General features: G+C 38.5%; 3 protein-coding genes across 3 annotated transcripts; 1 reads left to right on the top strand and 2 right to left on the bottom strand.

Moving 5' to 3' along the window:
- Positions 1-9,576: 9,576 nt before the first annotated feature.
- On the bottom strand, positions 9,577-20,893 carry LOC584438 (UDP-glucuronosyltransferase 2B17). The gene is made up of 5 exons (XM_030989700.1): positions 19,462-20,893; positions 16,480-16,536; positions 15,024-15,189; positions 10,918-11,137; positions 9,577-10,562 (listed from the first exon to the last, which is right to left on the bottom strand). The coding sequence occupies exons 1-5, from the start codon at positions 20,332-20,334 to the stop codon at positions 10,283-10,285; spliced, it is 1,596 nt and encodes a 531-aa protein (XP_030845560.1). The 5' UTR covers positions 20,335-20,893; the 3' UTR covers positions 9,577-10,282.
- Positions 20,894-25,746: 4,853 nt separating this feature from the next.
- LOC756367 (NEDD8-conjugating enzyme Ubc12) lies at positions 25,747-36,401 on the top strand. The gene is made up of 6 exons (XM_003730811.3): positions 25,747-26,007; positions 28,895-28,989; positions 30,752-30,790; positions 31,243-31,346; positions 32,314-32,377; positions 32,937-36,401. The coding sequence occupies exons 1-6, from the start codon at positions 25,914-25,916 to the stop codon at positions 33,075-33,077; spliced, it is 537 nt and encodes a 178-aa protein (XP_003730859.1). The 5' UTR covers positions 25,747-25,913; the 3' UTR covers positions 33,078-36,401.
- A 6,498-nt stretch (positions 36,402-42,899) lies between these two features.
- Positions 42,900-53,757, bottom strand: LOC579999 (low-density lipoprotein receptor class A domain-containing protein 3). The gene is made up of 6 exons (XM_030989699.1): positions 53,589-53,757; positions 49,415-49,519; positions 48,200-48,319; positions 46,370-46,507; positions 45,252-45,380; positions 42,900-44,222 (listed from the first exon to the last, which is right to left on the bottom strand). The coding sequence occupies exons 1-6, from the start codon at positions 53,677-53,679 to the stop codon at positions 43,696-43,698; spliced, it is 1,110 nt and encodes a 369-aa protein (XP_030845559.1). The 5' UTR covers positions 53,680-53,757; the 3' UTR covers positions 42,900-43,695.
- Between the last annotated feature and the right edge of the window lie 8,458 nt (positions 53,758-62,215).

The following is a 62,215-nucleotide window of genomic DNA, read 5'->3' as shown; positions in this document are numbered from 1 at the left end:
GCCCTTATTACCAATCATGTGAAGGAATATGTTGTGACTAATACGTGATGATACAAATTTTGCTGGGAAACCACTTACTATATTATATATGTGGTAAATTATCATATAGATCCAGCCTGGATAAATATCGCGAATGCACTACAACGTTTAACATTTGGGCGTATATTTCTGATTTTTTTTTGTGTGAATTTAGGTTGAAGCATGCCTTCTAAACCTCTAAAGGCAATATTTAAACAATATGGGATGGATATTTTGTACCCAAACCCCTTAAATCGCAATTTTACAATTACCAGTCTTTACCTTTAAGCCTCAAATATTGTTGAGCACCAGCTATTTATTTCCAACCAAACTAGACTCCTTCCATGTTGTAAGAATCTCAGACTTATCTAATGTGCTCGGTTAGTTCTTGAGGAGAAACATCACCTCGCTGGCATTGGATCTCCTAACCAAAGACGCACTAACATCCGCCGAAAGGAACGGATGAAGCAGGCGACAGATGACAGACACATGTTATACGGCTACTTACAACCCCACAAACGCCTTGTATCCCGACACAGCTTCCTCGATTCTGTCCCACCACCTGAACAGAATCCTCCACCATCAGCCAAGCCCGAACTCATCAAAGGACTTAACCTGAGGTGGCCATGCCTAAATCGAATGAGGACGAGAATGGGGCGGTGTAAGATCAATATGGCAAGATGGGGATATATGCCCATGAAGGAGATACTCTCTGCGACTGCGGAGAGACTCAGACGATGGACCGCATCTTGCAGTGCGGCGGAACGGGTTGCACAGATTAAGACCTGGCCCTTGTTAATGAAACTGCCATTGCAGCAATTGGGCGATGGAAGCATTTAATTTAATTTAATTTAATTAAGGAACTTTACATAACTATCTTGATCTAAGGAGACACAAACGAACGAGTTCCTGAGTGAGCAATTAAATGAGGAGAAGAGAAACTGATACGGTCCTTGAGAGTAGCTGTTATACTTTAAACGTTTGTCATAAATAAAACTATTAGTATTTACAAATAAAAGAAGAGAGAAATTAGAAGAGAATTGATTCATGGAAGGTAAAACAGAGAAACCTATATTTCAAGACATGTAACAATCCACATAATACCATTTCTATATATTATTACCTGCAATAATCAGAGTGTTTTTCTTACTTTTGAAATATCATTTCATACCCATGTGCATGGCTTCCTGGCAAGGCGAATGGCCTTTTTATAACAATTTGGTAATATATTTCACAAGAGTGAAATACTCTTTGAGTACCCTAGTGAAGTTAGAATTTTTAATTTTTTGATTTCTTTTTTTCATTCTCTTGGATGTATTCTTGAAATGTCAAATATATTCGATCAGAGTATTTGTTTTGAATAATAATTTTATTAAAACTATGATTGCTTGATTGGGGAAAATACCTGTGCCTGATTTGTATGGAAACAGAAAAAGAGTAATTCTTGTTATCATCGTTACCTGATCTACGTTTCTTGAAGAGTATACTTTTTAAGTGTAACCTTGCGCAAGCATTTCAAGCTAAACTTTATTCGTATTTTAGGAATTCACGTGAAATATTAAACACCTTCTTGTAATCTAGAGTACTTTTTGTGATTGCAGTGACATTTATAGATATTGCTCAAAAATACTTTTTAAGTGTAACCTTGCGCAAGCACTTCAAGCTAAATTGTATTTGTATTTCAGGATTGCACATACAAAAATAAACAGCTTGTTATAATTTAGAGTACTTCTTGTGATTGCAGTGACATTTAGATATTGCTCAAAGTCATTGGTAATACAAGTGTAGTATCAATTGGGATATCGTGGCCATAAAAAAAAATTTGGTTTCAATTTCAATTTTTGTTCAAGGAAGTATATCTCATTGGGTTTGTTATGCATTAAGTTAAAGCAAAACCTACACAATTATTTCATTACATGATTATTATTATTATCATTATTATTATCATTTTTTAATGCGAATATTGGTAGCAATAGTATCAGCAGCAGGAGTATTAGAAGTGGTAGTAGTATAGTAGTATCGTTATTACTATTATCAGTATCATAATTGTTATCATCTTCATTATAACTAATCGTATTTATCGGTAAACATCTTATTGGTAAATAAATAGCCGTCAAGCAAAAACAGTTGAAATTCTTCAACAACAAACACTTATCCGCTTTTCTCACTCCGACCATGACAAGACCAAAACGGGACGTCGGTTTTACAAATAGCAGAGCACCGTATCGCACTAATGGAGGTTTCAACTTTCACGCATGCGTCGTATCATCACGAATCGACTTATTTAGCTTAGTAGTTCCAGCATTCAGCTATATGTACAGTCATCCTGCCGTTTGTTTTGCATGTGGTTCACCTCTCCACAATCGTCACACTCTCGATTCTTGATAAATATGCTCTGGACTTGACGCTGGATACACTTCTCTTTTCAATTTCTCATAGAGAAGCGATTACCCGTGCTTGAGTCGGGTTTTGGTATCTAGCAGTTTGCTGTAGACAAAATGCAACTACTGTGAATCTGTGATAAGAGTTGCAAACAGACATCCGCTGTTGTCGAAATGTTCTGAAAGGAAACTAGAGATCATAACGACATAGGACATATCTTTACTTCCTGCTGTTGGTTTTTTGTTTCGTAAGTTATAAGATTATGTCATCTTATGTGTGAATTTCATCGCTTTTTCTGTCGACTGTAGACATTATAATGGAAAATACAACTCTGATGCTCACCGTACGGACAGGCATGTCGACTGCGAACCCAGCTGGTCGAACAGATGTGGTATTACTCTGTTTATTTATTGTCAATATCATTTTATCTTTCGTGTTTAATCCGATTGTTTTAGTCATACTTAGCATCCAACGTGATATTAACGATACCTCACGACTGCTTCACATTGTTTTAACATGGCTCGATCTCGCGATGGGGCTTTGCTGGAATATGTGGTCGATTCTTTGGTTCATGTTCAACGACCCCCGCACCTGCGGCATCGTTAACAAATTCCTGCCGTATTTCCACCGCGTCATCGCCCTCTCCATTTTAGGCAGTGTCTCGTTTATCAGCTGGGACCGCTACGTCATGATCACTCGACCGCTTCGCTACCCGATGATTGTCACACGTTTCCGCGTCATAAACGCACTCGTTGTTTCGCTATGCATCTTTTCAACGGCGTGTATCTTTTACATTCCTTTACCGGGATTGGAACGATTTGCGAATATCCTCATCTCAAACTGCATCAACCAAATCTGGCCCTTTACGACGCGGTCATGGGAGGATATGTTTCTGTCACTCTTTCTCGTTATCCCCATATGCATCACGCTGATTTTCATGACGCTGACAAACCTCGCTCTGCTCCGCGTCGCTTACCGCCATTCACGCGCCATCGCTGCGGTAGCAACCGCGTCGCGGTCCGGAAACCAGGCTCTCCCCCCCTGCTCGCCGGTCATACAATAAAGGCGTGTCAACCGTCGTTCTTTTGACGTTACCGTTCTATATATGCTGGTTACCTTGGATTCTGTTCCTTACATTTCAAGATGTTTTCGGTTCGCTTGATTTTCTTGACGTCTTTGGCCCCGCAGCGAGCTGGATTCGACCCGTCATATATATCGTCACAACGAAGGAGGCTAGGGGCATTATACATAACAGCATAAATAAACGGGTAAACTGTCGCGAGTAGTTTCCCCATTGCTCAAACCAGGGAGGTGAAAGGAAGGATGTGAAACTCTTGTAATTTATTCAAACGCATTCGTAAGTTCTAAAGCGTAACAATGAATGTGAAACTTTCCACTTGGCTTTGAAGTTCCATGCTCCGAACCGCGCTTCCACTGCGGGGACTCTCGGAAGCCAGCCACCAGTTGTACATTCATTACAAAATATTAAATTACCGGCAAAATGTCAGTGTAAATCAAAAAACTTTGGGGATTGCATTGGGAATAGTGCATTTAACACATTTTCAAATTGAGTACTCCGTCCTTCCTATAATTTGTATGCAAGAGTTGGTAAAAGAAAAATTACATCCTGACAAAAACTTAATATTTTAAGATAATGCGCTAATTTGTGCATGTTTTAATGTCCCGTTATTTAATCCATGATCTACAACCTTCAATAACATTAAGTTTTTTAATGCGTGTTTTCACGTGTTTTCTATATTTTTTAAGTTTAAAAAAGGGTGAAATTACACAAGCTTGTGTTCGCTTGTTCTACTCTTTACACATTCAACAATGGATGAGAAATTATTGAAAGGGCCAGCAAACAGTTGCTGTGATACCATTTTTCTGATGTAGGAATTCTAAATCCTGAAATTTCATGCGCTCTTTTATCTCACCACCTGGTCAACAGTTGCAGATTAGGGCATATCTTTTCTGTGGCTTGGAGCATGGGGTCAAAGGAGAGCGGCTTGATTCCAGTCCTTCTCTATATCACGTCCCCGCTCAAACACATGCGAGAACAAGAACAAGAAAATTTGTATGAAAATGTATAACTATATATTATGATTATTAGACCAATAATATGAAGATTTGTGTACATAACATGGATGTATAATGTGCATTTTATTTTATATGAAAATGTAATATGTATTTTGGTTATTGCAATAACCTTATAATGTGAAATAGTTTTCTTTAATAGGTTAATTTATGTGTTATTCATATGTCGCTAAAAATGTATAGGAACTTGATGTAGGTGTGTGATATTATAAATGTTCAATCCGCAAATTGATTACCTTTTAACATTGTTTTTAATCTTTTTAATGTTTCAAAAATGGGAATTTCTGATGGCGAATTTTGTCGTTTACAATCAGACGACTGCGTTTTGCTACATTTGAACATGGTACTAATTATTTACTGTTTATACTTTTTTGGATAATTTTCGGAATAACTTGCCAATCTATTACCAGCTCTACAACCCCTTTGTATCCGTTCAACCGACTGAATAAGTATCAGTAACAAGTTACAAGCTACTGTTATAAGCTACTGAAATCATGGCATGTAATTGGCTGAGAGCAAATTTGTCATAGGAATTTAGCACTTGTTATGGATAAAAAGTTTTATGAAACGGGCCCCAGGACTGTGAATCCTGTCACAGCTTTTTGAAGAGCATTAATCGACATTTGTCACACTACACCCAGGTGAGGTAAATGGATACCTATCTGGAATTAATTTCTTTAAATACTCGAGCGCTGTAGTGGTAGCTGTGCTAAAGCTGGGGGTAGTGATGAAGGAGTGCCATGTGTGGCAATGTGTCAGGCGTAAGCGCTTTACAATACTGCGCTATAATATTCATTTTAAAAATATGTCATTATACAAATCGTATTGTGTAATAATTATAATAATGCGGATATATATAGCGCTTAAAGGGATCCGGTAACTTTGTCTTAGATTCTTTTAAAAAAATCCTTGATTTAGCTCATGCTGCAATGATAACTATAAACCTTTTGGTCAGTCAGGAACCCCATGCCTTTTACAAGCCGATCACCTGTTCTGATTTTCAAGATATTTATGATTGAAAATCTAAAAGCGGTCACTCAAATGTTTTTACTTTTTGAGGCACTTCTATGATCATTTTGAAGTGCAATTATTTTAGGGCTTCAATATAACGCCATATCGCATACACACTAATAACACGTAGGGCCATGCATCTCAGATTTACATTGTTAAACGATCTCTTCAATACGAAATATCGTATCTAAGCGTTTTACAGATAAATGTATGATCACACCGGTTATCGGATTCAATCACGCACAATTTTAACCAACTGGGGAGGATTTGTAATATATGGTCACCGTGAGGCATATGGAAATTATTAACACAAAGGCTTTCTATAACAGGTCCACAGGTGTGCCAAATGTAGAGTAATGATTTGCCAAATGACATTAGTACCGCGTTGGTAATCGAATCCACGCCCTTTGCATTTCAATTCAATCGATTAACCCTCTCACCGACGATACCTCTACTTAAAGGCCTACTGCACTACTTGTAGCTACTTGCGCCCTCTATATAACAAACAATGACTAATCGTTGACCATTGGTCCCCCATGATCCTCTTTTTTCGTATGTTAACTGAGAGCTGATGAGATAACCACCTGTTCAGTGACCTTGCAGGGCAGTCTAATCCCTCCTATAAACTACGGCAGATAAGCTTTAACAATCGTGTAATACGATTAACCGTTTCAAATAGTATTAAAATCTATAATTTTGCTTTGCTTTTAACTACAGTTAGTTTGTAAGTTGAAATATTATATACGAAAATATATAAAATTGTGCTACGGAGTGGATTATATCATGATATAGACTCAAAACTATTTATTTATTATGAAATCCAGATACCGCCCGCCAAATGACTTTTTGGTACCCTCTCTTCAAATTGTTTTTTAATCACTCATGCGTGAAATGTGCATCATAGGAGTTGCATGAATTGAAAGAAGAGGTTCTAACCTTTACAATATGTGTCATTTATTAATTATAATTATGATTAAGTTATGATAAAGCATCGATATCTTTCGGTTTCGTTTTTTCAGGACGCACTTTGTAGCATAAATTGAAAAAGAAGATGGTGAGGGTGATGTCAATGATGAAATGAAATCGAAGATGATGATGATGTTGATAATGATGATGTTGTTGTTGTTGATTATTATGATGATGATGATATCAATGATACTAATAACGAGAATTATAATGCTGATTGCGGTGGTACGGTAACAGCAATCATAACCCAACTTAAACGAGATAATGATATATTTCATCATTACTGTTCCAAGCACACTTTCTCCAGTCGGCCATCAACCATATAGCAACTGCACATTATGAACGAAACCCAGAATATCATTGGCATATGGCCACTAACAAGAAAACTAAATATTATCATGGTTTTATCGAATGTATGTACACTGTATGCTTTGTAGACTCTGAGATTTATAAACAAACGTGCGATTTGATGAACATAGTTTCAGTGTGAAATTCAATTCAGCAAATATTTGCAACAATATCGATTCGAATACTCCGTGCCATATTGTCCGATCTCCACAAAGTACACTTCCTCATCAGCTATGCGAATTTATTTTTAGAATCTCAATAAAAATGTCCTCATTTGTCATATTTAGCAAACTTTTACAATGTGTACAATAGCCATTAAGCTGGGCGATGTGAAAGGATTCGCGCTTTCGTTTTTTCCATCATAATTAGCAAATGGAGGTTAATGTATGTAATTTTTAACTATACACATTTTACTCGTTCGAGTCGCAGAATCTTTCCTACGTACTTAAATTATATTTCATTCTCATGACATTTGAAACCACATCAGAGGGTGTTTCACAAAGACTAACATCGACTTTCAGTTGGACTTATCTATGACAGGCCATTCATGACACTGGTTGCTCTCACTACTGGTCTCTCGATTATGATCTTTAGATAATATTTTTTCCTTCAATAATGACATATCAAACGATGTCAATTCTGTAGATTTGTGATCATGATTTATACGTCCATTCAGAGACCAATGTCAGTAAATGGTGAGAGCAAACAGTGGTATTTACTGACTGCCATAGTTAATTAAGTCCAACTTAAAGTCGATCTTACTCTTTGTGAAACACTCCCTCGTGTTTACCTCACAGATGCAATCAAATTTCAATATGGCCCACGCTTCCACCAACAAATATTGTAGCAAACTAACATGAAAAGAACTCCCACCCCATAATAAAGTTTAAGTTTTTTTGATATTGTCAGACAATATCACTAAAAGAGACCAATGTTGTCTTAGGTCGGGGAAGAGGAATATAAATACTTCTTTATTCACGTTCATAAAGGGATTCAAGTTATGGGGGAAAGTAGATGTCGATAAAGAGAAATGATCAAAAACAAACAAAATATAACCAAATAAAAATGTAATCAAACAACAACAAAACAATAAGGAATTGAAATTCCACTGTCACGGTTACGATGAACTACATCTCAAGTATACGACTAAAGACAATTTCTTGAGCCCCCCCCCCCCTCCCCCCATCGTGATCCGTGGCATATCCGGGGTAATGAAAATCCCACGCTGTTATTGCGGGCAATGTTTTTGTATAAGTAGTCTAGCGCTGAATGTATTTAACATTTAATTTGTATGACTAGACGTAAATATGAAATTGATATGTTTGCCCTTATAGGTATTTCCCGAGAAAATATATAATTTTCTGTCGTATAAAACTTAAAGTTTTGAACGGCCAACATCTTCCGTTTGCATTTGCACTTAAAAAAATACCATAGAAATACAATATTAATATCGTATGCATTCCATTGAATGACGACTGTCAATTTTCTCTGAAGAACTTGCACATTTACGGATTAATTAGAAGATTGAGAAAACATGCTTTAACTACTAAATACGAGGAAAGGAGTGATAACTATTCTTCTAAAAAAACAGATTAAGAGCCATACATTTTTATATTCGATGATATAATTTTATTCATTGCATATATTCTCACTATTCATTTCAAAAAGATATTTCAGTCATTAATAATAATGCTTTACATCATGCAAACTAAAGCAAGTTATAACTTAAATCAAGTGTCACACACTTGAACTGTTCTGATGAGTGGTAAAGCACAGTTACACTTTAACCTGTATTGGATAGTATAATAAACAATGATGCATTAACGAGGTATCTTGCGGGAAATATCCCTGATTTCATTGAGCTATACACTGCCTTTTCAATCATTATGTTAAGCTTCCTAAATCTAGTCCTATTTTTCTAACTTTATGCGTATATTTAGAACAAAAGCTTATGTTGTCAAATAAAAAGCATGTCAGAGGCTTGTCCGATATAGCAGCATCAAATGTGTGCAAAATGGATTCCATCCGCAGGGATGCCATTATTTATCATGTTCATAGCAGGTGAATAAAATGTTTGGTAAGCAAGGGTTACGTACTAGAAACGTGCAAAAATTAAAATACATTTATAGTAGGCAGGTATATTTGCTACTTGTACTGTTCAGCGTTTGTTGCACACATATATTGATTTGATTTATTGATTTTTGCATGTTTCATACAATAATAATCAGTAACAATATGAACATTTTTTACATACTGGTTGTATTTTTTCAAATCACAATTAATAACACACTTATTTTATACAAGAACATTTTGGGAACGATTGACATAGCAAAATGAAGAATAGCTGAAACAGATAAGCGTCCGATTGCAGTGCATGCAGCTCTTTAACTAATGACTACAGCAACAGCAAAATATGATAATATAAACATGAAAAAACATCTGGGGAGTGTTTCACAAAGATCCTAAGTAGAACTTATCTCTAAGTTGGACTTAAAAATTATGGACAGCCATTGGAGTCTTAAAATAAAATATATTCAAAAGCAGAAATTCAAGTATTTTAGACTTTTTATAAATTCAACATCCAGAACATGAAATCTCCTTAATGATAGACAATATGAATGATTTGAATAAACAATTAATGCCTTTCAAAATAACTTTTACAAAATATTTTCAAAGATGCTAATGGCTTTCCATAATTTTTAAGTCCAACTTAGTGTTAAGTTCTACTTAGGATCTTTGTGAAACACCCCCCAGGAATTCAATGGCACAAATTGACGAAAATTAACAAAAAGTTACTTGCTTCATGAGACAGAGAGAATGAGAGAGAGAGAGAGAGAGAGACAGAGAGACAGAGAAGGATAGATAGAGGACCAATTGGTATGAGGCAACTTCTTTTTAAATGCTGAAATATACAAAGAGGCACAAGTTATTCAACTATTGAGTAATCAGTTTTACTACATGACTGATTATATTGTACTGTAGTCTATTCACCAGTCTTTTGTTTTGGCAATTTCATTAAATGAGACAAAATTGCAGTTGGGCAGAGATTTTAAAATGAGTTTCATTTGTGGTATACAAAAGCCGGAACATATCAGGCTGTACACTGTGGTCCAATTACAAATATATTGTTAAGTTTCATTGTTTTACTATGTACAATGCAATCCCATGTACTTTATTTATTTTGTTGGAAATGGAAATAAACGAAATGAAATGAAATGAAACATAGTCCTATATTCTGTCTTCTTGACTTTACATCAATAGCAACAATTTTCCACATTTAGTATTAAAAAAAATAATTTCGAATGCTATAACATTGAACAAAATATAAGGGAAAGAACTGTTATCCTTATTGCATTCAACGTTATTACAACAGTTTTTATAATAATCTTCCTCGCAACTTTGAAGAATGATGAGATAATCAGATAATTTTGATATGAACATTCACAAAAGTGTAGTCTACAACTCAGTCCTTCTTGGATTTTGTTTGCTTTCTCCCACACATCCGACGGCAACATCTGCATATTATCCATCTCAGGGTTAACATTACTGCTAAGAAAACGAACGATAAAAAGACTATGACATCGATGGAATTCAGCTGGATGAAGTTGAGTTCTAGAGCCCGAGATCGAAGATGATCACCTCCAAATTTCAAGATGTGTTCGACCCAGTAGAGAACGGTATCTTGGGGCGTGGCTAGGGAGTCTCGGATGATGGCTGATGCGCGCGCAGCACCGGCCTGATATCTACAAAATAAATCAAAAATAATTTGGATTATGGTTCAATTCGGTTAAATTCAATTCAAAGTTTATTCAACACTCTTCATAAAACATTTAAAACATACAGATACACAGTAAAATGATATACAAAGAACAAGATAGTGATACAAATTACAATGACAATTTATGAGAGCATTTGGGATAGGCAGAAAGGAGGAATATATCAAAGCTCACCTCTCACCACAGACATACAGGACAACCAAAAAGATGAACAAAACAGAAGATACTAGTATCATGTACAATCAGAGTAAAAAACAAGAGAGTGTAACAAATCTACTTTAATTTGCGATTGTGTCTAAGAGAACTATGTCAAAAACCGTACTTAGGGTTGGTGAGGATATCCTTGACTGCCTCCCTGAACTCGTCCTCTGTCAGCGTGTTCTTATCGACGGCTCGCCCGAACCCTTTGGCTTCTACTCTGGCTGCGTTCCCCATCTGATCAGCAGCCAGCGGCATGATAAGGAGAGGGACGCCATGAGTTGTGGCTTCATAGACACCTGCTGCCCCGCCGTGGTAGATCATCATCCTCGTCTTAGGATGTCCTGTTGGAAAGTGACGTAACGAGTACAGGAAAAAAGGTTTCTCAGAGGCACGTGAATGGGATAATATTAAAGGGACTTAGTAACATTGTTCAGATGAGCAGGCGCGGATCCAGGGGGGGGCCGAGCGTGCCTTGGCCCCCCCCCCCCCCCCCCGCAAAAAAAAAAAAAAAAAAAAAAAGGAGAGAGAGAGAAGGAAAAGAAGGGAAAGAGGAGAGAAAGGGAAAAAAAGAGGAAGAAGAAAAGAAAAGAGGGAAGAAGGAGATCGGGGGAAGGACTTGCCTCCCCCTCCCCCCCCCCCCCCCCCCCCCCCCAAGGAGATAAAGGGAAGGACAAAATAGGAAGAAGAAAAGAAGGGGAGATATCAGTTGCAATTTTCCCGCCAACAAGGTGTAGATCGAAGGGGGGCACTGGCATACTGATAGGGGAGGGGGGTTGGATAAATAGAATTTAAACGTGGTTTATTTATAACTCCATAACGTTGGTTAACAAATAATGCTGAAGTGAGATAATTTTCCTCACTTCATGCGTTTGTTGGAAAATGACAAATTCCTAAATATACAGCCAGGCAAGAAATGCTTCTTGAGATGCCTACATATCAGGGCCCGCGGAACGGCGGGGATCGGGATCCTCGAGCCCCTCCCCCACACTTTCTTTGAAAAAGTATATTAAAGAGAAATAGAAAGAAAGAGAGCGAAAAAGAAAAAATAGTTAACTGCCAGTGTCACATTATAATGGGGTATCAAAATATGCTCATCTGACCATGATTAAAATTAATGCCTAAAATCCTAAGGGCTCTGCCCCCTGGATTCCACCTAGGGCCCTAAGGAGGGCCCTTAGATGCTCATATGACGGTCATTTAATGCCTAAAACCCCTGATTTCTGGGGGCTCTGCCCCCTGGACCCCACGCCAAATAGTGTCCTGCTAGTGTCACAAATAATAAGGTATCAAAAATGCTCATCTGACCGTAATTAAACGCCTAAAACCCCTGAGCTTCTGGGGGATCTGCCCCCTGGACCCAACCTAGAGCCCTTAGGCGGGCCCCTCGATACTCATCTGATTGTAATTGAGTGCCTAAAACCCTTGAGATTCTGGGGCTCCGCCCCCTGGACCCCAAGCCAATTAGTGACCTGCCATTGTAACAATTAGGTATCAAAATAATGCTCATCTGACCGTAATTAAATGCCTAAATTCCTGAACTTCCGGGGCTCTGCCCCCTGGACCCCGTCTAGGGCGCTAAGGCGGACCCCTGAATGCTAGTCTGACCGTAAATTAAAACCTTAAACCCCTGAGCTTCCGGGCGGACAAGGTATCAACATTATGTTCATCTGACAGCAGGCGCGTAGCCAGGGGGGCGGTGGGGTGGTCCCCCAATAAACGCCGGCCAAAAAAAGAGAGGAGTGTAAAGGAAGAGGACGTAGGAAGAAAAGGGAATAGACAAAGAACATATTTGAAATTCAGACAAGGGTTAAGAGTCGAGAACGGTACAACGAATCGTCTTCTTTTTCTAATGAATTAATGAAACGTCCAAGCTTCCGCGCTTCGCGCGGGGAAGGGCAGGGGGAGCTTAATTCAGACGAGGATAATTTTCGGGAACGGTACAACGAATCGTCTTCTTTCTATAATAATTTAATGAAACGTCGAAGCGGGGGAAAACTGAATTTAGACAAGGATTAAGAGTCGAGAACGGTACAAGGAATCGTCTTCTTTCTTTAATGATTTAATGAAACGTAAAAGCTTCTGCGCTTCGCGTGGGAGGGGGTAAACTGAATTTAGACAAGGATTAAACGTCATAACGGTACAACGAATCGTTTTATTTCGCTAATGATTTAATGAAACGCGGGTGGGGGAAACTAAATTATTTTCGAGAGCGGAACAACGAATCGTCTTCATTCTCTAAAAATTTAATAAAACGTCGAAGCGGGGGAAAACTGAATTTAGACAAGGATTAAGAATCGAGAACGGTACAAGGAATCGTCTTCTTTCTTTAATGATTTAATGAAACGTAAAAGCTGTATTCAGACGAGGATTATTTTCGAGAACGGTACAACGAATCGTCTTCTTTCTCTAATGATTTAATGAAACGTACAAGCTTCCGCGCTTCGCGCGGGATGGAGGAGGGGAAAACTGAATTCAGATGAGGATTAAGAGTCGAGAACGGTACAACGAATCGTCTTCTTTCTCTAATGATTTAATGAAACGTAAAAGCTTCCGCGCTTCGCGCGGGAGGGGGAAAAACTATTTTCAGACGAGTAGGCACGTACGGAAGGGGGGGGGGAGGGGGTTAGGGGGGTTGACCCCCCCCCCCCCCCCTTCGGTTTTTCATGTGTGTATTGTGGAGCAATCCCCCCCCCCCTCTTCTGTGATGTTTTTTTTTTTTTTTTTTTTTAATTAAAAAAAAAAAAAAAAAATATGCCAATGGCTCACCTAAAAAAGGTGACCTCACCCCCCCCCCCCAACGGAAAAAAATGTCAAATTTTCAAATTTGGAGACCAAAAAAAAGGGTCCTCTACCCCCCCCCCCCCCCCCCCCCCCCCCCCCCCCCCGCTTATTTAGCGGCTGGCTGAGTCGTTACGATTTTTTTTCGGACCAAAAAAAAAAGTGGACCCCCCCCCCCCCCTAAGAAATCCTGGATCCGCGCCTGAGATGAGAGAAAATCGTGCGTAGGTAGTGACTTCAATGCTAAATGTGCAATTACAGAAAATCTGAAAGTTTGAGCGAAAACAGACAATTTATTATTATTGATAAAAAATTAAGAAAAAACTGATCTGATCGCTTTATTAATTCTCCCAACTACATTGATCTAAATTTGCCACTCTCCACCCAGGTGTTAAATGGGTACCCGGTAGGATGCGAAAGCTAAAGAGGACACTTTTTTTTTTTTTTTTTTTTTTTTTTTTGGGGGGGGGGGGGGAGAGGGGGTCTCGAAATTTGAAAATTGGACATTTGGCTCCGTTGGTGGGGGGGGGGGGGGGGTAAGGTCACCTTTTTAGGTCAGCCATGGGAATATATATTTTTTTTTTAATAATTAAAAAAACAATCCAAAGGGGGGGGGGGGTTACACAAATAAAAATACCAAAGGGGGTGTTTAACCCCCCCCCCCCCCCCTGTGTACGCGTCTGCTATAAGGAACATTTTCATACACAAATTATGCAATTTTTTATTTAACTTTCAATAATAATTTCAAAATGTTTGTACAGCGCGTATTGAACACATAGGCATTATTGCATGTCTCTATGGCTCTATACATCAGAACAGAATACAGAAAGAGTGGAAATGGGGATGACATAAACATCACGTTTTTGTGAATATCTTTAGCAAAATTGAAGACCTAGTACCCAAAGGAAGAAAGCGCTTTGAGGAGAACAAATAGAATCTAATTATATTTGTGTACATGACAAACGGGAGAGTAGTCCTAGTTGCAAACGTCACAATCCACTGACCAAATTGTCTATTGAATTTCGTATAGATTATAGTGATCTCATCATTATTTCAAACACTAATAATAACTTTCTTATCATTAATCCGATTTATTTCTACCTTTCGCCATTTCGGTGATCTTCTTTTCTGGTTTCCTATGTTTATTCATTGCAAAGATTGCATGGCTTGTCATTTCAAGTCTTTCAAACTATTTCCTCCTTGGGTCTCCAGTCCTAGCAAGCCTAGCAATAGATGAAGACATTGATACATGAAAAATATCATACTGTAATTATTAATTTTTTGCTGATTTGTGTTGTTTTGTAATTCGAATTTATATATGCTTTTGAAATGATTATTGTTCGAACATACACAGACACTCATATATATATATATATATATATATATATATATATATATATATATATATATATTAATAATAATTATTATTTCATGGGGAGGGATTCTTACCAAGTAGATCATTCTGTGGTAGCCAATCAGATATGAGTGTGTTGTTTCCCACGTTCTGGGGCCTCTTTCCTTTGTATCTCCATAGCACCCTCTGCGGTAGCTCACTGAAAACTTTAGCGATTGATTCGGCAAGTTCCTCGTTCTGTAGTGACGTCACAGCTGAACCCTACATTGAGAACAAATTACAATTCGAATTCAAAATCCCGACATACTTGGATTATAATCACAAGGATTACCATCACAAGGATTACCATCACAAAAACAACAACAAAGAAACAAACAAATCACAAACACATTGAATTTAATTATGATAATGATGGAAAGTGCTTATGGAGCGCATAATATAAATTCGTAAAATTATGTATGGGCTTTGCATTTTTGTACCAGATCAGATCATTGAATTCTTTAGAGATGCATTCCATCATAATTTACTACATAGTTGAACGTCCACAATAGGAGTGTCAATATTGACAGACTTCATTGGCGCGTTACAAATGTTCACTATTATTATCATTATTACGTAGAAGCTAGTTCAAATAGAAACAAAACTTCAACAAAGCAGATTATATCCTCCGCCTCGTCCTCTATTTTGTCTTGTGCTTCTTCTTCTTCTTTTGTTCTTCTTCTTCTTTTTCTCCTTCTTCTTTTTATTCTTTTTCTTCTTCTTCTTCTTCTTCTTCTTCTTCTTCTTCTTCTTTTGTTCTTCTTCTTCTTTTGTTCTTCTTCTTCTCCTTATTCATCATCCTATTCTTCTTCTTCTTCTTCTCCTTCTTCTTCTTCTTCTTCTCCTTCTTCTTCTTCTTCTTCTTCTTCTTTTGTTCTTCTTCTTCTTCTTTTGTTCTTCTTCTTTTTTTTGTTCTTCTTCTTATTATTATTCTTCTTCTTCTTCTTCTTCTTTTGTTCTTCTTCTTCTTCTTCTTTTGTTCTTCTTCTTCTTCTTCTTTTTCTTCTTCTTTTTTTTTGTTCTTCTTCTTCTTGTTCTTCTTCTTCTTTTGTTCTTCTTCTTGTTCTTCTTCTTGTTCTTCTTCTTGTTCTTCTTCTTCTTTTGTTCTTCTTCTTCTTTTGTTCTTCTTCTTCTTTTGTTCTTCTTCATCATCCTATTCTTCTTCTTCTTCTTCTTCTTCTTCTTTTTTTTTGTTCTTCTTCTTCTTCTTCTTCTTTTGTTCTTCTTCTTCTTTTGTTATTCTTCTTCTTCTTCTCCTTATTCATCATCCTATTCTTCTTCTCCTTCTTCTTCTTCTTCTTCTTCTTCTTCTTCTTCTTCTTCTTCTTCTTCTTCTTCTTCTTTTTGTTGTTCTTGTTCTTCATCTTACATCTATACTAAACATAATCTTAAATTTTCAGACCCACTTTGAAAGCAGAAACGGCGTTTGGCTAAATTCCCGTTTAGTTTTACTAATCACTAAACATACTTGACCAATACGTAGAATAAGCATAAATAAATAATCATACTCACCAATGTGAAGATGATGATTCCATGTTCACCCGAGCCTTCGACGAACTCTTCCAAATCCTGAAACGATAAAACCAGACATACATGAGATAACGTTTTAGAGCTGGTCAAAGAGTCATGTCGAGTCCTATCCAAGTGCTGCTTGTTAAACGACATCTTCATCATCTTCTTCTTCTTCTTCTTCTTCTTCTTCTTCTTCTTCTTCTTATTATTATTATTATTATTATTATTATTATTATTATTATTATTATTATTATCATTATTTTTATTATTATTATCATTATTAAATCATTAACGCTGGAAAATTAACTTTTGGTAAAAATTATACTTGATAATAATGGATAGTGGTATAGACAAAAATCTTGCTTCGCAAATCTGAATTTCTCTATAACTCTATAATGAAAAGGTTGTTTATGAGCTTAAATAACGTTCATTGCTCTCGAAGCATCGTAATAAAGGGAAATTAAAGGGGTACAGAACTAGAAACTGACCGAAGCAATCGCTAAAGCCTTCATTGAGTTACCTCGGAGGGTGCTATGAATATATATATATATCAAGGAGATACTTGTGACCACCAATGAAATTGATGAAATCACTCGGGTGTACAATAACATTAAACACAACAGAATCAATGCTATAACATTTATAAAACTATATCGGATATCCTGTCTCAAAGGCCAGTACATCCTGCATTGTCAAACGTGATTACTTTTTAATTAGAGAGTCAGCCTCGTAATGAACCTTACCTGTGAATTATATACCCAGGGACTCCTGTATAATGCAATTAAGATACTTATTATCACCATCAAATCTAAACGTGATAACCCTGTGGTTAATTTGGGGGTCAACGTACTAAAAGGCAATTTGCTCTTTTTTATTGACTCCTCATTCTCATTAAAATAAATTGTTCTAATTGTTCTGTATTGCTCCCTATTGGTATTACTATGCCGTGTATTTATTTTATGTATGTTGCTTTTTTTGAGAGAATGAAATAAAGACTGAACAGAACTGAATTGAACTGGGTAATATTAACATTCTACATATGTTGTTACTGTATATTGCATACTAATTGGCGTAGCTTGATTCCACCCATGGAAGGAAGGGAAACTAGAACGAATAATAATAATAATAATAATAATGTAACTTATATCGCGCCAAATCCACTCTGCGGTCTTACAAGGGGAAAATCAAATACGAATTTACAAGGATATTGATTATGGGATTGTGCGAGATTTGGTCAAGGCTTTTTCTGTTTTCCTCCTGTTCACCTCTCCCTTTTACCTTATCTCTTTTCTCTGTTTCTTATTTATTCTTTTTCATTTGTTCATTTAGGAGCACGTAGGCCCTACCCTTCGAGAGCCCTCTGCAGTTACCCCAATGCTTCGTATAAGCCTAATTATTGAAGAACTAATGTTTAGATTGGCCACCATCCAACTTTTAAAGTATTGACTTTGTCTGGGTTTGGAGGGACAATTATTAAATACAGTGATTTAAACACTCTTGATTAGTCAAAGAATCGTTAAAAAGTCAATCACTTGAAAGTTATAACTACTGACCTGGGAATCAACTTTATCGCCGGATGTCTCCACACAATGAATTGCATGTAAACGACTTGGGGAAGGATACACATTTAACCACACAAACAAGTCATGTCCAAAGTACACCCGATAAAGTACAGACAGGCTGATCACATTTGTTTTTTAAATACTTCATGCATGTTTACACTTGAGTATCTCATCCTATCACTTCCAAGTTCTTATGATGTCACATAGATAACAGTTCTCGCTTGAAACATTTTGCAATGACTGCTCGAAATGTGATATAACTCGATCATAATGAATTTGAATATATTCATAGAATTCATATAACATACAATCCAATAAATAAGACAATAATGATAATAATTCCTCCTCATGTCTGGACAACAAAATGATAAACGACTTTGTCTGATCTTTTGTAAAACCCTGCATGCAATGATGGGGACACAGAATAGGCCTGGGTGATTTTTTTCATCCGATTGACACAATTATCGAGAACTGGCTCAATCAACAGGCCAGCAGATCAAAAAGGTCGCTGTCTTAAAAAAGTTCCTGCCACATTTGCAATATAATTGATCACTACTACATACGGCCTATTCATTAATATAATTTAGACTTTAACTATCAAAGTAAACTTGTGTTTCATAATGTGTGAGGCAAAGAGAATCTCAAAAGTATTATTTTGTATTAAGCGATAATATGACATGATGCGGATCATTAGGCCTTTAATTATCACCACCATCATCAGTATTATTATTTGTTTTATTATCATCATTATTATTATCATTACTATTATTATAATTCCTGTTGTTATTGTTATATCATTAATATTAGTATTAGTGTTAGTATTAGTATTAGTATTAAACTCGTATTAAAGTTGTAGTAGGAACGTGGACCTACTACGTCGATCACAAGGTCCGCGGTTCGAATCCCGCCGTCGTACTAATGTCCTTTGGCAAGACATTGATCTACATTTGCCACACTCCACCCAGGTGAAGTAAATGGGTACCTGGTAGGAATGTATACCTTGCAATGCTAGAGCGCCGTATGGCAGCCGTGCTAAAGTCAGGGTAATAATCGGGAGCGCCAGGAGGGTCAACTCTGACTGACACGAGCGCTATACAAGAACCCATTATTATCATTATTAGCAGCAGCAGTAGAATCAGTAGTAGCAGAAGTAATATAGCAGTAGTAGTAGTAGTAATAATAGAAGTAGTAAAGAGTAGCAGCAGCAGCAGTAGCAGCAGCAGCAGCATTAGTAGTAGTAGAAGTAGTAGTAGTAGTAGTAGTAGTAGTAGTAGTAGTAGTAGTAGTAGTAGTTGTTGTTGTTGTAGCATATCAATAACAGTAATAGTGGCAGTGGTGTTACTTTTTCCTCGATTGGAGAGGGGTAACCAGGTTTTCCTTCAATAAAAGACATGTAATATCAAATACCTTTCTTGCTTACCTTCGTCAGTGGCTTGGACGGTTTAGCCGTAATGCCCCCAATTGGTATCCAGTTGGGTCCCATGGGTTGGGGATAGTCCAAGGCGACGTTCGAATAAACGAAGGCCAACTCTGCCTGTCCCATAACCTGTGGTAGCGTGAGATCTGGACGGATGTTCATCTCCTTCTTGATGGCTCTTATCCGACTCGTAATCACGAATTCCATCAGAGGTTGGATAACGACGCGGAAGAGGTTATTCAGGAGACGCTCCTTGAAGGACATTCTATCACTGAAGGAGGTGAAGAAACTGAACGGGACATAGGAAGAAGGGACTGGAATTCCAAAGTGGTCTTCAGTGACGGTTATTGATCTCCTCACCGGACTGATCACAATAAAAGGCACCTCAAGGTATTCTGCCAGAATGGCATCGCAACCAACGATAGGCAAGGTCAGGATCAGGTCAAATTTTTCCTTCTTGAGGCTGTCCAAGGTCTTTTGGTCTTTGAAGAGTTTCGAACAACCTTCTCCGAGTATATGAAGATGTTCCCAGAAGATCCGGGCGACTTCAATCGGCGAGCTCTTGCTTAGACGGTGCTGGAGGCCAGTCAACATATCCATAAACTCCTGGTGCTCTTCTTTAGACCGGGAACTCTTAAAGAAGATCTTGTCAGTCACGGCTTCCGAGGACAGTCCTTTCGTGATCTTGTTCTTCGGAGCAAGCAGAACGACTTGGTGGCCCGCTTGGACTAGAGGTTCGGTGATGGCAGACATGACGATGTGCTGGCTTGGAGTATTGATAACAGCAGACATCGCACACAGTATCTTAGCGCAGAACACCGGGGACAAGCAAGCCGCCAATGAGATCATCAAAATACAACCTCGAAGGACACACATGGTTTCTGTCTTCTGATTGCCCCTATAGGCCTATAATATATCAGCCAAAAATATCTTTTATCCTTCAAGTGGTCCCTTTCAACAGCTCGTCGATGCTATCCTGTGATGGCCACACACTGAGAGGGACAGCTAAATCGAGGACAAGACTCTTTGCTTGCATCCAAACTCAATTACCAACGCACACGCTGATCTGAGTCAACCGCCGCAAGAATCTTCAAACCTGAAGGAGGCAGATGTAAACCTGAAGAAGATGAAGAAGTAGAAAAAGAAGTAGAAGTAGAAGTTTAGAATCAAGCAGTTCCAGAACAGGGTTGCATAAACGTATTCTCCTAACTAATAAATGAGGTGTAGGCCTACATAGGTACCTCCAACGTGCACCATCCACTTCAGACAGTCATCGATATACATATTGATAATGCCAACTCAACAACGTGTCACGACCTCAGTGAAAATATAGAGCATCAAACTTTTTTTGACAATGCCCATGACCTTACAGAGGAACGAATATGCATATGCCTTTACAATGCCTTTCTGTGCAAACAATATGAGGGGAGCTCGGAAGTGATAGACCGAATTGTGAATTTGTAAAGCGATATTTTTAAGCCTATTGACATTGATATGGGATAACCATTCATACACATAGGCTAATAGAAGGGCAAAGTGCGTGTTAGGCATGCAGTGCACGTAGAGCGATTTACTATGGCCAACAAATTGTGATCTATGGTACTAGAGTTTCCGATGAGTATGAATGGCGTATCCAGGATTGATTCTCACCGGGGGGGGGGGGGGGGGGGGTCACCTTCAGGTCACCAAAAGTCCTGACCGGCAAATTAATATCAAAGGAAACGGATTCATAATGGGGGGGGGGGGCGGATGCGATATTAAAATATGCACATAAGTTATCAATATAACAAAAAATGTTATACGCAACTTGAGTCATTACACTTGATTTGATGAAAGAACATTTGTGATAGAAATGTGACACTTAATTGTTATTGATAACGCGATTTATAAAAAAAAATGGGACCCTGCACAGAACATCGCGTTCAAGTAGGGTTTGTTGTAGAACGTTTTAAAGGATCAATGAACCATTCATGATTTGACAGGTGTTTGTGTGTGGGGGGGGGGGGGGATTCAGGTCCCAACAAATCCTGATCGGCAAATCAATACAAATAAATAAATACATAAACATGCTCAGAGCCAAGGCTGACTACTGTATCGTTGGAGGGAGATGTAAGCTCAAGGCACGGGAAAGTCTGGGGGCACTAGCCCCCTTCTTCTTTTTTTCTGCACTCCCGTCCATCCGACGGCGATGATTGCTGTGAAGTGCGCCCTCCCATGTATCAGACACGATAGTTTCTTGTCAACATGTGAATATATATTTTTTCAAACTTTTGTTTATAAATTTGTTTATTCATTGAATTCATATTTCAAAGCTCTAATTCTATTTCATACGTAACATAGAAGCAAAGCGTTTTTCATAATCTTATAATTTTACAAACTGAAACATAATTATTACAAAGTTTGTTATCACTTGATAAACAACGAACATAAATACAATGTAATTACTCATTGTTAATAATGTCACAGTTTATGTGGCTAAAATATAGAACAATTATATATATCATTGTGAATAACTAAAGTGAATAAAAATTAAACAATAATTAAAGTGAATGCAGTAATATCAAATAATTGTGTTAAATAAATGTCTCTTTTTCAACTAGCACGTACATTCGGGAGAAAAAAAAAATTATTTTAAAAATTCCCTAAGTTAATTGAGCTAAATTGTCATCGAATTGAGGGGGGAAGGGGGGGGGGGCAATATTAGGCCGATCGTGCCACGGCTCTACAAAAGGCCTAATAAAGAAATACATTTTCAATATTTATGTTATTAATCACATTATGTGTATAATTATGTCTAGTCAACGTCCTGGTTTTCATTGTATTTATCTATTATGTATTTCCATTTATTACTGTTTTTGTTGTTTATCTTTTTTGTTTTGCTTGTCAAAAACGATTCCAAGTAATATTTCCATTTGGACGAATAAAATTGAATTGAACAAAATTGAATTTTCCATTTTTGCACCAACAGAAGGATTTACAACCCCCCCCCCCCCCCTGGCCACACACCCGAACATAAATATCCCGGCTCCTTCCCCATCCACCTTGGGTAGTAGTACAGTCCTGTTTCCTCTTGTTTATAGCCATTATTCCCGGCCCCCCCCCCCACTCAGTGTTATTTAGGGTACGCATATGCTCGTACCTTTTTTTTGAAAGCACCCCCTATCTGAGGACTGCCAACATTTGCGAACCCCCCTTTCGCGGGCTTTTCGCGTGCTTTTCCTGCCTTGGAGACCCCCCTAAATCAGGAAAAATGCTCAATGTACCCCCCTAAATTCGGAATAATTTCTCAGGAGTCCAAAGAGATGAAAGAAAAAAAAGAAAAACACCCCCTTTTTAAAGAAATCTCCGGGTGAAAAGTCAAATACACCCCTTTTTTTACAATTCTCGGGCCGGACTTTGTCGCACGAAAAGTACCCCTTTACCGGACATTTTGGCAACACGCATGCGGTCATTCCGACCTCTGAGTGGGGGGGCCGGGCCATTATTTAGTAGTCAGTAGATTTTATTGTACTAGAGCTTCCGATTGTAAGCATTTAAATGTACGCATTATTCTTATCTGACGAGTTTCTTCTTTTAGGACATACTCATAAGCTACTCATGAGGGATCTTAAATCCACAAGCCTTGTTTTCAACCAAGGTCACCTCATCTTTCTATTGTTACGCCATATTCTGTTCACTTGTTATATTCATGTCATATTTGTAATGTGGGGTATGAAAGAAAGATAAATAAAACTTGAAACTTGAAATTGAAACTTGTTGTAACCCGCCCTCCCCTCAATCTTTACCCCCCCCCCCCCCTTATCCCGTTGGCGTGGTCACGCCCTAGCTTATCATCAGGGGCGGCAATTTCGGGGGGGGGGGGCGAAATGCGAGGGAGCAAGTGAACCAGAGGGGCGAAGCCCGGGGGGGGGGGGTACTCAGAATCGGTTTGGAATGGGGTGCGCCGCTCAAGCCTCGAAACCCCTACTCATTAAAGAATCATTTTCTCGAAGTAAAGACCATTTTTCACAATTTTGGTAAATTAAAAAAAATCGGACGTATGTTTAGGGATATTTTTGTTTAAAATGGGACCTATGTTTAGGATTTTGGGTGAAAAAGTGACCTATTAGAGTGATACACCCCGTATGTCTTAATATGTGAGTTTACGCCGCCCCCGCCCCCCCCCCCCTCCCTGGGGGCGGAGGTGACAAATCTGACTCCCCCTCACAGGTTTTTGAAGTGTTGTTGTATTAAAAGATTACAGTACTTAGCAAAAATATAGTATATAACCAAAAAATATTTACTTGTACATTTTGAAGGATATTTTGCGAGGGATCGTACGACAACGACTTGTTTTCACACATAACATAATTAGGCTGATACTATTGAAAATGGTTATTGATTGTATTGAAAATGGTTATTGATTTATAGTTACTGGATAATCCGGCCATATCAGATACATAACTGATATGATGATCGCCGAGGAATAATGAACTCTTACGGGCGGCTCCTGTAAGAGCCGACGTATGCTGATAAGGATTCACAAAACTCATTGTTTAGGGCGGGTTTCGAGGGAGTTAGCACAAAAAGGGCACCTACAAAGGGAAATCTCAAAGCGAAAATATACCATTTTTAGACATTGATATATACCCCTACATTGTGATTACAATTATTAGGGATGCTTTCAATATTTGTTTCACTTTATACACCATACAAGATATCAAGCTTTACAGTTGGGTTTGATTGTCTAAAAAGTTGTTGCGAGCGAGCGAAGTGAGCGAGGAAAAAAAAAATTACGATGTGTGAGGTCGCAGTGCGAAAAAATACATCTTAAAAGAGGAAAAACTCAATCCTAAATAGGTTATTATAAGCACATTCTCATAACGGTATACTGAAAAGACCTTTGATAAGTAACGTATAATTAAGTATATTATCTATAGATGACTCAGTTTAAGGTGGGGCGCGTTTAATGATGAGAGGAAAAGGGGATACGAGGAAGAAAAAATGAGCATGTGCCAAACTACAAGAGTAATTATCAGAGGTGAAAATGGGACACTTCTTACATTCTTAAAAAGAGGCACTCACCAGGTATGAAAAAAGTCAGTCATGAGAATAGGAAATGGGCATTTGTCGACGGAAAATGTGCCCCCATCAGATTTTTGATAGGGGCATTTATAAGATATTATTTATATTGTTAAAAAAGAAATTATCAGAGGTGAAAAGAGGCACTTATCGCACCTGAAAAGTGGGCAATGACCAGATATGAAAAGGGGCACTTATGTGAATGAAAAAGGGGCATTTGTAATAAAGGAAAGTGTGCATTAGTTAAAAAAAAATGGGCACCGATCAGATTTTAAACGGGCATTTATCGGAGGTGAAGGGGTCACTTATCTGAAGTGAAAAGGAGTAACTTCTCGTACCTGAAAAGGATCATTTACCAGAGAAGGGGCACTTATGAGAAGGGGAAGGGGCTCTTTTTTAACGGGGCACTTATCATTAGGAAAGGGGCACTTATTAGAAAGAAAAAGGGCACATGTAAAAACATAAGGTGCGCTTATCGATCTGAGTTAAAATGGGGGTAGCTATTAACAGGGGAAGGGGCACTTCTTACAAAGGAAAAGGGGCACTTGTCAAAATAAAAGAGGCACGTATCTCTCAGATTTAAGTAGGACAATTATCAGAGGTGAAGGGGGCACTTATCAAAAGTAAAAATAGGCACTTATGAGAATGGAAAATGGACACTTATTGCAAAGGAAAATGTAAACTTGTCAATAGGAAAAGGGGTACGTGTCAAAATAAAACTGGGGAATGATCAGAGGTGGAAAGGGGGAAGGGGCACTCGATTCTTCCCATGTAAAAGGGGGCACTTTTGAGGGTACTTGAACAAGTGGGGGCACTGTGCCCCCCCCCCCCCCCCCCATTGGAGCGCCGCCTCCGTATACTATGCCTTATATAGCATATATAGCATATAGCGACGAAAAAAACATCATTCAAATTGGGACCCCCAAAAGCTATGTTTGCGAGTGGGACCCCTGTGAAGAATGGACCTCTCCATCCCGGCGGATAGGCAAAGAGACCAACGTAACCCGCCCTCCCCCAAATCTCTACCCCCCCCCCCCCCCCCCCCCCTCCGATTCCAATGGCGTTGTCACGCCTCAGTAGAAGTTGCTTATCATGGGGGATCGCGCGCGTGAGTCGTTTTCATTACGGGTGCGCAGACTTGAAGTGAACTTTAACCTTAGAAATCTGTGCGCGCACAGATTAGCCTAATCAACGTGAAAATGCATTAGAGGCACGCGCGCGCGCATGTCGCATGCATAACAACACAATAGGCGGAACTTAACTGCTAACGAAACTTTTAGCAATGACGATCCATAGTGTGGAATTACATGAATAACAGACTGACGCAGATACAAATTACTGATTCTTGAAGACCTGAAGTCGTTGTTAACGAGTTAGTGTAACTGGAATGCACGATGATTAAATTGTTTTCCTTGAAACAGCAGAAGGAAGGAGAATCACGGACGTCAGGGAAGAGAACGTCCGCTGCACAGCTGCGAATACAGAAAGGTGATGATCGATGAATGAATGAATGAGAATGGTCGGCTTAGAATCTGACCAAGCCCCAAGGCATAGGGTTAGGGTTAGAATATTTTTAATTCAAATTTTCATATGAGATCAGAATTTGATTATTATTTATAAACATGGTTGACATTAAGCTTTCCTGTAAATCAGTAGGGGCGCTGATCCAAGAATAAGGACCTTCCGCATAAACGAGGATCGTCTTCGTAAACACGGACAGGACGCGTCCTAGAAAAAGAAGGATTTTCGCGCATGATTCTTACTCTTGATTCGCACGTTGACGATACAAAAAACGGGTTCCGCATTGATTTTCTGGCGCTAGTTCAGAATCTTTTTCAGCATATTTTTCCTAAAAAAACGAAGATTTATAATGTGCACTTTATCACAGGATTCAGGGCAAACTGAAGCACAATAGGCCTACAATTACATACCAATTACATCGGGCGCGCGCGTGTGTTCAGTTAGCGACTGTAATCGTAATCTAGGGTGTCTGAACGATTTTTCAATTTTCAATTTAGGATCGTTTTTTCACCATTTTTGTTTGATATTTGAATTAAAAATGTAGACCCCAATCAGAACAATACATTTCAAATTTCAAGTCTGGACGATGTTTCTATCAAAAGATACAGCCCCTCCGAAACGCTGCAATATTCATAGCATTTTGATCAGAATCGACGAAAAAGATGTACACACAGAGTTATGTTGTTTTGCTAAATTTAGCCAAACGGCTGTATCGCGCGATATGCAGGCATATGCATAGCGTACGCATTCTATGCGCAACTTGCAGCTTGAGCCACGTTGTCTCCGCGCTATTTGCCATTGACTAGTATGGCTAGCCGTTCGCACCGTAAAACCTGGAAGTGAATACACGTTATCGTCACTGGCAATATCGCGGAGACAACGTGCACATTGTCTCCGCGAAATTGCCATTGACTATAACATGTATTCACTTCCGGGTTTTATTGTGCGTACGGCTATCCATACTTTCATTCACTATACGCGCAGATGTTGCGCGATGTAACCATGGTTTGGACTGAGCGGAGCTCAAGCCTCCATAATTAGCTGATTTAAAAAATGTGGGAAGGATATTTTCAAACTGTTGCGACGAATGATCCCTTGGGGCTAGCGAAAAAAAAAGCACCTGGATATTATCCTTACGTCTAGCCCTACTTAAGCCGCAGGGGCGCGGCTCAGGAAAGTGGCAAATTTTGGAGCTACATGTAGGATGCAAAGGACCATTCCATGAGAAGAAGGACATGACATCAAAAAAAGAAATGTACCTCTTATGTTAATTTTTTGATTTATCACTAACCTTATGCCATGGATGTTCATAAAACATTAGGGCCTTTCAAATTCAATACAATTTATTTTTCATTTTTGTTGATTTCCTAAGATCTCAAACCATCATCAAAAACGTACATGTGGGACTGTAGATGAAAAAAAAAACAATTTATTGCAGATTACACAGGATTCTTGTAATATTTTTTCCTGAAAATTTCGCTAAATTGAAAAAGATGAATATATTTCCATATTCTAAGCCTTTTCTAAGGGGTCCTGGGATATTTAATCTATTACATAGGGGTGAAAATGGCCTCCGGACAAAATGCAACGCGAGTTACCGTAACGTGAGTTACCGACATATTTGCTTCCTGCATTTTACTAGTCCATTGTTTCTTATCTTTAATATTGTGATCTTTTACTAGCAAGTCTCAACCTACTATCAACGTAGGAAAGATTTTGTCAAGATTGTCTAGTATGAGGAGACTGTGCCAAAAGAGGGTCTCATAGAATTGACCATGTCCTTTTTTTGTAATGCGAGTTACCATAATTCAATAATCCAAGAATCTAAAAACGTTTGTTCTTCAATGTTCTTTTTTGTTTCATTCAGTTGTTCTATATCTACCCTGTCCATGTTTGAAAAAAGTATCTTGTAGATCCTAGCAGTTCTAAAGATATAGGCACATTATCGTGTCAATGTACCCATTAAGTGTAACGCGAGTTACCATGGAATGGCCCCAAACAACATTTCAATCGCTGTTTTGACCAAGATATTTTTATAATTCTGGGGGTGGCCCCCTATGGGGAATATGGAGAAAAACCTGCTCTTTCATATGACACCACATTTATTGAGTTTCATCTTCAGGATCACGAGTAATTAAGGTTTGAATTTGATGAATTTGATGAATATTTACTTCATTTTGGGTATGTTTTAGTAGGGTATCTCCACGCCAGAGTTACGGGTCTAATGGATTGACTTCTGAACTAGCGCCGATTTCCTTGATGCATTTTAACATTGACTTATTTACAGAGACTTTCACGTTATGAGTGATAAATCCTCGGGAAGACGGACAACCCATAAAAGTAATCAGCGAACTGGGGATATTTTTTATTTTCGCATTACGAGCGCGCGGTTCAGGAACCCTACACCCGCAGAGTGCCGGAAAAAAACATCCGCAACAATGCGGACGATCCTTATTTTTTATGAAACAAGATTTGTCCTCGTTAACGAGGATATCAGGCTCTGTGGCTCGACTTAGCATAAGCTCTGATTTTTTTTAGCTTTTTTTTTTTTAGCTATTTTTTTCGGTGCTGGGCATGTTTTTTTTTTTAATAAGTTTTTATAGAGGAGGCGCCGATAGCTTAGTCGGTAGAGCAGTGGTCTCTTAATACAGTGACCCAGGTTCAAAACCAAGTTGATGCGCTAGTGCCCTTTGGTAAGGCATTAATTCTCATTACCAGGTTCCTCGAAGAGGACCTAAACCTGTCGGCCATCTGGTTGCTTACTCACAAGCATTTATGCTTTCTTAGCAGTCCGGTAATATAACCACCACCACATTACATGTTCATTGCCTTTTTTTCCTCCCATCTCATTCAGATCTCAGTGACCTAAATCTACCGAAGACGTGTCAGATTGAATTCCCGGACAATGATGATTTAATCAATTTCAAATTAAGCATCTCGCCAGACGAGGTAAGAGTTTATTCCTTAATTCATGCCTAGAATCTCATTAAATCATTTCATAAAACACAGCCCTACCCCGTTTGAAGAACTGATTTAAGCAAGCCAGTACCTTTGCTTATATGGTGCTAGACCTAGACTCTATGGCAATGACGGGCAGCACATACCTGTCAACCCTTCCGAATAATCTGGAATATACTGATTTTCTGGAGTTTTAGGACCTGAAAATGCAGAATATTCAGATTTTTCAAAATTTCTATTTTTTTTTAAATTGTATTTTTAATTTTAATTTTTATTTATTGTTTGCTTTAGACAAATTAAGCATGTTTTATCATGTGCCGCAATTTGAGAGTTCATTTAATGCGTGCCTTGAATGGCTGCATGATCGAGCAGCGAATTAGTATTGGCTTTTCTGGTACAGATTTACCGTGTATTGTCAGTTACACTGCCGCTGCAAGTGCGATTTCTTATTTTCTAAGGGATACAGTGCTAACAATTCCTGATTCTCATTTTCAAATATTGGCAGGTATGGCAGCACAGGACAGGAAAAAATTAATGAAGTTACTTTGTAATTGTAAAAAGGCCTGTCAAAATACAGTGATTTCTTGTTTAAAATAGTTTAAAATCCTTACAAGTCAATATGAATCTAGTTTCATCTGCAATTGACTAGTGCTTCTCCTGGATGGTTCGAGGACGTCCATCTTGGACTTCTCAAACTTGGTCAGTGGCCTAAATAACCAAAACGTTATTAGAAGGGCCAATAGGTTTGATATTTTTGGAATTAGTGCAAAATGTTGTCCTGTTTAAGCTATTTAAACCTTCCCCACCAAAAGTTCTGATTAAATCCCCTTTTGAAGTATACACACTTGGACTTAACGACATACAAATATCACCACTCTGTACCGCCTCAAATTTGAACGAGACGAAGTCCTAGGATTGAGTATGTTTTGGACACTGTGTCGCAACACAGCTGCTATTTTAATGACAATGTATGTTTCTCTCTCTCTCTCACTCTAGCTGTCTTTCTCCTCCTCTTCCTCTTTTTGCTCAGAGGAAGTTGTGGTATTGTAATTTTGATTTATATCAGTTAGGTATTTATGTCATATGTATGAGTGCATTTATGATGGGACTCAGCATTATGTTCTTGGTATGCATGTATTGTACTGTTTGCTGAGAGCTGGAATGGTGTTGGCTCATTCTTATTTAACATTAAAGATAAACTTGAGTTCTGGTAAATATAGAAAATAAATTCTCACAGAATCCAATGAAACTTACACTGAATGTTAAAGATAACAAAAAAATGTCATGTGTTGAAAAATGTTGGTAGAAAATATACAGTGGCTGAGTAATGAGCATAGAAAGATAAAGGAAATCCAGGTAAGTAGGTCCGACACCATGTGCTTAACACAGGTCGCTATGTGTGAATGGGAGCTGTGGTTAATATCGAAGGTGAGGCCCAGTAAGTTTGTGTGCGTTTTTAAAAATAAATTTCACTGTTTCAAACAATTAATCTATGGCCGCAGGATAAACAATCCAAAATAAATCATCACAATTTTCTTTCAGAATACGATTCCCATACCAGAGCTCAAGATGAGCTTTAAATCAACATCTTTCTGGCTATCAGCATATAATATCATGTTTATGCCTACATGTATGTTTAGAACATTTATTTTTTTCTCCTGTATTATTATGCATGGACAATCAAACTTAAATCTTGAATCATGAAGCTTGAATCTTATATCTCATTATCTTTACTTGATTTGTTGCTTTGCAGGGCTTCTACAAAAATGGCAAATTTATGTTCTGTTTTAAGGTAAGTACAAACATATTAAAGAGTCATTCTAAGTTTCCCCTTAAACAGATAAAAAGAGATGAAAAGAACTTGGTAACCTATTTTACATGAGCAGAAAGACCAATAATTAAAGCACAGTTTTAGTCTTTTTCCAATGCAGTACATGGTGTCATTCTCAAATAAGAGTTATTTGATTCTAACTTTAAAAACATTAAATCCTTTAAATTGACAATGCTTTGTAAGCTATGAAATCAATCTTTTTGTGCACAAATTGGTAATACACTGTATATACATGTGTAACTTCAACTTTGCACTTACGGTATCTTTCACATTGCTTTGTTTGAAACATACATGTTTAATTTTTTTAAACTATGAAGGATTGGAAACTGAGATCAATCATCGATTTGAGGAGGGAAAACTTATTAATTTAGAAAGTAAGAAATATCTGTCTGTTCTTGTCGTTATCCCTTTAGGTCTCACAAAACTACCCACATGAGCCACCCAAAGTCAAATGTGAAACAATGGTCTACCATCCAAACATCGACTTAGAAGGCAATGTGTGTCTCAATATACTTAGGTAAGAATGAAGTTTGAGAGAGAGGGAGAGAGAGAGTGAGAGTGGGGGGAGGGAGAGAGGGATGCGACGGGAGGGGAGAGGGGTAGGGGAGGGAAACACGGAGAGAGGGGGAGAGAAAGAGAGAGAGGGAGGGGAGAGGAGAGGAGAGGGAGGGGAGAGGAGAGGAAAGGGGGAGGAGAGGGAAAGGGAGGGAAGGAGGGATGGAGAGAAGAGGGTGGACGGAGGGAAAGAGAGAGAGTACGAATGACATTGAGAGGGAGGGGTGGGGAGGGGGATGGGGCAGGAGGAGGCAATATGTAGCACTCTGTGTACTAGAAACCTGGATTTAGACTGACCAACACTTCTGAACACAGGGAAGTTGCAACAAAACTCTTCGTCCGCATGTACACACGTAACTGGACACTAACTTGTAAACATAATATTTGTTGAAAAGTGAACAAATTTATGGAGAATGCAACTTTAAGAATAGTAATATACATCTTGTCATACCCAGTGCTGGGATTCGTTTGATGTCCACCAATATTTAGTCCAGGTTTTTTTTACCCTTTCCGGTATACTATCAGGAACATAATTAATGCTGTTCAACTTTTAGATGTATACAAGGTCAAACTAATAATCTTATGAATGATCAACTCAACCTGACTCCTCTATTGCTATAGTGCCCCCTTTAGGTCAATGTGTTGCCCAAATCAGCACTAGGCGTTGTGGCGTGCGCCTGTAATCCAGCTTACAGTGGAAGTTACAAACTGATTCAGCCGAGGATGCAGGTTCGAAACTGAGTCACGTCTTTCGGATGGTGACGTTAAAGGTCGGTCCCCAGAGGTAAATAATCATATCTGATTGATACACGTCTGTAAAAACCAAATACACACACACACACAGCATACCACTACAGGACGAGGACCTGTTCTGAATAACAAGGCTTTAATATTTTGATTTTTGTACTGTTGTTTCTTGCTCTCCACAGGGAAGACTGGAAGCCAGTCTTAACGATAAACGCAATCATCTATGGAATACAGTATCTCTTCTTGGTGAGTTCAAAATAATAATAATAAATCTGGATTTATGTAGCACTTAAAATTAAATATCTAGGATTCATTTACGCACCATCTCCACTCCCTGAGGAGCATTCCTACCATATGGTCCCCCTGAGGGCATATGGCAATCACCAACACTAGGCTTTCGTCATCCTACCAGGTCCCCTTTTCTCTCCTGGGTATGGAGTGAACAGTGTAGATAAATGCCTTGCCAAAGGACATTGGAGCTGTGTGTTAAAGTGTTAAAAATAATTAAAAAGTCTCTCAAGGATACCACCCCCTTGCAATATTTTACCTGGGACTATTGTCCCTTGGAAATCCACCCCCCCCCCCCCCCCATAGCTGCCAGGTACATATGTAGTCAGATTTTTATTTAAAATCCAACCTTCAGTTTTGGTTTCAATAGAGAAATGGTAGCGTTAAGAGCTGTAGAATATACATTTATTTGTCATAGTCGTTGTGCTACATGTGTATTAAAATGGTAATATCATTTTTCATCTCTCTCCATCTCTCCCCCTCCCCCTCTCTCTCTCTCTCTCCATCTGTCCTGCAGGAACCCAATGCGGACGACCCTCTCAACAAAGATGCAGCAGAGGTCCTTCGACAGAACCGAAGACTCTTTGAACAGAACGTCCAGAGGTCCATGAGAGGGGGGTACATCGGAAGCACCTACTTTGACCGCTGCCTCAGATGAACTTAGACCCGTACCATTTTAATCTATTTCACCCTTTAACTCTCTCTCTCTCTCTTCCTCACTACTTTTTATTGTATTTCCCCTCAGCTCGGTTATCAAATAGAAATAATTTTATTTTGATTGTCCCATAAATGTTGCTTCTTGATCCTGCAAATGGTGGGAAGAAGGAGTGCGGGTGGCACATGGCCGACGACTCGCTGGCTGGACATACTCTGTGTAGATAGCCTTGTATATTTGTATCTCCACGAGAAGTGATATGGACACCGGTGTTCAATCAATGCTGACCTACATGTATGGTATGCCTCCAATGTCCTTCCTACGGAGAGGTAAGGCCATTGAGCAAGGCATTTTATTTACATCGCTCCTCTCCACCCAGGTGTTTTAATTGGATACCTGGTAGGATGTGGACATCATCGTGGTTGGATTAGCATGTGCGAGCCTGTATAAAGACATCGAGTGTGAATGCTCCTCAGGGAGTGGAGAATGTGCACTACCATGCACGGAAAAGAAAATGAATCCAGTGACCGGGGTAATAAGAATACTATAAGCACTTGGTCAGTGAACTATAATAAACCGGTATTGTTATTGTTATTATTATTATTTTTATTAGAAGTAGTAATCGTAGTATTATTGGTAGTAGTATAACTGTATTATTAATTTTATTGTTATTGTTTCTATTATTATTATTATTATGATTATTATTAATATTACCATTATTATTAGTATTATTACTATTATTATTATTGTTATTATAACTATGATTAATATTATTGATCATTTATCTACTTAGATAGATATTATGAGGCATATAAAGATTTGAAGTACATGTACCTAACTAGAATAAGACAAAAATCTGTCTATTTTTGGATCCCTTGATCGCTTGTTTAGAAGCTTGTGTTTGTATCTGTGTTGACTAATGGGGGAACATTACTGTCGACTACAACTAGATGAAAATATTGTTAAGTAAATCAGTTGGCTTGAGAAAGTCCACAGGAGTTGATAAAGCTTGCCGACTAAATTGCATTGTTGGTAGAAGCCTCAATTATATGTAATATTAATCTCTTCTTTCTTTATAATAGGAGTGATTGAGCCAGTAATTTTAATGCCCCACTGCACTACTTATAGCTACTTGCGCCCTCTATATAGCAAACGATGCCTAATCGGTGACCGCTGGTCCCCATGATCCCCTTTTTCTTATGTTAATTGAGAGCTGATTTGATAAGATAACCACCTGTCAGTGACCTCGCTGGATGGTCTAATTCCTCCTGGCCAAACTAGTGCAGACAGGCTTTAAAAGTAAGGTTTATTTACCTCAGAAATATAGGTACAAGGTAATAAAGCCATCATTAAAAGACATAAGTACGCAAATCATCCAAGAGATTTTTTTTCTTTCATGTGACAGTATCGAACAATCTAACCCGACATGTATATTGTACAAGACCGACGGCTTAAGGTCCTCTCCGAGAGACCTGGTAATGAGGATTAATGCCTTGTGTGTTGTACAGCGTGTTGTTACAATTTTATGGACTTTCATGGCCTAGCGTAGTATTTATTGTAGGGGATAAGTTTGAGATCAGATAATTTTGATGTGAGTGGCCTAATCTATACATCAACAAAGCATGAGATTTAGTGTTAAGTCTGAAATAACTCAGGATTTATTCCAAAGGAAAAGCATTGAAGAAATATGAAACCATATCCATTGATTGAAGCATCTCTTTTTTGAGTCTTTCTTCCATCTTGCTCCATCTAAACAATCGTTCAGATATGATGCGGTATACCGCAGCATTTTTTTCTTTAGGATGACGTAAAATGCTTGATATTTCTATATCTGATAACACACAGCTCAGTGAATACGCCTAGTCACTATTCTTATACGTAAAAAACGTTAACTCTTATTTTATGCATCATTTTGAACGAGTCGTTACTCTTTGACTGTGGCTCTCTTTTCCCCTCATCCATTCTCTCTCTGTGTTATACTAATGAACGTCCTTTTGACTCGAATAGACGATAAAATCATATTTCTTTTGTAATTCCTTCGCGCTTGTTGATATTGCATGTATTTATGTCAGGTAAACATGTATGTACCGGTACATGTATCATGCAAGATGAAAACGGCATACATTTCCAGAATGGATATTCCCTCATTCCTACTCTGGACAGTTTCTATAGGCTCGTTCAGAAACACATCAACAAAAAAAGACACTTTTTTTGTATGTGTAATTACATAAATGGCACTTGTGTGCAACAAAAGTCCTGCATGCATTTACTGAACTCTGTGTTATAAGATACAGAAATATTACACTTCACGCCATCATGAAAAAGCCGCCACGATTTTGTCATGCCATATCTGATCAAGCCTTGGTAGGTTGGGGCTGCCGTCTACACTTTCAAGCTTATGTTGAAAGGGGTAAAAACTTATGTGACTTTTATAGAACTTGCAAAATGTCCTATGAAGGGTTGGTTATTTAGTCATACATTATGTGTCATGTTGTATGTTTTCATTACTCATCCTGACCTTACCTGACTCATGTGTACCATGATACATATACGGTTTCATGTACTCAACCCCTGTGTCAGGCACAGAATTACATTGCCCACCATACTTTATCATGCCTGTATGTGTTCTATTGTATTGTTTCAGTCCTTATATCAGGCACAGGATTTCTTTGTCCACCATACTTTATCCTGCTCATATGTGCATTGAAATTACATGTGTTGTGTGAGCATCCTCTTTATCAGCCTCTCTGTGCTCCGATGACATGAGCCAATCAGAGACATTATTTGGGATATCTGCATTGAAGGGTGCCCTTGCTTAATGGGAATTAAAGATAATCTTTTGTTTTTTGTTTTGTGTGTTAATGGCACCATGAAGCCTCGTTCAGATATGTGGCCGTAAACCGCAGCGTTTTTTCATCATGACATACACATGTACATGGTAAGTGTAAAATGCTTAACATTTCAGTATGTGAACACAGAGCTACTTGTAAGTGAATATGCTTAGGTTCTTTGTTGTGTGCAGTTTCCGTTCATTTAGAAGTAAAAAAAAAACCTGCGTTTTTATTTTTGGTGGCGGTTAACCCCATCATATCTGAACGAGCCTTAACTGTACCTCCATTCTCATCATACAGAGGAGAATGGCGTTCAGACTCGTGGTTATATCTCTGTGGAAAGCATGTATTTAGCTTCTCTGTATGTAATAATACTAGACAAGATTTTTGTAATATTAACTTAAAAATGTGAAAAGAAACGTGAAAAGAAAAAATGTACATTCTATGAAGGGGATGTGAAGAGAAGCTAATAAAGTGAGGTACAGTATTCAATCTACAAGACTCTCCATGTTAGATCGCTATATCTTTCAGTGTGAATGAATGTGTTAGGTGCCACTGAGTCTTCCCCTACTCCAGGGCCCCCCCTTTCACAAAGCCTTTTTTCAGTGACAAAATCAGTGACAAATCTGCTGGTAACCAATCAGAAGCAAGGATTTCACGAGCTAATAACAAAACCTTTCATTTGTCACTGATGAAGAGTTTGTGAACCCTGTCCCAGGTGTCCCTGTGGACAAATCATCTCCTGGTTACTCTATCCTATACAAGCATGCACACCTTGTTTCCATGTGGTCAAACTCAAGACTGTTCTCAGAGCACGTTCTGAACGAGTGTGCTGTAGCAGGAGCCCCATGTCCCCTTACTGATATTGACAACCCACAACTGGGTCCTGTTGCATAAAACTTGGTAATTTTGCCGTCAATGGTAAATTCCATGGAAAACTTGATTTTGATCGGCTGTTGAGCAATTTTACCACCTGAAGGTATAGTTACCATTGATGGCAGAGATACCATGAATGATAATGCAACAGGACCCTGGTGTCATATTTATTTAAAACAATTGTCACATAATAAGAACGGTTTTATGGAACACTATGTAACAATTGGTCCGTGGTAATTTCCTACAATAACCAAATTCTTAACTTCAACCCTGAACGGAACCCATTACAATTACATATATCCCCAATCCTGATCCACACCCAAACCAAAAACCCTAACTCTATATTTTTGAAAAAATATAAATAAAAGAAATAAAACACAAGTCGTGGGTAAAACTTAGATAATCAGAATTTCTTGAGTTTGTATGAAAGTGTTTGATTTGTTGAATGATCCACTATATCATGGAGAGCTGTTGTGGTTCAGTGGATTAAGTCCTTAGAATGCTCGAGTACTGTAATGGCAGCCGTGCTAAAGCCAGGGTATTAATAATGGAGCGCCAGGAGTGGCAATGTGCCGGAGTCGGGCTAAATCGGACCAGGGGACAACTCGGCCCAGGTACAAAAACGGTCAGTTTTTGCATGTTTAGGTTTAGGGTTAGGTTTAGGGTTAGGTTTAGGGTTAGGTTTAGGGTTAGGTTAAGGGTTAGGTTTAGGGTTAGGGTTAGGGTTAGAGTTAGGGTAAAATGACAAAAAATGACTGTTTTTTCAGCTGGGCCAAGTTGTCCCCTGGTCCGAGTTAGCCCGGATCCCAATGTGCCAGACATGAGCGCTTTACAAGACTCTACTATCGTACACTTATCATAATACTAATTTGTAAGATTAAGTCAAGGAGCACAGGCAAATCCACAAATGAAGAATAGTTCTCTTTTATTGCAAAATCATGTTTAGAAGGAACAAATAGCAAAAAAAAGAAAAGATTTTCATCACTAATGAACAAGGTGTAACAGAAGCACAAAAGTCACATTTCAAGATTTTAGTCACAAAATATCACAAACTTTAGAATATAGTCACAAATAATATCTTAGTCAAACATATAAGAATATCACAAGTTTAGGAATTAGTCACAAATAATATATTAGTAAAAACATCAGAATATCACACATTTTAGCATTGAGTCATATATAATATCTTGGTCAAAACATATAAGAATGTCACTAATTTAAGAATTCTGTGACAAATATCAGCCATTCAACAATACACAACAAATCTAATAAATGCAGGGGTGATTGTGAGCACCCTCAACCACGCCCCCCTTGAGTAAAAAAAAAAGAAGAGGATTTTGGGGGAAAAATTGGCATACCAGTAACAAAATCCCCCCCCCCCCCCTTTGAGTAAGAACATTGGGAAAAATCAAGAAAATAAGGGGAAATCTGGAAAATAGGGACAAAATTGAGAAGAAGAACAAAATAAAAGATAAATAAATCTGGTAATTATCAGGCCTGTAAATGGTAAAAAGTACAAGATTAGGTTCAAGATAAACCCACTAATAGCAATATCCATTTACAAAGGTGTAACATTGTAATGAGATCTCAGAAGCCCCCCCCCCCCCCAAGTTCTGTCTTTTCCCCCTTTTCAACATGGCTACTCTATAAAATATTGCCTCTATAATAATAATATAAAAAACAACGATTTTGCTGCGCATGATAATTAGTAGCATTGGAAAACAAAAATACATATTTTGTTTCTTTATTGTAAAACATAAAGAAAAGGGGATCTTTGAGCCCATTGAACACTACACAATTGTCCTGTGATTTGATTTTTGATTTGAAATAGAAAATAAAGGAAATCAAGGAAATCCTGACTTCTCTCATTCTCATCTGGGTTAATACAGGGATCACTCAGTTCCGATTGGCCATAGGTTCAATCCTTAAAGGCACACTGTCCTACTTGTAGCTACTTGCTCCCTCTATATAGAAAACTTCCCCATCGGTGCCTGTTGGTCCCCCATGATCCTCTTTTTCTTATGTTAAATGAGAGCTGAGTTAATGAGATAGCCACCTGTCACAGTGACCTTGCTGGCTTGCTGGGTAGTCTAATCCCTTCTAGCTAAAGTAGTAAAGTCTACCTTTAAAGGGATAGTTGAGTTCTGTTTTCAGACCGCAAATACCTTCAAAGTGCATGGTTATTGCTCTTATTCTTATCTATGACATTTCTAGTGCCCTTTTAGGACCTGATATTGCTATGAAGGTAATTTTAGACCCCAAAATGTGTGAAATTTAGCCAATATGATCATACCAATTCAGCTCCACTTTCAAGAAAATATGGTGACCGTTAACTTATTAATTAATAATAACAATACATCGGCCGGCTAGTTGTGCGTAATATAACCAACACGAAAAAGCCAACATCAGCATTGGCTGGAATACAATGTAGGAGGCGTTTTTTTTTTTTTTTTTTCAACAGCTGATTTAAATTACTCTCATATAGTACTTTCTAAAAATAGGTCAAATATTTCTGGTCATGTGACGAGCTCTCAACCAATCAAAAGCACCCTCTGCAACAAAACTCAACTATCTCTTTAACATACTGTGGCCAAATATAGCACGGAGGAGTTTATTAACACAACTATTTGGAGTTTAGCATGACAAATATATTCAAATTTATGTTAATATACAACTGATGCTTTTTATCAAACAACGTCTTTGAAAATTGGGTAGCATCCCCATCTAGTACATGTAGTAAGCGCTTGCCACTTAGCTCAGCCATTAAACAAATGTAATATAAAAATATTGCAAAATGCAAGCAAATCATAAATGCTAGTTTCAAGTTCAAATGCACGATACAAATATCATAAATCACATTAATAAGATCAATTTCCAGATAAAATATAGATTCTGCATGAAATATTCACATGGATACTAATCAGCTCTAAGCAGCATGAAAACATTGTTTCAATACGAGATATTAACCCATAGCAGTTCAGAATTAATCAGCTTTTCTTTCTCAAATTGGCAGTCTTTTTTCCTCAAATCCGCAACTTTTATTCACATTTTCCATTCTTTGCATTTTCCATTCCATCTTATTTAAGAAAAAAAATATATGAAAAGGACCTGTGTGAATGAAAATGATACATAATATAAAAAAAGAAAAAATATCAAGAAGAAATAAGCGAGTTCGTAATCACGATTTGCGCATGGGCAGATAAAGGTCATTCGTATCCAAATTGTAAAACCATTGAGACGAATACTCAGATCGTGCTCATGAAAGTTATGTAATCAGTATTCATTTATGTACCAACAGTACATTTACTTGATACACAGGTGGAAGTATTCTTCTCAAGAGGCAAACAAAAGGTATTCATGAAGCACCTCCATCACTTTGGCAGTGATTATTCTAAAATGCACACGTGGGAAGTATCCATCGTGTCTAAGATCTGTGGATATTTTGGGGTCAAGCGGTCCAGAGCTATTTACGGACTCGCTTATTGCTACTCCACAAAAATAATGATCATGAAATTCACACTATGTTGACAATTTAGAGACTTCAATGATTATTTTTCAATTAAATTTCTCTTTTTCATAAACAGAAAAATGTACAGTAACTGGAATGGACTCGACATTTCAAATGACTTTTGGACTTCACGTTAAATTGTAAGTCAGAGCCTTTTCAATGAAAATATTAACAACAAAAATATGAAAAGGTGATACCGAACTGCTATTAGTAAATTTTTCACCAACACATTATTCAATTAGCACCAAAAAAAGTACATTATGTATACATTTATACATCATATATAGTCATGAACATATCACAACATTTATCACTTGATAGGGGGCAGTCCAATACATTACCAATTATTCTACACTTTCATTGTAAAAGTGACTTTAAAGGGGCATGTTCCCCGTATTCCAGAGGGCGCTCAAAATACGTACGCGCTGGCGGACAGCGCTATAGCTGCCTATTGACACCAACAGAATACGGCACTCACGCAGATGGCATGTTCTGATAACTACACTGGCGGGGACGTGCCCCTTTAAGTCAGTAAGTGCCAATCTAACAACAGCCCTGATGTCTAATCGATACTCGACCCAGGCGAGGCAAATGGGTACCTGGGAGGAATTAATTCTTTAAAATGATAAAGCACCATAAAAGTAGCCATGCTACAGCCGGGGTAATAATTGCGGAGCGCCAGGAGTGTCATGTCTGAAAGACATGAGCACTACACAAGAACCCACCATCTGTTTAGCTATCTAGCTAGAACTCACTATTTCTTGTAAATCTTATATTTGAATTTGAACAATAAGTTGGCCAAATAAGAGATCTATGATCTATGTGGTTGCCCTCACAAAGAGCATTATTGATGCTGATGAGGCATCCCTCTGTAAACAAAATCATTTTTATTATCGTCGCGGTCATATTATGTACATGTATCATTCATGCAGCCTTCAGAGACAAGTTAGGTAGCATAGCAAAATGCAATGGCATGAAATGATGCGTCAGGAATGCATGATCGCTGGCGACATCTGTGAATAGAAAATGTTTACTTTGACATGTTTTAATAACATTTTGGGGTCACATGAAACCAATCAAGGTAGCAGAAGTTATTAATAGCTCCTAATCCTAATGACAAGGTAACTTCTAGCCCAAAAACATAAAAAGATGATTTTCAACAATTACGCGTCTTGCGTTTCAGACGCAACTTTTCAATGCTGGCATTTTGCAAAGCTACCTTAGGCTCTATAATTTCAATATTTAAAGCTTAAAACCAGCACACAACTTACAATAGCCTTACAAACCTATACAAATCAAGTACTATCCACTATTTATAATCCAAAACACTTTTATATTCATCCACAATACACTGTTAATTTACTTTGTACATACGAAAATATAAACATTTCATATCTTACAATTTGGTCCCTTTCACAGTACAGTGTACATATACAATGTCTAATTAGACATTGATCAACCTACAATCAACATTAAATCTTAAATTTCTCATTGACATATATCTATTTTTCAATTAGATGGCACTTACCAAGATACATGTGTAAAGTTAGGAGGGATGGTTAACTATTAACATAACAAATCTTTTCAAGGTGCTTTACAAGATTTTAAATAACTAAATAACTATAAAAATAAAACTGATAATTGAGTTGGCTATACTTTAAGGGAACTCTAAAGGCTCGTCAAGATATGACGTGGCGAACGCGCTGCGTTTTCTGACGACGTAAAGTATAATATGCTTCATATTTCAGTGTTGTATAACACCGTTAGTGAATACATAAAAGATCATTGTTGCGCACCGTTGCCATTTATTTATCAATTTTAAAAAAAGGCAGCTTTTTTTGTGGCTGTTTACCACGTAATATTTGAGCGAGTCTTTAATTATAAATACTGTTTTGAGATGCAATGCTTCTTTGAGTTGATTCAAATTGAGAAGGATAATTTTAGGAGATGAAAATGCTGCTTTTGAGTAGTTTTGAGTCATCTCTAGTTCTATGGTAATATATGTTTAGAGCAAGGAGGGATATAAACTGAGTCAAATCATATGAGTTGTAGTAGCCTTCTCGCCCTCCACAACACTGTCTTAGCACCAGATGGAAATGATTGAGTTGATTCAAGTTTTGAAGGAGAGTGATCTTAGAAGATGGAAATGCTGCTTTTGAATCAATTTCAGTTTTTGATAAGAAAATGCGTAATTTGAGTTGAAGTCATTAATAAATATGTCAACAAGATAATTTTCTATTGTACTTGACTGATAAATCAGTTATTGTGATTCTGTGTAAAGCATCAACATTCAAACTCTGTTTGAAGATTTACATAATGTACAAAGAGTTAATTTTATTGTTTAGAATACAATTTTTACTGTTTAGAATACAATTTTTACTGTTTAGAATACAATTTTTACTGTTTAGAATACAATTTTAATGAATACCCTGTTTTATGCAGCAGAAAAAAAAAAGAAAAAAAAACATGAGTCGGAGACAGGCTATAAACATGAACATTATAAACCCTAAACCTATATCCAAAGTGTTGAATTGGGAAAGAGTAATAGCCCTGAAACAAAGAGAGAAACTCAGAATATATGCCCATATTTGGTATAGTTTACTTTAAATATTTCTGGAAGGTGTCACATCATATCAAAAGGAGAAAAATATTTGATAGACTTTAACAGATAACAACTGTAACAACAACGTATGCCCGTTGTATGTCCAGTTAACAACTTAATTATTTGTATCCTTTGTAAATTTAACTTTTCTTTATTTTTCATAACTCAAGAATGAAAGTTGGACTGGTTAAATTAGGGCCTTTGTTGAATACTTTTAGATGTAAGCTTTAATAAATGATGGCACACTCTCAAGTAACATCAATTTGGACAACCATTTTTTTCACATTCTTAAAGAATTTACAAAACTTGGGTATGAACAATGTAGTTGTTAACTGTACATGTACCGCTACTCACTTCTTTAAATGTACATCGTTTGCATACCATGAAAATATCAAAATCAACAAAATGCATACTTTGACCAGAAAGTACTTTATACCAGCGGGTGATCCAATACACCTTAATGAAATGTACATCTCTTGGCATCATCGGTTTAACCCCATAAGGGCTAGATGGAGATCGCCATTGAAACTTACAAACCTGATCGAAACCAACGATCAGGGACCAGTTTCACAAAGCCTTTTTTTCAATGACAAATGACAAAAATCAGTGAAAAATCTGCTGATATATAACCAATCAGAAGCGAGGATTTCAGTAGCTTATCACAAAAACTGTCATTGGTCCCTGATGACAAGTTTTGTAAAATGAGGCCTAGATGATGAGGTGGAATTCCCTCAAGGAAACCAAACTGGTAACTCATCAATTGAACACCTAGTTCCATCAAGGAACCGTTGCGAGATCAGCCAATCAGAGATCCTCGTACGAAGGGGGCGGAGTCTCATCACCGCCTCTCCGTCGGGTATCCGCATCCGACTTGATAACCTCTGAGTACGTCGGCGGGATGTCGTTCTCATCGCCCTCGTTGTCCTTTGATCTGTCCCTGCTCGTCGTGAAGCGCCGTGGCCCTCCCGTCATTTCAAGCGTTGCGAGTAGAACATCCGGGGGCTCGCCCGGCACCTGTTCCCCGCTGCTCAGTGGGTACCCCACCAGACCGTTAATCCTGGGGCAGCGGTGGGGCGGCAGGTGGTGGCAGAAGTTTGCATGCTGGGAGACGTGGTAGGGCATGCTGATGGCTTCACCATGCTGGTTCAGGGTCCAGCTGACTGGGGAGTAGAAGCGACGCTGGGAGCTACGGACCCGACGGAAGTAGATGAGAAGGGTTACTATGACGACTGTCATGAGGACGGTGCATGTGATGATGAGCAGGTTGGATCCACCCGATGGAGAAGGAGCTGGTTTGGGCTCCTGCTCTGGAACATCTCGTAACTGTGTTACTATTAGAGAACAAGGAAAACACATCTATCATTAGTCCAATGGCTTCTATTGGTAAATCAATGGTAACCCTCTTGGCGTGGATGGCACACAGGTTGGTGTCCTCAAAGAGGCCAACTAGTCCAATGGCTTCTATTGGTAAATCAATAATGATCAATCAATATCGATTTTAGCAACTGTCCACCACCAGCATGGTGATGTACTGTAGCTATACAGTAGGCTTGCGGTTGCACCGTGTGAGCGAGGGGGGGGGGATCCTTTTCAGGACTACACACACTCAGAAAGAAAGATTACAGAGAGTCCTTTCCATGACTCCCTTATCCCCCCCCCCCCTCTCTCTCACATGGTGCAACCGAAAGCCTACTGTACACAACTATTATTGTCGTACCCAAGAACCACAAATACAGGATCAACATCAAACATGCAGAATCGTTCTAAAGATGAAGAAAAGGGTAGGTCAGGTTGCCTTTCTATTTAAAGTGTGATATTAAAAAAAGGGAAAACAAGTATTAAATTGTAGATGAGACCTACATGTACATTGTACATGTTCTACATAATAATTTCATAATTAAATGCCTAGATCAGTCACATGATGGCATCCAGGATGGTTTTGTGACAGAGTAAGAAACCTGGGCCCCATCTCACAAAATTGTCATCAGTGACAAATGACAGTTTTTTTTGTTATAAGCTAGTGAAATCCTTGCTTCTGATTGGATATCAGCAGATTTGTCACTGATTTTCGTCATTTGTCATTGAAAATAGACTTTGTGAAACGTGTCCCTGAATTAATACTAACAAATAAATAATAAATAAAACAGTGAGACAATTGTAACACTTTTTTATTTACACCCATCTCAAGGCAACTTTTGTTTACGTGGCCCGTAGAAATACTGTATTAGACGTGTTAAATTTCACCTTGTTATTGTCATTATCATGTGTATACATGTACATATTTGGTGTTCTAAAAAAATCTGAGAGAAAACTGGCAGGAGTAGTGGGGTCTAGTGATAGAACTTGTTCTTGGAACTTACTGCAGTTTATTTCGTCCTCTCCTTTCTGACAGTCTTTGAAAAGATCACAACACTTGTAGCGAGGAATGCATGACTTGTCTTCACATTCAAACTCCCATATGGCACACTGTGAATTGGGTTTCATTGATGCTTTAAGAAATGAAAAAATACATGTTAAGTTAACAACTGAATTTTTCATTACCACTCTTACCAAGTTTTGTAATGATTTATTATGTGAAAACCAATTTTTTTTCTTCTTTTTTCTTTCTTCCTGATTTAATGTTTTTGAACACTCAAATTGAAGTACTTAAACAAAGGCCCCAATTCAACCAGTTAAACTTTCATTCTTAAGTTACGAAAGACATAAAAAACAAAGAAGGAGTTACCGGTAACTGTAAACCTTTACAGGTTGTAGTTGGGATCTACATGTAGTTGTAGATTAGGGTAGAGTTGGCCATGGTCAATTCCAAGGGTTACGCAATGACATTTCAAGAGAATTGTCTGTTTCTAATCATGAACTTTATAGACATTTTACTAAAACATCTGCAAATTAATGATATCTTATGATAACTAGAATGAGGAATTTTCACAACAATTGGGTTTTGTATCAAAGTTGAATTTCATTGTTAGGTAATTGTACATGCATGTACATGTAGAAGGTCAATTTGGGGTAATTATGTAACAAAAGCTTAAAAATTTCAATATTTTATAAATTCGACCAATGGTTGAGAGGCAACTCAACTGTTGTTAAAGTGCCTCATAGTAGAAACTGATATCATTGTCATGTTTAAAATGTCTATAATATTCTTCTTTTAAAATTTCAAACTTTCTGGGAACGTCATTCCGTAACGCTTGGACTTTAATTGGTATTTAATTATGTAAGAAATGCACAGTAAATCTCGCAGGAATATGTGTTTTAAAGCCCATCTGCATTAGTTTGTCCTGGACGGATTAGACCTACCTGCGTGGTCACTGGCAGGTGTTTATCTCATCAAATCATCTCTCAGTCTCAATTAACATAAGAAAAAGGGCATCATTGGGGGGGGGGGGTCAACAGGTACTGCTTAGGCATTGTTGGCTGTAAAGAGGTCGCAAGTAGGTATAAGTAGTGCAGTGGGGCTTTAAAAGAGGCAACTTACAGCATGCTATTTCATCGCTTCTATCCGAACAATCTGGGATACCATCACACAGCGACTGACCGACCACACAAGAACCGTCCCGACACTGGTAATCACTGGAGCTACAGAATGTAGAGATGGGAGGAGAGTCTGGTAGACCTACAAGTACAAAATAAAAGCAAAAATTAGTCTGGCTGGCTATTCATTGTCACCGCGATATCATGTACATATTTAATATTTAATTTAATTTTCATTTAATTTTCATGTTTTTTATGTTTAAATTTGTATTTACCTGATTGTACAATCTATTACATGTAAGCTTTATAGGAATTGTGTATCATTAATGTTGTTTGCAATAAATTATTTTCATGTATCAGGTATAAATGTTCATTTCTATTCCGCCCTTTTCCTTCTTTTCTAAGCGCATAGGGACTTTCTTTGTGTTAGTGATATGCGCTATACAAATAACGTTCATTATTATTATTATCATTAAGTCGGTAGAGCAGTGGTCTCGTAATCTGATGACCCTAGTGCGAAACAAAGTTGACGCGCGAGTGCCTTTTGGTAAGGCATTATAAATCTAAGTTCATTACTAGGCTTCTTGTAGAGGAAGGCATCAGCCGTCTGGTTGCTTACTAACAAGCATTTATTGCTTTCTTAGCTGTCAGGTAAAATAACCACCACTATCTATCATCATCTACAATGTATCTTCACTCTGGTGATCTCGAAGCAGCAGACAGCAAGAAAATGTGGGAATAGTCACTTCCTTGGCTTGAGAAAGTCCACAGCTTACATACATGTACTAAGTTTTTAGGCTAGTAGAAGATTAAACTACCTGTTATGATTACCTCCACCAATGAAAGTTTCAATATGAAAGCCCTTTCTTCATCCATCATGAATTCAGGTTCATGCCATGGGCTGCATATATCTCATCCTCAAATTTGAAATTTGAACATTTTGGACTATTTTTTCTTTCTTTCAGAGCTATTTCCTATTGAGTATAAAACTATAGATTTTCGTTTACCAACAATTAAAGGGCAAAAAAGGATACTTTGCCGAGGCCTACTGCATTATGTTTTATTAGATTTTTAGTCATACATCAAACTGTACATGTATTCAAAATATTCTAACGAAACCTGCACATACATGTGTAAATCATCATTAACAAAGATGCGAATCTAGCCATCGGCAAAGTTACCATCATTATCAATAACAGTCCCATTGGCCCGAATTCACAAAGGAGGTTTGTAGACAAACCTAGGTTTATGTGTGTCTGTCATATGACGCATTTCAGACCAAGGTTTGTCTGTACCTTGGTTTGAAACGCATCAAAATGCATCATACATGTATGACACACATAAACCTAGGTTTGTTGACAAACCTCCTTTGTTAATTTGGGCCATTATGTTTGCTATGAATAATCATTTACTTGTACCCGGTACTTGATTGCTTTCAGATCTAGATTTAGATCTACATGAACATGTAGATGCTCTTGTGTCATGCGATGTCGCCTTTCTCCGAAATAAGTGCACACCTCCTGACTTCCATACCATTTCCTTTATTATGTGTTCTACATATTTCTTTTTATACATCTGTGAGAAATATATAGTTATTTTTGTTATTTAATAGATGACAAGTTACAAGCTACTGTTATAAGCTAGTGAAATCAAGGCTTCTGATTGGCTGAGAGCAAATTTATCATAGAAATTAGCATTTGTTATAGACAAAAATTTTATGAAACAGGCACCAGAGCTATGTTAACAATCTAATCTGTTGATGCCTGAACCGGTTCTTGTTCACAAATCACAAAAGTAAGAAAAAAGGAAATGAATAATATAAATAAAAAAATACCTTTAAATGTTTCACAGTTTTTCCCAGTCCAGTACAGATCACAATGGCATACAAAGCTATCTCCTATTCGCTGAAAGGTACCTCCGTTCTTACATACCAGACTCTTACAGGAAAAATGGGCTGCAAGATAAAACAATATACAAGTGAACATGTCACTATGAACGTGACGGACAAAGAAAGCGGACAAAATATACAGTTCCTCAGGTAGACAAAGGAACATCCCTTCACTGCTATTACTGGTATGTAAAAATGTGTAGAACAGGTGAATATGCATGTGACACCTTTTCTACACATTTTTACATAATAACAGTGAAGGGGTGTTCCTTTGTCTACCTGAGGAACTGTATATTTTGTCCGCTTTCTTTGTCCGTCATTATCATAGTGTGTATTTTTACTCTTTGTTAGGGGGGGGGGGGTTATTGTTACATGTGTGTAAACATTATTATTACTTTTCTTCTCTTCCTTCTCTTCTGCCTTCTTCTTTTTGCTCTTTTTCCTTCTCCCTTTACTTCATGTCCTCCTCCGACTCATCTTCTTCCCCCCCCCTCCTCCTCTTTCTTCTTCTCTTCCTCCTTATCCTTTTTCTCTTTCCTCCTCTACCTACTTTCTTTCTTTCTCTCTTTCTTCCTTTCTTTCTTTCTATCTTTCCTTCTTCTTCTTTAGTATTGTTTCTAATTATATATTTATAGCAAATTGCATTCATGGCAAATTACATATGTACAGTACATGCCAATCTTGAACACTGATATTGAAAGTAGAACTACATACAGTATCAAAATAGATCTCCACCCCTACCTTATACTTTGGACATGTTGGTGACAACCTTTTTTATTCAAAATTTAAAAGAACCCCTACCATACTAAATGTTTCAATTTCAATTTTAATTCAATTCAAATTTAAAGCAGATCGTACAACATATTTTACTATTGAAATGTTATAACTGCATAATTACGACATGTATTATTTCACGATTATTTGATATTAGTTGTTTAGTTCATTAGAATCAGTCATTAATACAATGATTGCTAAAAGAATTGATTTCTGTTATTCTTGTATGTATTTATAATTTGTAAACTGAATTGTACGAGTCTCCAGACTTTTTATTCAGTATGGTTTTATTCACAATAAACCCAAATTGAATTGAATTGAACAAGTGAACATTTTATCTTGATTTTCTTGTTATTGTTACATGCATTAAAGACCTCTCTCACTCACCTTGTGTACAGCGACATGATGTCCATCCAGAGTGTTTGTCCTTAATACATGATTCATAGGTTAAGCATTCCTGGTCTATTGTGCAATTATAACCAACTGGTAAAGCTGTGGGTAGGGGACAAGAAGTAAGAATAAAAGATTACATATTTTATCTGGGAAATCATGCCTCAAAAGCTTATATTGTACAGTCAAACCTGCTTTAGTGACCACCTGTCTACAAAGACCACATTTTTTGTTTTCCTTGAAAATGGTTTCTCATTGAAACATGTACTAAAGAAACCTGTCCACAATGACTTCCTGTCTACAAAGATCACGTTTTGTGTTTCGCTTGGGCGGTCGCTATAGACAGGTTTGACTGTAAATACCAACCAAGACAGACATAGCAGTCTGGAATGGGTCATTCTTTTAATAAAACTGACGTTTGTCAACATTCCCAGAGGAGCCAGATGTAATCTCAGCTGAACAACCGTCAATATCAGAGACTGACGCTTTTGCTCTAATGCCAACGTAGACCGAAAGCTTCAGTCTCTGCAGCCTCTGCAACCTCTGTGAACAGCTTTAAAGGGACTTTGTAACATTGTTAAGATGAGAGAAAGTGGTGCAAAGGTAGTGACTTCAATGGTTTCGGAACACACTCAAAAATAATCTGAAAATTTGAGTGAAAACGGACCATTCTTAATGATACAAATTGAGAAAAACTGATCTGATCGATTCCTTAATTCTTCCAACTATATTATTACAATTTAATTACATTTTAGGTAAATAAATGTAAATCATCACAAAGCAATACATTGGCTCTACATATATCATTCCAGACATTTACATGTAAGTGTTGACAGATTTTTTCTTGCCTGTTTTACACGTACATGTACATGTATGTCTTTTTTTCATGGAAAAATTCAAAAATGGTTGGGAGAATTTACTGTTGATCACTGTTAGAGGGTGTTGACCAGCGTCGCCCTCTAGAAAACCATTAATATCTTTGTGGTTTGAGAATTTTTCAGGATTTTTTGCATGTTAAACCCCGTCTTAAAGAGAAGGTTGAGTTCTGGGAAGAGGTGAAAAATAATTTGTGAGCGTAATAATTCTTATTATGCAAGTGTTGAAGATCATCAGATAAGACATGTTCCCTGAAAAGCATGGCTCTTCAAATGCCTTTATATTCTAAATATGTCAGTACCATCGTAAAACTCGGGGGGTAGGATTTTTACGCCACGTGTTCGTGTTGTCCCATATACATCTTTCTGTGTACAGTGTTTGTAACTTTACCAAGACTTGGCCAAATTTCTTATCATTTTGATGATTCTAGAACCTTGCAATACACACAAATTCTTATATGCTAGGTGATCAACCTTTTCTGGTCGATTCCACACCGTTTCTTTCACAATGCAATCGCATGACCAGAACTCAACTTCATCTTTAATTGGAATATAAAGTCGCGGTGACGCCCGGACGTTGTCCGGTCGACATTGACCCTCTTCCAATTAAGACGCGTCAATCGGGGTAACGTCCGGAGTCCGGACAATATCGATGTAAATCTCACCCTAGACGAGCCAGGGTGACATTTACCCGGGTAAATTACATCATCGCCTTGAAACAATGTATACATGTACACGGCGCACGCCAGCTGATCGCTGGGTGAGGTTTTTGCGGATGGCTGATTAAGACGGTGTCCAAAAGCTCACCCCCTGTTTTACGATCAGACCTCCCACTGTTTCTCATCCACATGTCACTCGGGTGAGATCAAAAAAGTTCTATTAAGACGGGGCTTTAGAGGGTTAGTACAGTAGAAGGAAGATAATAAGTAACACTTCATATCAAAATTACGCCATTTTTTAATCAACCTTCAACAATGTTACCAAGTCACTTTAAAGCCAGAATCGACAAACACTGGAAGAAGGAGCAATTTAATTCACCCTTCTCACAGTAGACACTCCAATTACACGTAGGTCTCCAATTATGACGATCCTGATATGACCCAGCAAGCAAGATACAGATGTAAAATAAAATGGCCGTGGTGCAAAACCTGGAAGCTGGGACATCCCCCCCCCCCCCCCTTGAAATCAGATCTGGAAGCTTGGCGTGTTTTCCACTTAACATAGCCTGCGGGGAGGGACACGTTAACACACAAGTGACACAACGCTGGCTTCAGTCATCCGCCTGGGTGGGAATCGAACTTGAGATTTTTGGTTCGACAGGCAGAGGCTTTACCGACTGAGCCAACTCGCCTCTGTACGTACAGATGAAAAGTCATTGAAGAAGTGTAGGCAAGGATATCACATTTATCTTAAATTTAGATCAAGTGATCCACATGATAATGTACGAGAAGATCTTCTTGCGCTTAGAAACATTGTACTAAGCGCTTTATAAATGAAATATATTATTATTATTATTATTATTATTATTATTATTATTATTAATATCAATTGCCTGATTTAAACAGATTGATGATTGTTTGCAATTGAGTAACTAAATAAATATTAAGCCTGTAGAGATATGAGTGTGTGTGGAGTATTGTGAATGGAAATTGTATAAGCGTGTTCACTCGTCACACAACATAGATGAGAGCAGGAGTGAAGAAAAACCTTGTGGCGTTGAAAATACGCGGGTGAAGGAGTGCGCAGAAACACGATGCGTGATTGAACGAAAATACACACGTGGTCCGAATAATGAATATAAATAAGTAGCGTGATGGAAAAATACTGGAGACATGAATGTACATGTGATGTACGGTATAAGTAGGGCGAATGTAAGAGCCGCTACAAGCCTAAAGTAAAGCCAAGGTAAAGGCTATTAAAGCTACAGAGCAAGGCCTACTTTACCAGTAGGGGCGCTGGTCCGAGAATGAGGATCTTCCTCATAGACGAGGATATCCTCATAAACATAGACAAAATGCGTCCTCTAAAATAAGGATCGTCTGCATTTTCAAGGACGTTTTTTTCATCGGCGCTCTGCAGGTTTCGGGTTACCAAACCGCCAGCTGGCAATGCAAAAAATGCAAGAAAATAAACCTAGTTCACTGCTACTTTTATGGGCTGTCCATCTTCCCAAGGATTAATCGCTCATAATGTGAAAGTCTCTGTACAACTAGACAATGCGAAATGCATCAAGAAAATGCATCGCCAACACCCAGATCAAAAGTATGAAACGTCTGCGGAAATGTGTATTATCCTTATTTTTTAGGACGCCTCCGTCCGCATTTTAATACGAAAAAGGGTGCGTTTATGCAGACGATCCTTATTCTCTGACCTGAGCTGAGCCCCGACTGTTTACCTCCTTCAATATTAACGGATATTACACAGCTTACAAAATTCATAAAAAATTGTCACGCAAATGATGCAATATAATCTCCACTTTGTCAATAATGTTAAAATAATCATAATCACGCACAAATATACACACTGCAGCCTCACATGCATAAGACTGTCCCGCGGGCCAGTCGGCCTGCCAGCCAGACAGCGCCAGGTTGACATTTCAAAACATGACCAATTCAACTCACAAAGTCACAATGCTGCACAACACATATCAACACAACATAGCTAGCTCTAGACCGAATTTTCCGTCTCTTTCGTTCGTTAGCCTCTTATTGGGGTAGGGTCGGCTCTCTCTTTAGAGACGGAAGCCGTTTATACACATGTCCTTGCTAACGCCACGGCCAGTTCTGGTCGTAGCGTTTTGCCCCCAAAATCCCCCAAAATGTCATTTTACCTCGAGCATGTTATATTGTAAATTAGGCCTAGGCTATAATAAATCAGTTTCACTTACCAACTTGACTGAAATAATCAGTTTAATAGTCCCTTTTTAGGAAATTATGGGTCAAAATCGGAATCCATGTTGAAAAAGATTTTCAAAATGGATTTCGATTTTGACCCATAATTTCCTAAAAAGGGACTATTAAACTGATTATTTAAGTCAAGTTGGTAGGTGGAACTGATTTATTATAGCCTAGGCCTAATTTACAATATAACATGCTCGAGGTAAAATGACATTTTGGGGGATTTTGGGGGCAAAACGCTACGACCAGAACTGGCCGTGGCGTTAGCAAGGACATGTGTATAAACGGCTTCCGTCTCTAAAGAGAGAGCCGACCCTACCCCAATAAGAGGCTAACGAACGAAAGAGACGGAAAATTCGGTCTAAGCTAGCTCGACTAAAGTAAAGACAAAATCATTACCAGTAATATTCGGAATTACGTGATGGCAAATCCAACAGCAGCACGAAACAAACAGCTGTGTACGACTGAAAAGCAGCCAAAAATTAGCCATCTTCCATCGGCGATTGAGTTACTTAATAAACATACTAGACTACTTTGTAGAGGTCATCATCCAAGAAAAATCATACATGCACGACGTATACGTCCGTACCGTACGTGCGTAAAATAACCTATAACCCGGAAGTTTATAGCGCGTGCGCGAGCAATATTACTTGAAATTCGTTGAGCTCATATAATCAACACTTTCGGGGAAAACCCGTGGTGATCTGTAAACAAAAGAAGGGCGGGGCTATTTGATGTCAATATGCGCCGTCATAAATTAGGATACAAATTTAGAATTGAGCATTGATTTACTGAGATTCGGGTTCATCCAATTTAAAAACGAGCCACACTGACATATATTTCGAGGTGCGGGAACGAAAATGTATCAAAATAAGAAGGGGCTTTTCTTTTCTGTTCAAGCGTATCCCATCCAAGTTTATTAAGGTTTTAGCTTCCCGATGAATCCCAAGGGGTATCATTATTTTGGAGAACATTTTGAAGGCACTTTTCACAGTTTCCCCATATTACATCACTATATAGAGGTGGGATAAAATAAATGCATTATATACTTTTAACATATATATACAATTCACTCTACATTTCTGTTGTACAGATTTAACATGGTCTGTCCATGATAAGGTTTCATCCATAATCACTCCTAAATGCTTGCATGAAGTAACTATTTTCAGAGGGGTTCTAGGCCTATATGTTAATATTCAAATTTCTATTACGTGCTAGTTTTAGACGATTTTTTGGTCCTAGTACAATGCATTCTGTTTTATTTATATTTTAAACTTAACTTATTGACATCAAGACATTTTTTCACGTTTACTAAATCTTACTTTTACTTTGTTTTCCAGTTCAGAAAAGTCATTACCAGCATACTTTAAACTAGTGTCATCAGCATACATATTTTTTTTTTTTTTGGGGGGGGGGGGGGGTTTGTAGGGTAAATCGTTGATGTGCATAATAAAGAGAAGTGGGCCAAGGATGGACCCTTGTAGAATTCCAGATAGGTAAAAACTCAGATGTTATACTATGGACTGTGGTTTTGGGGGTATTTCTAATACAGATAACTTGTAAATCAATTAAGTGTGTGTTTTCCAATACCATAATCCCGACCATAATATTTTAATTGTTCAAGTAGTAAATCAAAATCAATTGTGTCGAAGGCTTTCTTCAAATTTGTTCAAAGCTTTTCTGCCCTTCATCTGTCGAATTCAGCAATGCAGTGGCCGTTGAGTGCAGTGGTCGGAAGCCAGATTGATATACATTGATTAGATTATTACTATTTAGATAGTCATATAACTGATCAAACACGTACTACACGTTCTAGTACTTTCGAAAATCTCGTTTGTCTCTTTCTCTTTCGGTTGACATTCACGAACATAAGAGGAGCTCTTCTCATTCTGCATTTTCCGCTTGATTGTATTCTCGCATTCAACCTTTTTACTACTCCTCGATTCTGGAGTTGGATTAACTGGGGTACTCTTTTTAATGTCGATTAAGGATAGTTTGCATTCAATAGCATCCAGTCGATCTCTCTGGAATTGCCACGCATCGTTCACACAGGGGCTTAATTATCATAATCGCTCTCTGTATATAGGCGATCCACGCCAAATGCATGAACGTCAATCTCTATCGGGCATTCTATTGTTTGCAGCTTATTCAAACCAATTGTTCAAGATGGCTGTCTTCTTCCAATGTAAACACCCGGCCCCTCTCCCCCCCCCCCCCCCCACCCACTCCGAGAACGGAGGGACCGCATGAAAATGTCCGGTAAATATTAAGGGGTACTTTTCGTGCGACAAAGTCCGGCCCGAGAATCGTAAAAAAAGGGATGTATTTGACTTTTTATTGCACCCGGAGATTTCATTTAGTAAAAAGGGTTTTTTTTTTTTTTCTTTTTTTCTCTAATCTCTTTGGACTCCTGAAAAATTATTCTGAATTTAGGGGGTACATTGAGCATTTTTCTGGATTTAGGGGGGTCTCCAAGGCAGAAAAGCCCGCGAAAAGCCCGCGAAAGGGGGGTTCGGAAATGTTGGCAGTCCTCAGATAGGGGATGCTTTCAAAAAGAGGGAACAAGCATACACGTACCCTAAATAACACTGAGTAGTGCAGCGGCTTAGCAAGAAAATTGTGCACTTTTTGATAAAAGCATGAAACTTCTAGCATAGTTTGCTTTCACCATAAGATTTATTTTCAGATGTGGAGGGAAGTCAGATTTGACCTCTGATGACCCTGAGAGGTCAAATCCAAAATGGCCGCCAGGCCGCATGGTCTAATGTACAAACATGCTTAACTTTTGAACCAAATAGTCCAGAGAAACGTTTAAGGTGTCATTTCCAACTAACTTGGGGATGCCAATTCATTTGGTCATACTTTTGAGATCGCCTGAACTCAGGGTTTTGCATTTAGGTCAAGGTCAAGGTCAAAATTGACTAAAAATAGCAAGTTTTGAAATAGTTACAAATAGTTAAATCTCATTTATTTGTCATTTGTTCTCAAATTTCTTTAGGAATGGTTCCCCTGCATAGTCCTCCACCTTAATCCTTTTCAGGTAGTCTATTTCAGTTTGATTTGACCTCTGATGACCCTGAGAGGTCAAATCCAAAATGGCTGCCAGTCCGCAAGGGCTAATGTATAAACGCAGTAACTTTTGAACCAAATAATCCAGAAAAACATTTAAGGTGTCATTTCCAACTAAATTGGGGATGCCAGTTCATCTGGTAGTACATTTGAAATCGCCAGAACTCAGGGTGTGGCATTTATTTCAAGGTCGAGGTCAAAATTGACTAAAAATAGCAAGTTTTGAATGGTTACAGAAGGTTAAATCCCCATTATTTGTCATTTGTTCTCCCTAGCTATGGTCTCAAATTTATTGTGGAATGGTTTCCCTGCAGAGTTCTCCACCTTAATCCTTTTCAGTTAGTTTATTTAACAGTTTGATGTGACCTCTGATGACCCTAAGAGGTCAAAGCCAAAATAGCCGCCAGTCCGCATGGTCTAATGTACAAACGTGGTAACTTTTTAACCAAAAAGTGTAGAAAAACGTTTGAGGTGTCATTTCCAACTAACTTGGGGATACCAATTCATTAGGTAATACATTGAGATCGCCAGAACTCAGGGATTTGCAATGAGGTCAAGTTAAAGGTCATATTAGGCCAAAAAAAGTGCTGTTTTCTTTTTAAAATAAACTTTGCCTCTATTTTGACACTTAAGGTTTCATTATTTTAAAAATTAATAAAAAGACCCGTGTACCACCACTTTGACTATCCAGGGCCAAATTTCATAGAGCTGCTTATCGGCTGGTTCTGTGCTTACGTATTAGTTTCTACTTCAAAGCACTGCTAACCGTAAGCACACGAAAATGCATTAACCTTACGCTGCTTACTGGACGAAAATGAATTTTGTAACAATGCAACCCATTGTGAATGTACAAGGTGGACGCCTTGTTTTCTTGCTAACCAAATTTGTCTGCTACAGTTATAGCACGAAAATTTGCTTACCGGTTAGCAGCTTTATGAAAATGGCCCAGAAGACAAAAAAAGCTATTCCAAATACGACCTAAAACCTGTTCATAACCACAGCTATAGATATCTACATGAATTTAGCACTGTCCACAACTTATGCATATCCTAATGATGGTAACGATCAAAATCTAACAGTCTCCAGAACAAGATCACAGTTCAGTGCATCCTTTCTTGCAGCGACAGTGGATTATTCATGCCACAATTTTTATGCTTCCGGGAGAGTGGTCCAAAGAGGCTGCCACCCAGTTGTTTCGTTTGTCCAGCCCAAGTCAGATGACTCTGCATCTCTGGATTCTTGGCCAATATCTGGTTTCAACAGTTGGCCTGGTAGCAAGTGCGCTTGAGGTGCTGCTTGAGTGCTGCCTGGGATGGAGGAAAGTTCTCCAGGTTTCTAGACTTCTGTGCGAAGAGCTGTTTCCTGGCATCATTCACTATCATGCTCTCACTGGTTCGGTCGTATTAGCACCACAAATCGCTCTGGCAGTAACATTGATCCTTCACTGACCTCCCTAGGCATGCACAGGAGTTCATTGAAAGAATCATTCACCTCTGGGAAAGACTTCTAAGTTTTTCCTGTGAATGTAGAAACAGTGTGACACCCGGTGAACGCATGAAAGATTGGAAGAGTCATACATTGTGTCAGACTCATGGTGGCAACTATCATGATTTTATGAAAAGCCTTGTACCGAAAGCTTGATCTGACACCAAAAGCGATCCCCAGCATCAGGAGCTGTCTTGCTGAATGAAGCCACGGCCAGTTCAACCGCATCAGTACAAAAAATACGTATGGATACCCTTTTACACCCATGGGACAAGGCCTGCCAAGTGTGACTCAGCAGGAGAGCAGAGTACTCCACTTCCATCTGTTGCATATTATACAGTTCCTTGCCCTGTGGTAGAGGAAGGCCGGTAAACGGCTTCGCATGACATGAAATCAAACAATTCGGTTTTGTTCTCATTTAATCGAAGGAAGTCCTTCCAGCTTTCTGGCAGCAAAATAGAAGGAGCCACCCTTTTCCTGGTGCCCTTTCCCTTTTCCTGCCCTATTGAGGCTTTCAGGCTAGCAGGTAAGTATACACCATAGCCAAGGTCGATGCGGATGCTTTTCTCGAGTTGAGCAAAGATGTATGGGGCAAACACTTTTTCTCCATACTCTTGAAATGTTCTTGATGTTCCAGGGTTGAGCATTTGAACCACAGCTTCACCATCAATAAGTATTGCTTGGGCCACAGGTGCACTATTGTTTTCGAGCAGATTTGATTCCAGGCAGCGAAGTAGATCTGCTTTAACTCCAAACCGCATTTACCTCCAGTTAACAAAGCTGGCGGGACTGCCTGGTTTTCATGAGAGAAGAAATTGTCCATATCTCCATTCCTTGTCTGACACGAGATGTAAATCCTCAAAAAGAGACCACAGTCACTCTTAAGTGCTGCAAGCTGTGCCTTCTGTTTTAACATATATATAACCTTCGCCGGCTGCCGACTGAAAAATGGCAACTTGTTCGTATGAAGTGTTTGTGTGACGGCTAGGTGTCGTACACTGCTCTAGCCTTTCTGTCACAAACTTTGTGTACTGCTCACCTAGGGTCTCAATCCTTCTCCCCGTTTCAGCCAATTGGATGTCCATGATATGTCGCTTGTGCCAATGACTAGTATGTCTTGACTTTGTTCTAGAGATGGATTCCCCATCTTTTTCAGTACTGTCAGAAGTTCCCATCCCTCAAGAATGCTGCCTGCACTCCAGGTTGCTGGTCAAGGTGATGTTTGTATAGTGTTAGCAGAAACGTTAGTTTGCTTTATGGCATGTTCCTCAAACTCTGTAGCGATTATTTAAATTACTTAAACCAAATAAAACTCAAAGTAACTTAAAGAACATCTTACCAGTATTATTGAGCAGTAACGGAAAGGAGCAGTTTCCCTGACTTGAATTGAGGTTTGTACCGTATACTGCCTAGCTGCCCACTGACCATGCTATATGCATATGGTCACTTACAAGACAACTACTGGTTTGGTGCTATTTTTAGTGAAATAAACTAACTGACAGGGATTACGATGGAGACTATGCAGGGGAACCACTCCTAAAGAAATGTGAGAACATAGGGGGACAAATAAATGGGAAAACTTTTTGTAAACATTCAAAACTTGCTATTTTTTAGTCAATTTTGACCTTGACCTTGACTTCATGCAAAGCCCAGAGTTCTGGCGTACCCAAAAGTATTACCAAATGAATTGGCATCCCCAACTTAGTTGGAAATGACACCTTAAACATTTTTCTGGACTATTTAGTTAAGCGTGTTTGGACAATTATTAGACTATGCGGCGGACTGGCAGCCATTTTTGATTTGACCTCTCAGGATTTATCAGAGGTCAAATCTGATTTCGCTCTACATCTGAAAATGAATCTCATGGTCTGCAGGGGAACTACTCTTAAAGAAATTTGAGAACATAGCAGCGAACAAATGACAAATAAATGGGATTTGTTTCATTGTAAACATTAAAAACTTGCTATTTTTAGTCAATTTTGAACCTAACCTTGACCTAAATGCCAAACCCCGAAATCTGGCGATCTCAAAAGTATTACCAAATGCATTGGCATCCTCAATTTAGTTGGAAACGACACCTTAAATGTTTTTCTGGACTATTTGGTTCAAAAGTTAAGCGTGTTTGTACATTAGACCATGCGGACTGGCGGCCATTTTGAATTTGACCTCTCAGGGTCATCAGAGGTCAAATCTGACTTCCCTCCACATCTGAAAATGAATCTTATGGTCTAAACTAACTATGCTAGAAGTTTCATGCTTTTATCAAAAAGTGCACAATTCTCGTTATATGGGGAGCTAATCCGCTGTACTAGAGTGGGGGGGGGGGGGGGGCGGGTGCAGGCGCGGATCCAGGATTTCTTAGGGGGGGGGGGCCCAAATTTGAAATTATGCGAGCCAAATATTGGTACGTAATGGTGACCAACAGTGACGTGATGCGGGGGGGGGGGGGTCGGTGCAGGGAGGGGCGAATTTCCCCCTCCCTCCTCCGCGAAACGCGGAAGCTTTGACGTTCCATTTAATTATTAGAAAAAGAAGACGGTTCGTTGTACCGTTCTCGAAAATAAATCTCGTCTGAATTTAGTGTTTGCCCTCTCGCGCGAAGCGCGGAAAATTTTAGGATTTATTAAATTATTAGAGAAAGAAAACGATTCGTTGTAGAGTTCTCAACTCTAAATTCTCGTCTGAATTCATGTTCCCCCCCCCCTATCGCGCGAAGCGCGGAAGCTTTTAAGTTTCCTTAAATCATTAGAGAAACAAAACGATTCGTTGTACCGTTTTCGAAAATAATCCTCGTCTGAATTTAGATTCTCCCCCCCCCCTCCCGCGCGAAGCGCGGAAGCTTTTACGTTTCATTAAATCATTAGAGAAACAAAACGATTCGTTGTACAGTTCTTGAAAATAATTCTCGTCTGAATTTAGTTTATCCCCTCTCGCGCGACGCGCGGAAAATTTTAGGATTTATTAAATTATTAGAGAAAGAAAACGATTCGTTGTACAGTTTTCGAAAATAATTCTCGTCTGAATTTAGTTTTTCCCCTCTCGCGCGACGCGCGGAAAATTTTATGATTTATTAAATTATTAGAGAAAGAAGACGATTCGTTGTACCGTTCTCGACTCTTAATCCTTGTCTAGATTCAGTTCCCCCCTCCCTCTCCCCCTCCTGCGCGAAGCGCGGAAGCTTTGACGTTTCATTCTCGTCTGAATTCAGGTTCCCCCCTTTTAAGTTTCCTTAAATCATTAGAGAAAAAAAACGATTCGTTGTACCGTTTTCGAAAATAATCCTCGTCTGAATTTAGATTCTCCCCCCCTCCCGCGCGAAGCGCGGAAGCTTTTAAGTTTCCTTAAATCATTAGAGAAAAAAGACAATTCGTTGTACCGTTTTCGAAAAAAATCCTCGTCTGAATTTAGATTCTCCCCCCCCCCTCCCGCGCGAAGCGCGGAAGCTTTTACGATTCATTAAATCATTAGAGAAAGAAGACGATTCGTTGTACCGTTCTCGACTCTTAATCCTTGTCTAGATTCAGTTCCCCCTCCCTCTCCCCCTCCTGCGCGAAGCGCGGAAGCTTTGACGTTTCATTAAACTATATGAAAGAAGGCAATTCGTTGTACCGTTCTCGAATCTTAATCCTCGTCTGAATTCAGTTCCCTCCCCCCCCCCCCTCCGCGCGAAGCGCGGAAGCTTTTACGTTTCATTAAATTATTAGAGAAAGAAGACGATTCGCTGTACAGTTCTCGACTCTTAATCCTCGTCTGAATTCAGGTCCCCCCCCCCCTCTCGCGCGAAGCGCGGAAGCTTTTAAGTTTCATAAGATTATGAGAGAAAGAAGACGATTGGCTGAACAGTTTTCGACTCTTAATCCTCGTCTGAATTTCGATTCTCCCCCCTCCCGCGCGAAGCGCGGAAGCTTTTATGTTTTATTAAATCATTAGAGAAACAAGACTATTCGTTGTACAGTTCTCGACTCTTAATCCTCGTCTGAATTTAGTTTACCCCCTCCCCCTCCTGCGCGATTCGCGGAAGCTTTGACGTTTCATTAAACTATTGAAGAAAGAAGGCGATTCGTTGTACCGTTCTCGACTCTTAATCCTCGTCTGAATTCAGGTCCCCTCCCCACCCCCTCCCGCGCGAAGCGCTCAAGCTTTTAATTTTCATTAAATCATTAGAGAAAGAAGACGATTCGTTGTACCGCTCTCGAAAATAATCCTCGTCGGAATTAAGTTCACCCCCCCCCCCTCCATCCCGCGCGAAGCGCGGAAGCTTTTACGTTTTATTAAATCATAAAAGATTGGTATAACCGTTCTCGCCTCTGAATCCTTGTCTGAATTTAGGTTCCCCTCCCGCGCAAAGCGCGGAAGCTTCACGTTTCATAAGATTATGAGAGAAAAAAGACGATTCGCTGTACCGTTCTTGATTGTTAATCCTTGTCTGGGGCGGCGGCGAAGCCGGCCCCGGAAGCTCAGAGGTTTTAGGC

The sequence above is a fragment of the Strongylocentrotus purpuratus genome, unplaced genomic scaffold, assembly GCF_000002235.5.
Source record: "Strongylocentrotus purpuratus isolate Spur 01 unplaced genomic scaffold, Spur_5.0 spur5_scaffold_18, whole genome shotgun sequence".
NCBI lineage: Eukaryota > Metazoa > Echinodermata > Echinoidea > Camarodonta > Strongylocentrotidae > Strongylocentrotus > Strongylocentrotus purpuratus.
The sequence above is the reverse complement of the archived record's forward strand: the minus strand, read 5'-3'. Positions and strand labels throughout refer to the sequence as shown.

Excerpts from the sequence above, each read along its gene's own strand:
- LOC584438 (XM_030989700.1), bottom strand. The coding sequence starts at position 20,334 with ATGTGTGTCCTTCGAGGTTGTATTTTGATGATCTCATTGGCGGCTTGC. Across the intron at positions 16,537-19,461 it reads CGTCCAAGCCACTGACGAAG|GATTTGGAAGAGTTCGTCGA; the intron begins GTAAGCAAGAAA and ends TTATCGTTTCAG. Across the intron at positions 10,563-10,917 it reads GATATCCTCACCAACCCTAA|ATATCAGGCCGGTGCTGCGC; the intron begins GTACGGTTTTTG and ends TTTATTTTGTAG.
- LOC579999 (XM_030989699.1), bottom strand. The coding sequence starts at position 53,679 with ATGGCTAATTTTTGGCTGCTTTTCAGTCGTACACAGCTGTTTGTTTCG. Across the intron at positions 46,508-48,199 it reads AAACTGTGAAACATTTAAAG|GTCTACCAGACTCTCCTCCC; the intron begins GTATTTTTTTAT and ends TTGTACTTGTAG. Across the intron at positions 44,223-45,251 it reads AGAGGACGAAATAAACTGCA|TAACACAGTTACGAGATGTT; the intron begins GTAAGTTCCAAG and ends GTTCTCTAATAG.
- LOC756367 (XM_003730811.3), top strand. The coding sequence starts at position 25,914 with ATGATTAAATTGTTTTCCTTGAAACAGCAGAAGGAAGGAGAATCACGG. Across the intron at positions 30,791-31,242 it reads AATTTATGTTCTGTTTTAAG|GTCTCACAAAACTACCCACA; the intron begins GTAAGTACAAAC and ends TTATCCCTTTAG. Across the intron at positions 31,347-32,313 it reads GTGTGTCTCAATATACTTAG|GGAAGACTGGAAGCCAGTCT; the intron begins GTAAGAATGAAG and ends TGCTCTCCACAG.